The 72089-nt window shown below is 32.7% G+C and overlaps 1 protein-coding gene and 2 pseudogenes across 1 annotated transcript; all 3 read left to right on the top strand.

The window, feature by feature from the left end:
- The first annotated feature begins 45579 nt into the window (after positions 1 to 45579).
- On the top strand, positions 45580 to 57174 carry LOC123207158 (protein HGH1 homolog). Its single transcript, XM_044624439.1, has 9 exons — positions 45580 to 45701; positions 46184 to 46306; positions 47000 to 47197; positions 47385 to 47463; positions 54450 to 54595; positions 55301 to 55414; positions 55753 to 55884; positions 56679 to 56792; positions 56877 to 57174. The coding sequence occupies exons 1-9, from the start codon at positions 45648 to 45650 to the stop codon at positions 56925 to 56927; spliced, it is 1011 nt and encodes a 336-aa protein (XP_044480374.1). The 5' UTR covers positions 45580 to 45647; the 3' UTR covers positions 56928 to 57174.
- A 3063-nt stretch (positions 57175 to 60237) lies between these two features.
- LOC123207154 lies at positions 60238 to 68119 on the top strand (annotated as a pseudogene).
- Positions 68120 to 68966: 847 nt separating this feature from the next.
- Positions 68967 to 71345, top strand: LOC123207153 (annotated as a pseudogene).
- The last annotated feature ends 744 nt before the right edge of the window (positions 71346 to 72089 follow it).

The following is a 72089-nucleotide window of genomic DNA, read 5'->3' as shown; positions in this document are numbered from 1 at the left end:
TGAAAGTAAAAGGAAATAAAATGGTTATTATGTAATTTGGATATATGGAAGGTTTTATTTTTTTAATTAATTTTGGAGTTATATTGCAATTTTAAAAGATAATTAAACAAAATAGTATGGATAAAACAGAGTTTTTCACTCCCTAGTATTGCTTTTAGAATTTTTTTTTTATTAACAAAATTTGATTGGGTAGGAAAGTGTTGTTTAAGTCATATAGAGGTGGGAAAGTGTTTTTAGGTCAAACCTTGGGTGGAAAAATGCAATTTACTAATTTAAGATGAACTTTTAAATTAATGGTTAGGGTTTATATCGTCTTTCACATAGTCAAACATCTGTGATTTGCTAGTTGACTTATTTTTGCCCCTTATAAGTCTTTCTAACGTAATCCCTACCTCAGCACATAGCATAGGGGTAAAATAGTTATTTTGCACTATCTAAACGAGCATCATTGTGCACTTACTTCTTGTTCATTTGTCAAAGCCTACAAACGAGCATCACTTTCTTGCTATGAATAGGTGTTCGTCATTCTACTTAACCTATAACATCGTGGCATGAAAGGTAGTTCATCTCATATTGAACGTCTATTCATGAACAATTGTTCATCGCTTAAATGAAGAAGTTGTCTTCATCTTAAGTGATGAACAATTGTTCATGCATTCATCGCATCTAGAAATTGCGTACCCTTGTGGTTTCTACGTTTTCCAACCTATTTTCTCATAAAATAAACAATTACAATTGTACACAAGGAGTCTTTAGTATCTTATTATCATCATTAACCATCACATATATTGGAGTTTATATATGTCATGTTTATTCTCAATCTCAATATCAAATATCAAGGTTTTACACAAATTAACACACAACCATAATCATCCATTATTTGCTCATCATAATATGTGATATCTAGAATACAAATTTTCTTTAGGCATCAACTATAAATAAAGAATGGAGATACATACCATACAACATAATCTTTCATGATTTCTATAGAAAGCTAGCAAGGGAGAGGAAAAAAGTCCACATTACTTGGCTTCCAAAGTCAAGCTTTTTCTTCACGTGGCTGATGGAAATTCGAGAATCTAATACTCTTTTACTACTCTCTGGTTGCTTAACTTTCTCCCTCGTTCATTGTTTGGCTCTAAAACTAAATATAAGGTATATTATGAGCCAAAGGCAACACTTTTCTTTTTATTTTGCCAAACAAGTCTGACAAACAGTCATTCACTTTCAATGAACGAGAAAGGCATGTCCCAAAATCACTAGGAAACGTATCTTATCCAAAATAGAATTCAACCAACACATGAATGGGTGTTCACTCGACCATACACGATTGTTCATTCTCTTTCACTTAACCATTTTCACGCACTTAATGTGAAATGACTTTTTTGCCCTTCACTATGCATGAATGAACGTCCACCTTGTGATGAACTTCTGTTGACTTTTTTTTACAAATTAACTACCCAAGAAAATAACATTAAAACATAGAGAAAAATATCAAAATGCCCTTAGACTTACTTGTAGTTGTTACACAACAACTCAATCCTATTGTGATAACACATTTTATTGGTTATTGATGTTGGAGTTTTTTGACGATCGAAATCAGCCACCAAAACAAAAGGTACAATTTTAAAAGATCAAACATCAATGAATACTCCATGCATGGATCCCATTATAGTAAATACATCACATAAACATGAACTCTTCAACTATAAGGTGTAAGATTGTCATATTTGTGTTTATAGGCTCCACCGAACTTTTCGTGGCAAAGAATGCACTCTCCAACCCAAGGTGAGGAACTCAAGTATCCACATGAAGTTAGGATGGAATAAAAGTTGGAAAACGTTCACTATAGACTGCTAGGTTGTGTAAATAGGTAAAAGTGTAGAAAAGATGGAATATTTTAGCCCTAATAAAAGCATAATGAGTTATTGGGTATTTTTGGGGTGTTCGATTATCTGGACGAGGACTTAAACTCTAACTGGAGTGATTTTAAGTCAAAAATCTAAAATGATGTTTTTTTTAATTTTAGCCGCCAAGTTATGTGCAGAGTGGTTTAGCTATCAAACTATATGTAGTGTGATTATGAAAGCATTAGGGCTAGTGTAACACTCAAATATATGCCAAGTTTATTTTTGACCAAGTCTAGACACGATACATGCTCGTGTATAGGGTATGCACTCTTGTATATCATTAGAAAATTTGAATTCAAAGATAAGGATGTGTTTCGCCGAGATTTTAGAATGTGGGTTTGATCACATAACGACATACATGCTCGTGTGCTTTAAATACACGCCCGTATACAACTACCTAGGGAGAAAATAAAAAAAGTTGCAAACATGTTTGACTAATTTTTACCTGAATATTTTTCAAAGAATTCAAAGAGGAAAAATGAGGTTTGCATGCTTTAAAGGTAGAGGATGCACAAAGAGATTAGAAGGAACTATTTAAGGCCACGTGAAGACCTTTGCAAAGTTGAGAAAGGTAAGTAGACTTTCTTCTATTGGATTAATGTATGGGTTAGTTTTATTTTGGTGTTGACGTCTTATGTGATTATGAATAAATTTCAAATTATGTGTGGAAGGGTTATTTCATGATACACAAATTGAATATAACAACTTGGTGAGAACATGTTATTATGTGGTTGAAAGATGAATTATAGTTTTTTTTTTTTTAAATTAGGTTATAATTTTAGTAGATTGGATTATTTATACATGTTTCACCATGAAATTACACTATTATTGCTAATTAAGAGTATGATAATTTATGAATGAAGGATTTTCATGGTTGTATTTGTGAGGTAATGGTTTGGATTGTTATGCTTGATAAAAGAATGAGTTATTGCTTAATATTTTTGTGATGTTTATGTGTTTTGGCAATGAATAAATGATGGTGTTTTTATGATGTGGGAACGTGGTATGATGTATAGAAATCATCGGATGAAAGTTAGAAAGTTGACAAGGAATAGGAAAAGTTATTTTTTAATTCTAGGAAAATGACGTTTCATGTCGTGTATGTTTACATACTGTGACACCCCTTGGGCCCTTGCCCCCCTGTATGATATTGTCCGCTTTGGGCAACCCTTGGCCCGCACAACTTTAAAACGCGTCATGCCTGGTAATGGGGGCCTTACTCATATCTAGCACTTCACTCGCCACAAGCTTGTCGATGTGGGATTCGCCTAGGGGTGTCACATACACCCCCCCTTACAGGACTCAGCGTCCTCGCTGAGGTTTGCCACACCACCGCTCAGAGGTTTGGGCCGGGCTCTGATACCAACACTTTGGGCCCTTGCCCTCTGCATGATATTGTCCGCTTTGGGCAACCCTTGGCCCGCACGGCTTTAAAACGCGTCATGCAGCAGAAACGAGTGGGCCCTCACTCAACTGGCATGATATTGTCCCTTTACGGCCCAGCCTTTTCGGGGTTTTGTTTCGCTTCACCTCGACCTCTTAGGCCAGGTCCCTCATGAACGCGTCATACTTGGTAATGGGGGCCTTACTCATATATAGCACTTCACTCGCCACAAGCTTGTCGATGTGGGATTCGCCTAGGGGTGTCACATACACCCCCCCTTACGGGACTCAGCGTCCTCGCTGAGGTTTGCCCCACCACCGTTCAGAGGCTTGGGCCGGACTCTGATACCAACACTTTGGGCCCTTGCCCCCTACATGATATTGTCCGCTTTGGGCAACCCTTGGCCCGCATGGCTTTAAAACGTGTCATGCCTGGTAATGGGGGCCTTACTCATATCTAGCACTTCACTCGCCACAAGTTTGTCGATATGGGATTCGCCTAGGGGTGTCATATACACCCCCCTTACGGGACTCAGCGTCCTCGTTGAGGTTTGCCCCACCACCGCTTAGATGCTTAGGTCGGGCTCTGATACCAACACTTTGGGCCCTTGCCCCCTGCATGATATTGTCCGCTTTGGGCAACCCTTGGCCCGCACGGCTTTAAAATGCATCATGCAACAGAAACGAGTGGGCCCTCACTCAACTGGCATGATATTGTCCCTTTACGGCCCAGCCTTTTCGGGGTTTTGTTTCGCTTCACCTCGACCTCTTGGGCCAGGTCCCTCACGAACGCGTCATGCCTGGTAATGGGGGTCTTACTCATATATAGCACTTCACTCGCCACAAGCTTGTCGATGTGGGATTCGCCTAGGGGTGTCACACATACATGGTTGTGTATAATTAGGGATTTTTCTCCCTATATAGGTGCAATGCCACAGGATGTGTATTTGAGAATAGGTGGGACACATGGTCATGTGTCCTGCCCTAAAGATACACAGTGTCTAGGGTTCAAGTCATGTGGACCAAAGTTATACACGTCCGTATGTGAATGACATATACCTATGTACATTTAGGAAAATTGAGAACAAAAGTACAAAGAGTTAGTAAAGAATTTATAGAGTTCTAAAATGAAAATAAAGCTTAGAAATGATTATTATACCCTATAAGGGAGGATTTCAATGAAAGAAGAAACAAAACCCTAATAAAAGGCTAATATGGGTGTGCCCAACTATGTAAACGACAACATGAACCCTAACCATAGTGGTTTCACGTTAAAACTAGAAAATGATTTATTACATATTTAGAACCACCAAGTTGTGTGCAGTATGGTAGTGAAAACATTAAAGCAAGTCAATTTGACATTAAAACCTTTAGATGATTTAGCATCATCAAAAGGCATCGAAGCATTAGGGATGCATGTGCAATAGTAGGAAAGGTCCGAGGTCTCATTGTCTTATGATATGGTATCTATGGCTTTAAGTTCGGTCAACACATGTGATAAATGCACTTTATGATTAACATATAGGATGTTTATTGCTTTCACCAAGTGTTTGGGACACGAATATGCATCGTTTGGCCTTAATCATCCGATATGGCACTACCATTGTGAATTAGGTAATAGGCAATATGATTTTCTAGATAGGCATCAGGGATGTTAGATAAACATCTGCACTGATATAAGTTTGATAAATACAAAACACATGATATGATATGATAATTCGAATATAAACCCTAAGTTATTATAGGATTGTTTACTTACTGAATGTATCCCACCCACCTATTCTATTCTTATGGTTTACAAATAAAGTTATGGAGCAACAAAGGAGCCAATAAGAGAGCTAGTAGGTCAACTCATGGAAGCGCATGAGGGTAGGGGCGATATCATCATTTGTCATGTTTGAGTTTTTAATTAGATTAGAGTTGAATTTGACTATCTATACACATTTTATTTTATGGATTGATGTATAACTTCATTACCTTGGTTTTCTAAATAATAAATGAACTTTTGGGTGTGTGGGGTTTTATTTAATGAGGCATATTTAATAGTTGTTTTTTGTATATAAGAGTTTTATTGAAACACATCTCTTCAAGTGCGTAGTCCCTGTAGGGATATGTGCCTAGAGAGGGGTGTTACAACTAGTCTATGCGATCTTGATACCCATGTGATTATTATGCATCAACGTGGGGTGTCTTAGTATTTGGTATGTTTATGTAATATTAAAAAAGGCTCAAAGGGTTACTCCTTTTATAATAAGGTATCTGTAACACCCCTCTTCAAGAATATTATTCTCAAGAGGAAGATGCCACTACATAGGCCATTTAAGCATGCATACATACCTAAATAAATCATATAAAACCTTGAATAAAATCATTATTCATAAATCAAGTAAATTACAAAAATACCTTTTTTGCGAACATAACTGTTGGAAGCATAAAAAAGATATCTTGAACATAAAATCATTAACAATATCCACATAATATTTGTAGCCAAAACATAAAAATAAATTAAATACATTAACTGGTAAGACCATGTAATGGCATACTTGCCCTTCATTACTCTGTGCCCTTTGATCGTCGCTCACCTCGTAGCTATCATGATCACATGTACCTACACATATGAAAGTAAGAGAATGAGTGATAAAACACTCAGTAAACAAGAGACTTCATTACTAACTTTTTTTTATTCTCCAAAATGTCTATGGCTCGACACATACTAACTCTATCATCTAAAGTCTGTTGCTAAACTCCCATTATGATGATGATGGGTCTTATAACTCATAAATATAGTCATATTACTTTAAGAAACCTCTAGGCTACATATCTTGACTTTTGAGTCAAATTATGATTTGTTTGGTCACTAAGAAACCATTTTCTCGAATACTTATTTGGTGTGACCATATCATTTATCAATGGAAATGTCATCATCTAGAAGTTATGTCTCATAGTTATATACTAAGGCAATTAGAATAAATCGAATATATGGATTTGATACCTTAGCATATGAGCAATCGTTAATCCATTACACTGAAACATGATCCTAATTAGGCTCTACTGTGAGCAAATACCCTAGTATAGGTACCATAATCTACTACAAATGTGCCTTATTATAGATGGTGTATGAAATATGTACTCATGGTATCCCCTCGTAACAATCCAAAGACGTTTAACATGATACATTTCGAGCCTTATGTCATCTTTAGCTTAACCTAGCTTTCGCCCTAATTATACCTTGTGCCTAAATATTAACTCATCTTTTGGCACATAGGGCACTACTATGTACCCAAATTATTTGTAATATCTCTTGGGGTTGACCTTTAAGCCCTTTGCCTAGTTCTTATTTTTCCTTTCTTTTTTCTACCTTTCATACACAGATGTGTTATCAGGGATACACGAGCATGTATCATCCTTATGTATGAGACATGACTACCCCCTCAAGAGTGTTACCTTATGTTTTAGAAACCATTTATGTTGTTGTTTTCAGGAAATTTCATTTTGTATACATGTAAATATGATTTATCAATAAAATAAAATGTTCTTTTGTTCACATTCATAAATCATTTCCTTTACCTATTTAAATATAAAGTATATATGTGAATTGTCTAAATAATTCACTTTATAAGTAAAATTAGATTATCAAATTATTTCCTACATGATATTAGTTAGGCAATAATATCACATAGTAGATATACTGAATGTCTCTGTTTAATGTCATGAAATAATATTAGTGTGAATGATGATAATAGTCATGTCACTAGGGCATTAGTGTAGATTAACAATTAGTGATCTTTTTTTTTAACATGACCAATTGTGATAAATCACATTGCATTATAATGTAGTCAATAACTTATCGTATTATTATTCTAGGGTACAAAATAATCTTTTGACCTAAGATATCATGGTCAGAACTGATACGAATGCGTATGGTTCATATAGTGCACTCATGTGGAGCTAGTCATGTTTCATAGAAGAAGACCATGTTAGTCGTGCATTACTATATGTGGAGATGAATAATCATCAAGATAAGATCTGTTAACTTAAAGTTATTAGATTTAAAGTACCTACTAACTCAAGATTATCCGATTTTGAGTTTTTACACAAACATCGATAAATATTAAAAACCAAAATGTCTTATCATAGTGTAATATAAGTCATATGAAATATATTCGTGATGACACATTCCAAATATGATTGACAATTCATAGAGTATTGAAGTTATGATCAAGATTTAACAATGAAAGGATCTTACTTTTATGGGACAGATGATCAAAAATTAGGTACGACTGAGTATTTTTTTAATCATGGTTTAGGGACTATGATACATTGCTAGATGTTTACCATAGTTAATAAGTTTTTGGACATATTTTTTAAATCATCCAAAAAGGGCTCATAATTATGTCATAGTGAACCTAAAGAGTTATACCAATAAACTGAACATTTAAGAGAGTAAGAACTGATTATCCAAGGTTGGCTAGCACCTTCCAAGGGTAATAAAAGAAATATCATATAAAATGTTATATGGGTGTGAAAGTAATATTTTAAAATTAAGGTGGCTATTATATAAATAAAGATTTTGCAATGAGCCACTTATCATCTTCATCAAATAAACAGGCTTTGGGAAGGTATATTTTTTACCTTTCTCACATAGTTCTATGTGTGGCATTGATTCTTGCATGAATGGTTCATGCATGTGGTTTTCCATCATCATCTTTATATTTAATCTTTCAAATGGTATCAGAGCCATTTTTAAGCTCCTTGGATGTTTGATTTTGAGCTAATTTTGTATTATTTATGCATAAGGGTATGTATAGGTAATACGGATATAAATGTATGTTGTGGATTTGCCTTAAAATCAACATTTCAAGCTTGTTTTGGTAATGTATCTCTTAGCCAAGTTAGAATGGCCAGGTTTTGATGCTTATTTTGTGTCCCAATGATTTTAAGTTGAAGAGCACATCATTTAAGCCATGTGTGTGATGAAAGGTTCATGGGATACATGTATATATGTGCTTGAATATGATATGCATGTTCTTATTTAGCTTGTAAATTGATTTTCGACATAAATGATTGGCATGCATGTTTCAACCATGGTGTATACATTGATATACATTGCATTTTAATGATGTTTCTATGTAGAGTACATAAAACATGTGACTTAAGGACATATATGTTGGATGTATGTATGGAAAATGCCTAATATATAGAGAAATATTGATTTACATACGTATTGTTTTTGAAATGTTGAAATTAAAATTTTGTTTTTTAAAATGCATAAGCTTGAATGTTGATTAAAGTGATTTTGGATGCAAGATGGATATATGGTGAAACAGGCTTCAAATGACATGATGAATGGTACGAGATATATATGTGCCATGAAAGATAATGCATGATTTAGTTTTAATGTTGATTAAACGATAAATTATATACAAATATCAACTAGTATTTAATGTTGATTGAATATGAGAATTGATATAAAGTTGATGTGAAGTTGAATATAATAATATGATATTGCATAAGTGTACATGCAATCATGTCCTAATATTAGGTAATTGTTATTTAAAACAAATATTATGAATATTTGAATTATATGCATTATGTATTTATTATTAAGTCCTTAAATCAATGTAATTTTATTGTGTTTATAATTGATGAGATTAATTAAGTGTTTAATATTTATTTTTATTATGAATAAGTTTATAATATTTATTAAATATTATTTAGTTAATGGATGGATATTATTTGTGATAATTATGGGTGTAATTCATAATTTTTCAATGTTAAAATAATTAGAATGTAATATTCTTTTGTTGAAAGATATGTAATTATTAATTTTTTTCATTTATTTCACTATATCGAGTATGTGTGCCTAAGTTTTAAATGTAATTGAACCAGTTAGACGAAGACCTAAGCATATTTTGATAGTTGATCAAAGATGTAGACCTAGGTGAATAGTTTGCCTTTAAGATATATTTTTGAAACCTTATGATCTTTGCACCATGTTCTAATTTTTGCATATATGTGATATATGCATGACAAATTAAAAACTAAACTTAATTCATTCAAATTAAACCTAAATTTCCCTAAAAAAAAATGTATTAAATCAAAACCCATCATTATGGGATAACTAAATTCTTTGACATAAATTTTAATAACCCGTGATTTCTATTGTGTGAGGAATATGAACTTAATGTCATGGAATTAGGTTTATCTTGTTCTTGGATGGATACTTTCTTATTGACCAAGATTCTATTATGCGAGGACATGATAAGAATATCATTTTAAGAAAATGTAATGGTTTGAATTTAACTAGTTGAAGGTACCAAAATTTTTATTGTGTGAGGCATCCAAAGCGAAGGGTAAAAAATATGAATTGAGTATTATACAAGAATATAGATGGAAATAGTTTCTTTCTTGTTAAATTTAATTAACCAAGATTTCTATTATTTGAGGTTGATTAAATTTAATAAGAATTCAATTTGCTATTAGAAATTTAGTCTAACGAAAATTTCTGAATAATTTCCAGAGGAGTGTACACTGTTATAGAACAAGAAAATGAAGTTTTCAAAACTTGGCAAGAGGAAATCTAAGAGTCCAAAGCTATATGTTGGCTTCGATGAACAAAGATTTTCAAACAAAACATGAAAATATGTAGAATGCATACAACATCCTTGTTGCCTTAAAAGAATTATATGGCGAAAAATCATAAGTCGTCGAATATGAATTATGTGCAACATTTTTTGAAATAAGACTAAAGGAAGGAATGTCTCTTGATGATCATATCATAAAAATGATTAACATCTAAAGTAGTTATGTAACACCCCCTGCAAAAATACTACCTTTCGAAGGAAAGCGTCACTAGATTAACTACTTTAAGAATGCATTAAATAAAAAAAACCAATAATAATAACCCAAAACAATTAAATAAAACTTCATTTATCAAAACTAGTAAATCATTGAAATACCCTTTTGTCAAAACTAACTCGGAAGTGTTCAAAAGATGACATAATATGAAACCATAAACTAAAAAGATAATATATGTAGTCTGCTACATCTATGAAAATCTAAATAAAATAAAAAAATTGAAAATACTGAATTGTTCTCAATATTTACACTTGTGGACAGTTGTCTATCTCGTAGTCATTACAATCACTTGTACCTATACATATGAAAGTAGGGAAGTGAGTGGTGAAACACTCAATAAGTAAGAGAATAAACTGATAATTTTTACTAAATTCCCCAAAATGTTGTTAAACCATACCATACTAACTCTGTAATCCAGAGTCGGCATTAAACTCCTATGGATGATGACTAGTCTTATATACTGTCTCTATACCCATATTGTACTCAAGGATAGTCTAGGCTATATATCATAGCTCTCGGTAGACTATGTCCCACTCGGTCATTAAAGAACCACTCATTTGGATTCCTATCTAACATGACCTAACTAAACTTAGTAGAAGCATTTGAATCTGAAAGTTATAACTAAAGTTGTATATTAGGCCGATCAGTTTGGATTAAATACAAGGATTTAATACCTTAGCCATATGAGCTATATTTCTATTTTACTACACCAACTATATTTTAATTAGGCTCTATTATGACTATATACCCTATTACGGGTATGATGTCTTACTGTGGATGGTGTAGTGGTTGTATACTTATGGCGCCCCTTTGTAATGATCTTATAATGTCTCGCGTGTATCCATCTTGAGCTTTTACTTAGCTCACTTTCGCTTCCACCTAACAAAATATCTTATGCCCTATTATAACTGAACTTTTAGGCTTGTGAGGTACCACTACATACTTGAGCTTTTTATACTTATTATTCAAGACAACCTTAACCTTTTAGCCTAATTCCCTTTCTCTTTTCTTTATTCTACTTTGCACATACAAGTGTGTACTTTTAGACACACAAGGGTGTGCCTCTTTAATTAACTTATTCACAACCACCTCTTTATAGCTTTTCTATGTGTGCTTTTATTTATCGACACAGGTGCATGTATCTAGATTAACACGAGCATGTATTCCTTTAGATATTTAATTAACTCTCATTTTCTATTCTCTTCTTGATAACACTATTTCTCAAGGATGGTCATTTCACCCCACACACATTTGTGCTAGTACCACACACAAAAAGTTCATATGTCTTAGTTAACCACTAATCGATCAATGCATCGAGTGATCATTAGATTACCAAAAAACTAAGCCAAATTCTAAAGACCATGTACATGAGCGTGTGTCTTATACCACAAAACCGTGTAAAGAGTCTAAAATTTGGAAGAGCTAACCTGAAATTGCCCCTTGATTGACCTTTACTCAACTTCTTTCACTCCAGTCATGTCGAATATATTGTTAATATACTCACATCATTCTTTAAGCATCCAATTGATGTAACTCAGAATTATCATATCATAACTCAAAAGTAAAGCAACTTAATGCATTAAAACATCAACACCAGAAACCTTTCACTGTAGCAAATAAGTCATTCAATCAATGAAATATTTCCTATATATATATATATATATATATTTCATATGTGCATGCTCTATCATAGCAAGGGGGTGTGTGTGTGTGTGTGTGCGTGTGCGCTCTATCATAGTAGGGCATTGGGCATAAAAGGTTAAGGTTTGATTATTCTATATACATTATACAAACAATCAAACCTCAATTATCATAATAAAACTGATAGTCCTCATTCAATCATGTTAAAATTTTATTATCAATATGCACATGTACCTTTAAATTCATCACAATAAAAATGGTAAAAGAACCTCAATTTATAGACACAAAAACACACAAACAAGTTTCCTTCTCTCCTCTTTTCTTAAGCATCCAATTGATGTAACTCAGAATTATCATATCATAACTCAAAAGTAAAACAACTTAATGCATTAAAACATCAACACCAGAAACCTTTCCCTGTAGCAAATAAGTCATTCAATCAATGAAATATTTACTATATATATATATATATATATATATATATATATATCATATGTGCATGCTCTATCATAGCAAGGGTGTGTGTGTGTGTGTGTGTGTGTGTGTGTGTGTGTATGTGTGTGTGTGTATGTGTATGCGTGTGTGTGTATGTGTATGCGTGTGCGCTCTATCATAGTAGGGCATTCAACATGAAAGGTTAAGGTTTGATTATTCTATATACATTATATAAACAATCAAACCTCAATTATCATAATAAAACTGATAGTTCTCATTCAATCATGTTAAAATTTTATTATCAACATGCACGTGTACCTTTAAATTCATCAAATTCATCACAATAAAAATGGTAAAAGAAACAAGTCCTACTCACCTCAATTTATAGACACAAAAACACACAAACAAGCTTCATTCTCTCCTATTTTCTTAACACCACGTCGTATGAGCAAAGCCATCAGAGTTGCTGCACAATAGCTAAATTGTCAAGCTTTCTACCTTACTCAAATTTTAGGGATTTCATGGATTTAGGGATTATGAAATCGTAATCCCAAAAAAGTAGTGACATGCCATATATAAATTAAAAACACATTACATACACATAGGCGTGTGTCATTTCAATTTGAATTTCATGTGGATTCATCTTATCCAGCTAACATGACATGACACAAGGGTATGACCTCACTATACATGGTCATGTGTCACCCAAAACCCATATTTTAACTTTCATAATCATGTTAACTCATGCGAAAAAACCATTTTACCCTTGAGACATACCTATAAGTATTACAAGTTGGATGTATATAGAGTTGTAATGTCTAACAAACTCAAGATGAATTTGATTCTCCAATCACTTATAAATAGTTATGAACTATTTATAATGAATTACAATATGAATAAAATCGAACATATGCTTCCAAAGCTTTTGAATGAGATTTATGAGTTCTATAAACAAGGAAAAGGGTATGAGGAAATTAATATTGCTTCTTCTAGTGATATAAAAAAGAAGCAGAAGATAAAAGGGTTCAAAAGTTAGACAAAAAAAAGAAAAATTTCAAGAAAGTTGAAACCAATAGAGAGAAAGTTAAAGCCAAGGAGCAATGTTTCCACTACAAGAAGGACAAACATCGAAAGATGAATTGTCTTCTTTATCTTCAAGGTGTGAAGGAAAAGAAAGCAGGTATATTTCTTTCATTTGTAATAAAATTTGAATCAACAGCTAATTCAAATAATCATTATTGGATATTAGATTCAACAACTACATCTCACATATATGTTTCATTGTAAGACTTATATAATAGTTCTATATTTTCCAAGACTAAAGTGATGTTTAAGATGATGAATAGAGCAAAGGTTATAGCTGAAGTTATAGGGAACTATTCTTTGACACTTCCATCTAGACATATTTTGAGATCGTACAAAGTTCTTTATTTTGCTAAAGCTACTGCAAATATAAAATATGTTTTTGTTCTATGTAAAAATGGTTACAATGTATAGTTTGTATGTTTTAGAACTGAATAATATAAGTATTATGAATACTGTTATAAATAAAATAACTCAAGAAGAAACTAACCCAAGGTTACTTTGGCATCACAGATTAGGTCATATGAGAGATAATAGAATAATGAGATTAAAGACAAATGAGATTTTAAGCCTATTAGGTTATAAACCCTATCCAACTAGTGAATCATGTCTATAAGAAAAAAAAACCAAATCAGCCTTTAAGAATAGAGAGGAAAGATCCAAAAAATTACTTGAATTGGTACATTCAGATGTATGCGAATCATTTAATGAAATGGCAAGAGAAGAGTTTCTAATATTTCATTACCTTTACTGGTGATTATTCAAGGTATGGATTCATGTATTTAATGAAATAGAAATCCAAATCCTTTAAAAAGTTTAAAGAATTCAAGAATAAAATAGAAAAGCAATCTAAAAAGAATATTAAAGCTTTACAGTCATATAGTGGTAGCAAATATTTAAATATGAAATTTCAAGATTATTTGAAGAAAAATAAAATCATATCCTAATTGACTCCTCCGTATATGTCATAATATAATGGTATATTAGAAAGGAGGATCTATGCCCTATTAGATATGGTGCAGTATATAGTAAACTTTATTGATTTACCAATGTCATTATAGGGTATGTCTTACTTTTTGTAGCTCATATTCTAAATAAACCACTGTAAAAATCCATCCATAACACACCATATAAGATATGGTATGACAAGCCTCCTAATATTAACCATCTTAAAATCTTGGGATGTCTAACTTTATTAGAATAGTCAAGACTGATAAACTAGATGTTAAATTTGAAAAAAAGTCAATTATATGATATCCTAAAGATTGTTTAGGAGATTACTTTTACTTCTCAACTAATTAAAGAATTTTGATCAACAGAAATACTTATTTCTTGGAGAAAGAGTTCTTGCAAGAAAGTAATATGGGAAGATGAATAAAGCTTAAAGGAGAGTTCAAAGAGCCTCAGATTGAACAAGTTGAGTCAGAAGAGTCTTCTTAATAGACTTTTTCATATGATGTAACGGTTCCAATTTGAAGATCTTCTAGCATATCGAGACATTGATTAGATACGAATTTCTTCATGAGTAAGATTTTAAATCCTACTTAGTGAAAAAAATAAATCATAGTAATAATTCTTAAAAGTTATGAAAAAACTATACTAGATACTAGATACATAATAAAATCATGTATGTTAATCAAGTTTGGACACTTGTTGATCCAACGAAAGGAATAGTTTCTATAGGCTTTAAATGGGTGTTCAAGAGAAAGATTGATAAGGATAGAAAGGTAGAGACCTATAAAGCTTGACTTGTAGGGAAAGGTTATACATAGAGACAAGAGTTGGATTATGATGAAACCTTTTTACCCGTAGCTATGATTAAATCTATCAATATAATGCTACCCATTACTACATACCATGATTATGAGATTTGATAAATGGATGTTAAGACAACATTCATCAATTGATTCATTAAGGAAAACATCTGTATGAAACAACCTATAAGTTTGTATTTGCTACTGAATGATATAAGATGTGCAAGTTACATCAATCTGTTTATGGATTAAAGTAAGCTTTAAAAAGTTGAAACATCCTATTTGATGAGATGATGAAATCGCTTGGTTTTGTAAAGAATCTGAATAAACCTTATGTCTATAAATGGGTTAAAGATCATGTTATCACATTTCTTATATTGTATATAGATGACATATTATTGATACATAATGATATTGGAATGATAAATTAGGTCAATATCTGGTTATCCTAAACCTTCTCAATGAAAGATTTGGGAGATGCTATTTATGTCATTAGAATTCATAGCTATATAAATAGAATAAAAGAGATAATCAGGTTATCTATAGAAAAATTACTAAAAAGGTTCGGCATGGAAAATTAAAGTAGCGGTCTTTTGCCTTTTACTCATGATCTTCATCTTTAAAAAGATATAGGTCTCAAGACCAACGAAAAGTGTCAATGGATGGGTAATATGTCTTATATGTTGGTTATAGCTAGACTAATGTATGCAATGCTATGTATAAGATCTGATATAGCCTATGTTATAAGTGTTACAAACAGATATCAAGCCAATCCAAAGTAAAAACATTGGTCGACTATAAAAACGATCCTTAAATACTTAAAAAGAATTAAATATCTAATTTTGAGTTATGGGTGTTTAGAGTTAAACATTAAGAGATATTCAAATTTTGATTTTCAATTATATATTGATGACAAAAAGTTTATATAACACCCATATATATGTCCAAGGGCATTTTAGTTCTTTGACTCTACTTGTGTCCCTTTGTGTTTAATTGACTAAATATGTAAAACTTGAGATGCCCGACCACGTAAGGTTGCCACAAGCCTATGTATGTGGTGGCAAAAGGTAAAATAGTCTTTTTCTGTATGATATGCATAATTTGGCTAAGTCTAAAAGATAATCACGACCTTGTATAAACAGTAGATGCCCATGCATAGTTAGCGCATTTGAATCTCTACATAAGGGATGGTTTCATGACAATTTCAAAAACTATCATTATGGTGTAACCATATACACGACTGTATATAAATAATATGCATCTGTGTTTCACTATTTTCTATGAAAATAAAAATGAATCCAAACACATTTTGGTTCACATTCTTATCATATTTCCAAAAAATTGAGAGTTATGAGATGAGCTAAGGGCAAGATGTTAGACGTTCGTTGAGAGGAGTCTTTGCCACACAAAAACCTTAGCATTATTAGAAAAGAGGTAAGTAGGCAGATTGTTTTTAGAATTAATGCATGTTCTTGTAATGTTGTTGTAAAAATTTTTATGTGCATTCAAGGGAGACTCTATAGTCATGCTTGTTATGTCCATGGATAGTTGATGATTAGCTAATCAAATATATTAGAATATATGTTCCTTTATTGGTAGTTGTTTGTATGAATTTTGTGTATATAATTTGTCCTTATGATGATGTTTAGGGCTGATGTTGTTTATTTCATAAAAGTATAAGTGTATTCACTATTTATGTAGAAATTTTGAATAATATGACTATAAGCTTGTTGCTGTGAGTTCATGTGGATGATTCATAAGTGTAATTGGTGTTGATGGTTGACTATGGAAGTGTTGTTATAGACTTTGGTAATATAAAATGGTCTAAAATGAATGTATGTTGAAAGACATGAATTAGAGTAGAAGGAATGAATTCTTGTGTGATTGGAAATCGGTAAATCAAATAGTCAAATTCAAGAAAATGATGCCACATGTGCGTGTGTCACTTGATACATGGTCGTGTGCTTATGGGAGAAAATTTCTCACTTTGTAATGTATTGCTACGAGTGTGTTAAATTAAGGAGGCATACATGCATGTGTGGTATGAGACACATGGTCTTGTATCCTACCCTAATTTGTGTACCTATGTGTAACATATATAGAGTTGTGTAGCAAGAAAAAGTACACTTTTGTGTGTAATGGATACACTCCCACGTACTTTTGGAAAAAATGGAATTTAGGAGTAAGAATAAGGGAGTATTTACATATGGTTATTGTAATTACTATTTTACCCCTAAAAAGGATAAATATGAGGAAAGATAAAAGGAAAGGTCCAAACAAAAGGTATTAGTGATAGAAACCATTATGAGGGTGCTTAACTATATAGACGATAACACAAACCCCGATTAAAATGATTTTAAATCGAAAACACTAACAATGCAACATAATATCCTTACCACCAAGTTGTGTGTGAAGTGTATGTTCCATCGGGTTTATTGTAGTATGGATTCGTCATTGAATTATGTGTAGTATGACTTGTCACCTAGTTGTGTGTAATGTGACGTATTATCGAACACTGTGTAGATGATTATTCCATTGAATTGTGTATGGTGTGACAGTGAAAGCGATAAGGTTAGTTTGTGTGATCGTTTATTTAACGTCAACCCTAAAGTCGATTGACACATATACAAGATACACCTTATAGTTGTTATCAGGGATGTCACATCCTTTCACTAGACATCGGGGTATCATTATACATCGTTGAACATAAGTCATCAGGGATGACACTGATTGTGAGATTAGGCATAAGGTGTCAAGTAAATCGAATAGGCATTAGGGATGTCAGGTAAATATTTGGAATACCACAATGTATATAAATATATGACACTCGGGAAATATTATTTAATAATGTGTTATCTCTTTAACTACTTAATGAGTGTGTTTTACTTGTAGTTTTCCCTTATAATTTTGTAGGTAGATTGATTGAGTAATAGGGCAGTGACGAAGTTAGCAAGTCAGCTTGAGTAGTTACATAGGTTAAAGGCATTTTTGTCAATTTGATTTGTAGATGTCATTTATTTTTATTGTGTTGACTTTTTAGTGTTTCATAAATATTTGAGTTTGCAAAACTAGATAGTAGACACATATTATTATTTAACTATATATGATACATTTGGGATTACGATTTTTAATTATGATAAGTCTCATGCATTTTATTACCATTGCAATTGTTTCGATAAATTTTAAAGTGATGTGCCTTTTTGAGTACATATTTCGGGTAAGCGTATATACTTGGAGATGAGTGTTACAATCTATGTTAAGGTTCATTTTCATATATCTAGAGGAAGGGTTAGTTAGAAGGGTTATAAATAGTTAACCACAATTGACTTCACTACAAAGGCTGAATATATCACTGCTTCAAAAACCACAAAAGAGACTTTATGGATGTGCAAGTTTGTTTCCAAACTTTGCATCGTTCTAAATATGGCTTATTCAATAACCATATTCTGTAACAATACTAGTACTATTATACAAAAAAGAAACCAATAGCTCATTAAAAGTCTAAACACATTTCACAAAAGTATCACATTTAAAAGAATTCATTGGAATTCAAAAGATACTGATAAAAAAGACATTATCAGCAAAAAATGTTATTGACCCACTAACTAAAGCAATGATATCAAAGCAATTGGACCATCATCATAAGAAGATAGGTATGTGATACAATAACGAATTACTCTGGTGTATGTGGGAGTTTTATTAGTTTATGTCTTAAAAACCATTTGTATTGTCGATTTTAGGGCATTTAATCTTGTATACATGTAAATTTGATTTATTAAAATAGAAAATGTTCTTTTGTTAGTGTATGACTATTACTATTAGTAGCAACATGGGACAACTACATCCTATATACAGTTTAACAGGTAAAAATCAGCCTCTAAAGTTTCTCGGTGGTGTAAGGATAGGGTTAGTTTTAGTTGAGGATTAGGTTGAGGTTATAAAAAAGGCCATAAAACTCTTTGAGATGATAAATTATCAAAAGATTTTATATGCCACTTATTTAATGAGAGCTAATGTTAAGATTTGGTGGTCGGTACTAGGAGACAACTTTTAAGTAAACATCATGACTTCGATCAAGTTCAAAAAGGCCTTTGAGAGAGAGTTCATGGTATTAGATATTCTCTATGTTTGGGTATAAGAGTACATTAACCTAAGATAGGAAAACATGACCACACGGGAAACCTTTATGAGCTTAATACATTGGCCCAATATGTTTCGATGGTGGCCAATATTGATAGAAGGAAAGCTAAAGACATTCATTAATGGGTTGAGGCTCGACATAGCAAAAGATGTGTTAACAGGAAAAAACCCCTCCTAGATCTTACACGAAGGCATTAGGTAAAACTCAAAAGTCAAAGACCATAAGACTGAAGATGACTCGAGAGAGAAGTATGTTAGAGCATTCCAAACCTATAACCTTAGTTCTAAGACTTGAGAAGACACCATATGATAGCCATCAAGGTGGCAATCAAGATCCCAAAACTAAGAAGAGCTTCTAGTCCAAAGGCTCTAAGAAAAACTAGATGAGTAAGAGACCAAGACAAGATGAGAAGTTATAGTGAGAAAACAAATTAAGGCGTTATGATCTTCCTCCTTGCCAAGTTATGGGCGTAGACACATAAGTGCTTGTATAGGATAGATATTATATTATAGGTGCAAATAGTCAGGTCATTTTGCTTTAGATAACACTGCAGTGGTACCAATTTTTCCAAAGCAAACCGTCAAGGGAAGTCAAGCTAAAGTTTTTATAGTCACCTATACATAGGCTAAGGCTAGCCCATTTACTGTGACGAGTTAGTTGACTTTCCATTCTTGCTATTTATATGTACTGATTGATTCTAACATCACTCACAGATTCATTACATAAGGTATCATTGAGAGGCTAAGGTTAGAACCTACATCTATTGATGATAATGCATTGAAATGTCAAATAATGATAATATCTTTAGTAAGCAAGTGTTGTTGACAGTGACCTTGAGAGGCAAGTAGATAGTAGTTGATCTAATTGTATTTGACATGCCTGACTTCAATGTAGTTTTAGGTATGGATTTCTTAAGTTGGTTTGGAGCCAAAATTGATTACAGAAAAAAGAAAGTTCAGTTCCATTTAGATGATAGTGAGGAATTTGTTAGTGTATGCCCTAAGAACCATCTGTGCTATTAGTTTCAGGGCATTTCATCTTGCATGTAATCTTTTAAATAATTTATTAGTAAAGAAATAGTTCTTTTGTTCATATGCATAAGTTGTTTCCTTTATTTTGCGATAATATAAAGTATGTGTATCAACTGTTTGGATGACTCTATCAATACAAACTGAATCATCAAATTGTTCCCTACATATGTAATATAACTTGGACAATTATATCACATAGTAGACATATTGAATATCTTTGTTGAATATGACATTAGTGTAGGTTATAATGATGGTCACGTCATTAGGATATTAGTATGGATTAAGAGTTAGAGAACTGTTTTTCAAACATGACCCATAATGATAAGTCATATGGTTATTAAACTGCAGTCAATGATTTATCATGAAATTGTACTAATATACGAAGTAATCATTTGACCTGAGACATCATGATTGGATTTGGCATGGAACGTGTGATTCATATGGTGAATATATATAAGATTAATCACATCTCGTAAAACAAACCATATTGTTCGTGTTATTTATATGTGGAGAAGAATAATGGTTAAGATGGGATCCGTTGACTCAGAAAGTAATAGGTTTTGAATATTTGCTGATTTGATTTAGATTTGAGTTTTGAAGTAAATATCGATAAATATTGGAAATCGAATCTCTGGCCAAAGTATAATGTAAGTCATATAAAGGATGTTTGTTATGACATATTCTAAATATTTAAATCGATGTTTCATAAAAGATCGAAATTAGGACTTTGATAATCCATAAGTCCGAAACCGATCTAGATTAGACAACGAAAAGATATTACCCACATGAAACGTACAATTAGAGATTTTAAGTTTGATGGTGTTCTTCATTATAGTTCAGAGGCTATGACACATTGCTAAATGTTTACTATAGTTATTAAGTTTTCAAATACATTTTCAAATCATCCAAAAAAAGACTCATGGCTATATCACAATGAACCTAAAGGGCCACCCTAATAAACCAAGCTTACGAGAGCGAGAATTAATTATGGATGTGCATGTGTATTGATTACAGAGAACTACATAAGGTAATAGTCAATAATAAGTATCTATTGCCATGGATCGATAACCTGTTTGACCAACTAAAAATTGTTTCAGTGTTTTCAAAGATTGATTTGAGATCGAGATATCATCAAGTCCAAGTGGTCGAAAAGGACATTCCAAATACTATATTTCAGAACAAATATAAACATTATAAGTGTGAATGATGTCGATTGGATTGATCAATGCATTTGTAGCTTTTATAGACTTGATAAATAGGGTACTCCAAAATTGCCTTGACAAGTTCATTGTGGTGTTTATTGATAACATCATGGTATACTCCAAGACTTATGAAAAACCTGATTAGTATTTAAGATTTGTATTATAAAGACTGTGTGGAAAACAATCGTATACTAAGTTCTCCAAGTGTGAGTTCTAGTTAGATTGGATAACATTCCTAAGACATGTAGTGTTAGCTGATGGTACCTTGATTAACCTGAATAAGATTGAGGTTGTGATAGATTAGTAGAGACTTAAAACGACAAAGAAGATCTGAAGTTTCCTAGGATTAGTAAGGTATTACAAATGTTTAATGAAGGACATTGTTTAGCTAGCCTAACCGTTGATAGAGTTAACTAAGAGTATTATTTCTTTTGATGGTCTAATGTATATGAGAGAAGTTTTTAGAAGTTGAAACAGAAGTTGACTTCTGTGCCAATTGTGGCATTGTCTAATGGCAAAGAGTATGGTTTATATGCAAATGCTTCCTACCATAGTTTGGGAGTTATATTGATGCAAAAAGGTAAAGTAATTGCTCATGCCTCTTAACAACTTAAGGAGTATAAGACTCAGTACCTTACGTATGATTTGGCATTGGTCGTAGTGGTATTTGCTCTGAAAATTTAGCAACATTACTAATATAGGGTATCATGTAATGTGTATATAAACCATAAAAGTCTGAAGTACTTTTTCACTTAGAAAGAATTGAACATGAGACAAAAGAAGTGATTGGAGTTAGTAAAAGACTATGATTGTGATATTAGATAACACTCAAGTAAGGCTAAAATAGTGATAAATGCACTGAGTAGAAAAATCACCTTGTTTTAGATCATTATCTATAGGGAGTTATAGTAAGACTTAGTGAGGGAGTAAATTGAGTTGGTCACTAGACTAAGGATTCAGTTGACTTTCTTTAAGGAGATTCATATAACATAACTGGTAGATGAGTGGTGTAATCAGATAAGACAGAAGGTTGTCAAAGGCATTGAAGCTGAGTTTATTGTAATTAATGATGTGTTAAGGTTCTTTAACTAGATTTATGTTCCCATTAATGATGAATTGAGGCAAAACATCCTCACAAAGGCACATAGTTCCCTTTACACTACCCATCTTAGGAGTGTAAAGATGTATCAGGACCTAAAAAGGTCATTTTGGTAGTCTGGCATGAAAAAAAATGTTACCAATTGTATTACTAAGTGTTTGGTGTGTCAGCAAGTTAAGACTAAACATCAGAGACCATTAAGGTTGTTGCAACCTTTGAGTATTCCTGAGTAGAAATGGCAACAACTTTTTATGGACTTCATAGTTGGATTGTCAAGGGTTAGAAGTAAATTCAATGCATTATGGGTCATTGTGGATCGCTTGATCAAGTTAGCTCATTTTATCTTGATTCAGGATAGTATGAGTTATGATCAGTTAGGTCAAATCTATGTCAAGGAGATTGTGAAACTCTATGGTGTGCACAAGACCATAGTGTCAGACAGAGACACAAGATTTGTTTTAGTATTTCGATAGAGTTTGTAGAGAGCTATGAGTAGTAGATTGGCTTTTAGTACTATTTATCATTCTCAGACAAATGGACAAACTAAAAAAGTAAATTAAGTGATTGATGACATATTGAGAGCATGTTGTATAGATCAAGGTATGAGTTAGATTGATGTGTTGTCTTTGATGAAGTTTGCATATAATAACAATTACCAAGCAACCATCTAGATGGCTCCATATAAGACATTTTATGGAAGAAAGTGCAAATCATCACTCTATAGGTAAGAAAGATACTTTAACACAGGCCTTGGGATAATAGATGACCTAAAAAATTATCAAGGATGTGAAATTGATTAGAAACAGAATGAAATAGAGCCATGATCACCAAAAGAGTTATGTAGATTAAAGAATGTGAGACTTGGAGTTTGATATGGGTTATATGGTCTTTATGAGAGTAGTTTTATACCATCATGTTATGAGATTCAAATAGAAAGGTAAACCCGCTTTGAGGTTTGTAGGACCCTTTGAGATTCTAGAATGTATAAGTAAGGTTGCCTATGCATTGTCAGCAAATATATATCAGACTTATAATGTGTTCCATGTATCGTTGCTATATAAGTACATCAATGACCTGAGTCATGTGTTGAGGATTAAGGATGTGAAGTTGGAGGACAACTTAGTTTATAGAGAGAGTTCAATTCAAATTTTGGATTAACGCATTAAATAACTTAGAAATAAACAAATTCCTCTAATTAAGGTCTTTTGGAGAAATTATCACGTCGAAGAGGTCACTTAAGAGGTGGAGCAAGAAATAAGGCAAAAGTTCCCACAACTATTCGACTTAATGTCAAGGATGAAATTCTTTGAAGGGGAAAGAAATATAACACTTATAGGTATGTTCAAGGGCATTTTAGTCTTTTGACTTTACTTATGTTATTTTGTGTTTAATTGACTAAATATGTAAAACTTGAGATACATAGTCATGTGAGGATGCCACATGCCCATGTATGTGGTGGCAAGGAACAAAATGGTTTTTTTTTTGTGATATATGTAATTTGGCTAAGTCTGAAAGGCATGTACAAATGTGTATAAACAGTACATAAATTTCTGAATAAGAGGTAGTTTTACGGTGATTTTGGAAGCTACCATTATGGTGTAACAACATACACAATTGTGTTTGAATAGTACACATTTGTGTATCAGTATTTTCTATGAAAATAAAAATGAATCTAGATGCATTTTGGCTCACGTTCTCATCATATTTTTAGAAAATTGAGAGTTATAAGAATGAGCCAAAGAGAAGTCATTGGAGGTTCGTTAAGAGGAGTCATTGCCATGCAAAGACCTTAGCATCGCTGAAAGAGAGGTAAATAGGTAGATTATTTTTAGAATTAATGCATGTTCTTGTAATTTTGTTTTAAAATTTTTTATTTGTATTTAATGGAGACTTTGTGATCATGCTTGTTTTGTCCATGGATAGTTAATGATTAGCTAATCAAATATATTTGTTTGTATGAATTCTATGTATATAATATGTCCTCAAGATGATGTTTGGAGCTAATGTTGTTTATTTCATAAAAGTAAAAGTATGTTCACTGTTTGGGTACAAATTTTGAATAATATGACTATGAACTTCTTGTTGTGAGTACATGTGGATGATCCATAGGTGTAATTGTTGATGGTTGATTATGGAAATGTTATTAGGGACTTTGGTAATATGCAGCGGTTTGAAATGAATTTGTGTTGAAAGATATGAATTAGAGTAGAAGGAATGAATTCTTGTATGACTAGAAATCGGTAGATCACATGGTCGAATTATGAAAAATGAGACCACATGTCCGTGTGTCACTCGAAACATGCCCCTGTGCTTTTGGGGAAAATTTTCTCCTTATGTAGCATAGTGCCACAGTTGTATTAAATTAAGGTTGGATACACACTCGTATGATATGAGACACATGATTATATGTCTTGCCTTAATTTATGTACCCATATGTAACACATGCAGAGTCGTGTACCAAGAAAGAGTAAACTCCCATGCATGATGGATAGGCCCCCGTGTACTTTTGGGGAAAATGGAATTTAGGTTGTAAGATATGTGTTGACAAGTCTAATTATTGATATTTCATCTTTAGTTATACTCAAACCATATTGAACTATTAAATTGATAATATGACATACACATATAATATAAAATAATCTTTTAATAAATGGAACAAATGTATGATTTAACATTAATTCAATAACTCTATCATTATTTTTTATATATAAAAAATTATTATAAAAATAAAATTATTAATTTTATATTTATTAAAAATATTTGCCAATGCTTGATAAATTATAAGGCCATTATACAAATATTCTAAATTTATAAATGCAATTACTCATTTTGCACAACTACTAATCAAAATCAAGACAATTAGTAGTTGTGCATAGGTATCCTATGTCTTAATTTATGGATGTCCATAAGTTTGAAGTTATTAAAATAACACCATTAAAATTACAAATTTTTCAATAACTTTTAATTTCATTAATTCATAATTTCTAGAAATGTCTAACCTAAAAATCTTTTAAATTCAAGTTGAACGTTATTTTGTATCATGCATTATAATATTTCATCTTCAATGTAAGGGAAAGATTGGTAAAAAATGACAACATACCTGATTATGTAGTCTTACATTTTCATTTGATCGTACATAAAAGTGGATATTTCTCTCGTGCTCAGAATTATTCGGACCTCTTACTAGACTAGCGTTGAGACCAATGGATCGCAATCTTATGAAGATAATTTGTTGTTGCCCTCTAAGCTTTATGTGGAATTTTTTTTATAATAATCTATAATATGTTAGTGAAGATGCCCCGTGCCATCTAAACTTGCACATGTTATACATGAACTGCAATATTTGCACATAACTCGATGAATTACCTTTCCTTTGATTGGTTCCTGTATTTGATCGAAATGATCTCACATCATAGATTTTGCTTTCATTTTCTTTCTATCAAACCTGTGGTTGTTTCACTTTCACTAGTTAGTGCTCGTGCTCCTTCTATTCCACATGGGTCATAAATAATATCATCAACGCCAACATGACAATATTCAAATAGATTAAAATCATTTGATCTTGGATTAATTTTTAAAAATATTTTCATAAATGAAATTATGAAAAATAATGATTGATTGACAAAATTGAAATGAAAACTATATTATAATCATACAAAAATATTGTTTGTGAATTTAGAATAAAAGATTTATGAAAAAATATGAGATTGATAAAAATGAAAAATTAAGAGTATGAGTATATATGAATTTTGGAAGGGGAGAAGAGTTTATATAGTGAAAATTTTTTATTAAAAAACAAAAGAAATTAAAAAAATATCTATTTTTTCAAAGGCCAATGACTATTGGCATAATGGAAGTCGTTTTAGCTTCTTAAAATTCAAAAAAAATAATCATAATAACTTTCTAGGTACATCTACAATGTCAAGCCTATAGCATGGCCCAGAAGGGCTACGAGCTTAGCATGACTTACTATAATAAAAGGTCATACTCTTTCGAATCGGGCCACCGCTAACCCTACCCATTTGACATGTCTATTTTAAAGAAAATGTAATAAAGATCCCTTAATTGCTGATTAAGTGCCATTTATAATTTTTTTATCACTATAAAGTCATGCATGGGGGTGCATGCTTGATATGCATAACTATGTGCCACTTTAAAGTATCTAATGTGGCACATTATCCATTCGGTTGACATGGCACATAATGTACAGACATGCAACCTTTCATATATGGTCTTACATTCTGTGAAATATTCAGTACTTATTTCATTTTAAATCCAAACCAAATCCAAAATCACATATAATTATTAATATACATAAAAAGACTAAAATCCATCAAGATGTACTTGTGGGTGTTACATTAGACCTTTAAGGAGATGTTAAGAAAAGGTGGAACCATGGATCTCTCAAACAAAACCTTGATACTCCTTAGAAAAAACACATTCATAGATTAATAGGACATGTAACTAGAAATAAAAGTTAGTAAAACTACACCACACTATAATCTTCTTCCTTTCAAACCAGGAACCCTTAACCATATCCATTCTTATCCTTAAAGATATAGCTCAATAAACTCCAAAGCTCAATAATCCATCTATTAGCAATATTATTCGTGGCTTTAGTGAGCTCTGATCTTCTCTCTCTCTCTCCACCTTGATAATTATGCTATAAATCCAATCAAAATCCTTGTTACTATTCACAAAAACTCTATTGTTCTTGTCTATCCAAACCAAATAAATTGTGGCCACATGACTTAGTTTACCAAGTAAGGATTTAAATCCTTCCTATTTCAAGGGCGGGATATATGGTTGATGTAGGTTGTCTAACTTCTTCCCTCTTAATTTAGGTTATTATTCTCTAAGATTCTCTTCAAAGGATACTAGTTTTCTCATAAGAAAAAAAAATAATCCAAAGATTCATTAGCTTTCTCATAAAAACAACAAGCTAAATTTAAAATAATGCCAAACCTCATAAGCTTGTTTTTGGTCATCAATCTCCCTTAGATTTCATGCCAAAGGATGAAGGCATGTTTTGGAATATGTGTAAAGAACCATACAATCTTCACCAATTAACCACCAGTTTACTTTTTCTACACTCATTCTAAGCCGATTTTATACAAAATTCCTCACCCTTTTCGAGCCACTAAACAACTTTATCTTCCCTAACCTTGGGTCGAAAGTTCATGACTTTTATCATTTCCAACAAAACACTAAAGTTAATTAGGTGATTTTGGCAACCTTACACCTCCAATAAAACTTGAAAATTTTATTTAAAGCAACTTTATTAAAAAGACTTGAAAAAACTTCCATCATAATGACAAAGAGATAAGAGAATAAGGGATCTCTTTGCCTTAATCCTCTAGAGCTACTAAGCTCAACCTTGATACATTTAATGAGAGTTCGATGGAATCCAAGTACCTTAAGGGGAGTAATAAAAAATTTCCAATTGATTATGTCATAGGCCTTTATTAAGTCAATTTTAAAGGCAAACTTTTTTATTTAGGCTGACATCTTATGGCAGATGTGCATAACGTCATGACAAAGAATAATATTATCATTGATTTCCTTTCCTCCACAAAGGCTCATTAAGCTGCATTCGAAGGAGAAAGATAAGACCGTTAGGCTATGGCTCTTAAGTAAAGTGGAATAATCTTTGGCTCACCAAAAGTCTCAAGTCAAGTGGCTAACAGAGGGTGAACATAACACTAAATACTTTTTAAATGTGTTTAATAGTAGAATAAACATAAACAATATAACTAGAATTATGCAAGATGATGGCAATAATGTGAAAGAGAAAGACAAAGTGGCCAATGAATTAATCAACCATTTCTAAAAGAGTTGAATGATAATATTGAGTTGAATACGATTTCAGAGGTGGTTAATAAATGCATTCCTATTGAGGTAACTAAGGAGATGGTGAAGAAGGTGACGTATGATTAGGGCTGGACTCGAGCCGAGCCAGAATATATATTAAAAATGATATCGTTTTGATAACGAAAAACGAGTCAAGCTGAGCCAAACTCGAGCCCGAAACCAGTCGACCTTAGCCGAGCTCGAATCGAACTCGAGTCGAGCTCGAGCCGAACTCGAGCCGCCCATATATGAACTGAACCAAGTTGAGCTCGAGCTCAAGGGAGCTGAGCTCTGCTCAGCTCGAATCTAACCCTATGTATGATGAGATCAAGAATATCATGTTTAGTATGGATAATAAAGCTCTAGGACTAGATGCATTCAATACATTTTTTTTTCAAGGAGGCTTAGGATATTATGGGTAATGTGGTGGTAGAAGTTGTACAAAGTTTTTGTCTCTTCTTACTTATTACTTATAGAAAGTAATTGCATGATCATTGTGTGTATTCATAAGTCTGATAATCCTACCACATACAATGACTTTAAGCTTATTGTTTATTGCAAAACCTTGTATTAATACATCACTAAAATCCTCACCAATAGAATTAAAGGTGTGTTGCCTTGGCCAAAGAATTATGTTGGAAATAACCAAACATGTTAGGATCAAATTGTAGGAAATCTGTAAATAGAGATTTATGTACCTGGATTACTTTTCGATGAAGCTTCTTCGAATACGACACAAGGTATCAACGTTAGTCTATTTCTATGAAGCCATTTGCCTACGTACTGATTTTTATTTTGGGAGACAAAATTTGTGCATTACATTGGTAGAAGAATAAGGGAGAGAATTCTGCTCTTTAATAATAAAAAAATTAGCATAATCTCTTTTTCGGGGAGGCGGTTAGGACTTTATATAAGAGTCCAACTGTCAATTGTTAACCACCAATAACTGCCCTTTGACAGTTAAGAAAACTTGACCAGGTCGACCGGTCATGAGTTGACTCGTATCCAATATTTCCCACTCACACATGACAGAAGACCTAAACCAAATGCTTAGCAACAGAAATCTCATATAACAGTACGTTTCATACTTGCAAATATGTCGTACAACCTCACAAACAACCTGTACTTGGGAGCTAAATACTATGCATCTGTTAGGAATAACATAACCACTTCAACCCCAATAAAATAAAATAAAGTGTTAGGCTCGCATCACCTTAGACTTGTTCGATAACACTAGCTCCATTTAATCCCTCATTTATCATTATGTTATTTTCCTATGTATCCATGATTAAGTCCAATCTCCTATATGAGTGACATGATCGGTCGACCAATGGGCACATATAGCATGTAAGTTTTCTTCTTCTATTTGAAGTTCTCAATTTAAACTTAACTGTTTTTCTAGTCATGTTCCATAGACTAAATCATGCATGATTATAGATTCCAAGCTAAGATAGCAACATTAAGAGTAAACATTGAATAACAACAAAAAGTCAAAGGGTACCAACATGAGGTAATCCTCATAAAGTCTTACACTGTGAGGAATCAGAGATTCATCCTCTCACTATTTTAATTGGTCATCTTACTTATGCACACATGGTATGAATCATGTGCTACAGTGTGTATTTTCTTTTCAAAAGTCATTACAACACTTTACAGATTTTAGTTTAGTTGCTACACCCAATGTCAAACCTGAGTTCTTAATCATCTTCACACTTGTAGGTATTTATTTATATTAAGAACTCACATATGGCATTCACAAGTCATTTGGATGTAGGGAATCCAAATCGATCATTTTCAAATGTATCTATTCATGACCTCATCTTGATCAATCATCAAGACGACATTTTAAACTTTAATAAATCTTTTCTTGAGAAATTTGTCTCATTAGTATGCTCTTTTAGTATCACATTTCTCAAGAATAATGTCTCATCTTTGCTCATTTTCTCAACACTAAAGGCGATTGCTCGTGTGAGTGAGCCAATCTTTAACTTGTGTGACATTACAATCTTGTTGAGCTAAAAATAATGTGTATACAGTGAAAACCCAAGAATTTCAGGACGCAAGTTCAAAACATAAAATGAACTTAAATTCATGGTTTTTGACATTATGTCACTAGTACAGTATATATATAAGCTTAACATTTATTAATCATAGTCTACGCAATCTAAGAAATTTAACATGTGCAAAAAATACTTTTCTCAGAAGAATCTCAGTCAAAAGATTAGTGACCATACAATACGTAGAATTATATTGCACATTTATTTCCCTATTGGAAATAGAGTATCTTATTACGTTGTGTCTAGTATCGATACGTTTAGTTATCTTATAAAAATTCAGGATCTTTTATTTTAACAGACAACTATTACTCCTACAATATCGTCTTGTTTACTCAGATTCACAAAGAATCATTTTAACTAAACAGTTTGTTGCATATTTATTGAACATGTTATATACTAAGCTGCCAATGTGGATATGGCTACCATCTCTGTTTCTTATCGCTCCAAGATATGAGCCCTTTTGGAGTAAGAAAACATAGCCATAATTTAATTTGCATTGGTCTCAACTCTTTCTCCAATTAGCATCTCAATAGCCAATCAAATGCAAATTTATTCCTTAATCACATAATCAATCATCCACAGAGCCTTTTAAAATATCAAAATTCTATATACTGCCTTCTAGTGCTCTTTTCAATATTTACTTATATTGACTAACCAGTCCAACAACAAAAAGAAATATCTAGGTATATACGCACTATAGTATACATAATACATCCGATGACATATGAATAGATAACTATTGACATTTCTTTGTTTTTATCTTAAGTTTTGGGACATATTTCTTTTGGCTCAATAATTCATCATTTGACACAAGAATATCAACGAGTTTACAATATACCATATTGGATTGTTCTAGAATCTTTTGAATATTAGACTCTAATGACATAGTCAAAAGTTTCTTTGAACAATTCATCTAAATTTAAATTCACAATATGCAATTTGTTTTCCCACATCTTGCAAGTAAAAAATATGGACGACCATCCTTTGATGATTGTCACTTACTTCAAATTATTTCTAGCTATCTATACATCATCACACACATTGATAGAATTACAAATTTGTCATCAGACTTTGTCACATAGACATGATAGTCTTAATTATAATCACTTCAAAGTCATAAGATATTAACACTTATGGAATTTCAAGTATCAGTATCTAGATGATAGTTTTAGGTTATTCAACATCTTTGAAGCTTGCACACTCTGCACTTCAGATCTATTCATGTAGATTTCTTTGTCAAGTTTTTCACTAAGAAAAATTGTCTTGACATTCATTTGGTGTAATTTTAAGTTCAAATGTGTTATCATAGCTATAATCAAACATATTGAAGTAAATTTTATAAATGATGAAAATATCCTTCTATATGATCTATATCTTCTCATTAGGTATAGGTTTTTGCTATAAAGCGAAATTGTATCTATTTATTGCCCTATCCACCTTATGACTAATTATCTATTCATTCCCAATAAATTTTCGATCTGGCAATAAGTCAATTAAAACCTAGATTTGGTTTGTTTTCTTTATTTTTTATCTTTTCTTCTAATGCATTTTAAAATTTCTTATCAAGGATGAGACAATTTCTTTTATTATTTTAGGTTCATCATCATCTTAGGGAGTGGTTATGAAAATCTTGTTTTCAATTCAAAACGTCACTTGAATACTCTTACACGTCTACTTCAACGCAATTGAGAATTAATACTTTCATTATCCGAAATAGATTAAAGTTTAATCTTAATGTTCTGCTAAGTTGAGATGAATGAAGCAAACAATTAAGGATCATTACTCCCACTATCCGAAATAGGTTGGAGCTCAACTGTATTTGCTCGTACTATTTAGAACAAGTATAGGTTTTATATCTTAAGACTCAACTAATTGTTATTAAGATATACCCATCTTCATTCTTTTCTCATCTCATTCAGATAAAACCTTTTATCAACTTCATCCTTATTAAAAAAATATCTTCTATGAATATAGTATCTTATAATACAATTTCAGTTAATCTTCTAGCAGAATCTTCTCTAATGAACATATACCCTTTGGAGTGCTCAGTGTATCTAAGCAAGATACATTCATTTCTTTTCAGTTCCAATTATTAAAACTTATGGGAAAAGTTATGGATTGACATTGCTAACCACTAAGGTTGCAATAAATTAACTAAGGTTTTTTACCTGACCATAACTCACAAGGAGTGGAAGCAACTAGTTTAGTAGACAATTGGTTAAGTACACAAGTAGTAATAAACATCATATCATCACAATATGACTTGACATTTTGCTTGCGCCTTCATTGACTTAACCATTTTGAATATAGTTTAAATACTCTTCTCCGTTACACTGGTTTGTTGCGAAGTTGTTGGAATTACTGTTTACCATATTATTTCTTTTTCATTACTCAATTCCTTGAATTTTTTTGGACAAATTCTTAAGATCCCGGTAAGTTTGTAAAACTCTTATCTAATTGATTGTTAACCTCAATTATATATATATATTGTGTCTAAAGCAGTCTACTATTTCTGACTTATGGGAGATCAAACAGACAAGACCGAATCGAGCATTGTTATCAACACTAGTAATGAAATATGAGACACATTCTCAAACTTTGCATTCATAGGAAAACATATACCTAAGTATATATAAATTGCAAAGGAAGTCAAACTCTTACAACTTTGTTGAATGGTTTTCTAGAGGTTTTTCAAACTAGGCAATGCTCACATTTGGATAGTTGTATTTATGTAAAAGTTCCTAATAAACTTTTATAAGCCAATTTATTCAACCCATCTTAGCCAACGTGTCCTAATTTAACATGTCATATATTTGCATTCATATATATATATATATGAAAAGCAAATAATGAAAAACTTAGCATTATCAAAATGTAAGGTGACAAACACTATATAACTATTCAACCAACAAACCAAAACTATAGAAGTTAATATTATCGCATTTCAATAAAATACCCAGAAAAATTCAAATTATATTCTAGTTTAAGAAGAATAAGTATTTTGACAAAGATTTGTTGAATATTTGGAGCATATTGGATTTCGTGTAGGTATAGGATTTGATCACCTCACAAAACTCATTTGCTCGTCTCTATTCCTCTTATTACAACCCTTGTATTATTGCCTACATAGATCCAATTCACTTTATTCAGAAATCTACTAAATATCTTTTATTATGAGCTACTTGGTCGGTGGCTTCTGAGTTCATAACCCACTTAAGATAATACTCAGTTAATATCATAGTACTAGAAAATAAAGTTTCATCACTTTATGTTGAACAAAACTATCATTTTCAATTATGTTCATTCGTAGGCGATATAATTCTTATTGCTTCTATTATAACTATTTATCTTGTTTCTGTCATTTCTTCTAGTACTTTTGCCACTCTTCCATTTCAATTCTTTGTTCTTATTCTTTGAGCATTATACAATCTCCTACTTGTATTAAGACTTAAATCGCACACTTTTAAAACTTGATTCTATAACATATACACGAGTATCAAGTTCAGCTACCTCAAAAGCTTGTCCTTTAGTTTTATATGGCAAGAATAATTAACAAAATCTTTCCATTTTCATTGTGGGTCATATATACTTTCATACGCTCCTACTACCAGGTTTCTCGTAGCTGACTTTAGTTTCATAATCAGATTTGACATTGAATCAAATTCAACAATCAATTGTCTTTATTTAGGGACTGCAGTTCCTCCAAACTTTTCAATTAAAACCATACTTATGACATATATAGTTGAACATTAATGTTACTCATATACAAGATCGTTATTCATGAAACTAATCAAGATATAACACGAAGTGAGTCTTGTTTCTTACATGCGTGATGTGCGTCCATATCACGTTTGTGTAAGGCACTGATTGAGTTTCTATCCCTTAGTCAACCACAACTCTATCTTAACCTAATCTATGGCCTCCAAAGCCTTTTGCTCATCTAGGATATTGTGCATTTCAAATACCACACGTTGTAATTCTCTCTATTCAGTATCGTTCCCACTCAAATCAACCATCATTTTCTAGGATGTTATGGTTAACTAGATTATAGAGACATATCTTTCAAGCAAAACGCTATCAAACGCAATTAAATACACATCAATTGTCGCAACTATGTATTAAAATTTAAAATATCTAACATAAGACATAGAATCGAAAGTTTACTATGTTCCTAATCATCTTTCATGACACAAATGTTTGACATTTTAAACTTTAATCTAATTGCTTCAATATTAATTCTAGATGAGAATTTCACTAAATTCTACCAATCTCATAATTCCCACACTTAACAAATATATATGATACAACAAATACATCATCTATTTTGATTAGGACCATTTTATCAACCCGTATTGATCTCAAAGTCACTTATCTAGATAAAGTCTTTATTAAATTTGCGATAGGTCAAATACCTTGTATTATGTTAGTTTTGGGAATAACGTCAAAGTAGTGGATATCCCTTTATATATTACTAAGCGTTGCTCTATAGCAAGCTATAATGAATCCACTTGTCTTAAAGATTTCAAATTCTTGTCTTGAAAAAGATCAATGATTACGAGGCTCATATTCATGCATGGATATTATCTCTTTTCCAATTAAGAGAATTCAACAGAGTATTGATAGTTTCGACATGCAATGTGATGATTCTTAGTCAACAAATTTTCATGAAGTAGAAACATGTATTTCAAAACACCAATATGTGTTTTTAGGAGTCAAAATAAGGTATTACATGTCTTTACATGTCATAAAACTCATGGAACATATCTCATATACAGATCGGAGTACAACACAACTTCCAAGGACTGGAAAGCAAGTTTCACGCGCCAAAACGCGTTGGAAAAGGGTTTTCACACACTATCATGCACCGAAATAAATTCATACGCCTCTTTATGCATCGAATCAATGCTACATGAGCCTCCACGGACTATTAAGAGTTTGCAATGCACTTTCACGCTCCAGGAATAAGTCGAACACACTGTCATGCACCGGCTAATGACTATCATGTGCTTGCATGCACCGTCATGCTCGGAATGAGGTTGTCACATGCTTCCACGTGCTCACACACTTTGGTCGATGGTATGGTCAACTTTTTGACTGTTGACTGATCAACAAACTTGGTGGGCATTGACCAGTTCCGGTTGAACCTGGTTGACTTAACTGGTTGACTCGTTGACCAACGGGTCTTGACCAACCTGTTGACTAACGAGTCGGATAATCAGGTTTCCTAACCCGTTTTAGATCTGATTCTACATGATGAACCCTAGTTTTCTATCCTTTTAATTGGTCGTTTTTCATGACTTTCCAACGACTTTAGCATGGGGCTTTTGTAACCCAATCAATGACGAGCCCAGTCCAAGTTCCTACACCAATGGCATTGGAAAAGACGAAGAAGAAAAACACACCTATGATCTTGGTTTTAGGTCAATTTTCATTGATTCAACATTAATTTGAGTCATTTTTCAATTTAAAACTTGTAATACCATTCCAATCATTCATCCAACATGTTTTCCAACACCAGTTTCATGCAATTTTGGTCGAATTAAATTCATGCCTAAAAATGAATTTTTAATTCAACATTCAATATATAGATTCTAATTTGCACAACATACGCAATACAATTCACAGAAAACATAGCAAATACGTATCCTAGGCTCTGATACCAATGTTAGAAATAATAAAAAATGTTAGCATCAAATTCTAGGAAATTTGTAAATAGAGATTTACATACTCAAATTACTTTTTGATGAAACTTTTTCGAATATGACGCAAGGTATCAACATTAATTTATTTCCAAGATGCCATTTGCCTACGTACTGATTTTTATTTTGGGAGACAAAATCTATGCATTACATTGGTAGGAGAAAAAGGGAGAGAATTATGTTCTCTAATAATAAAAATATTAGCGTAATCTTTTTTTCGATGAGGCAGTTAAGACTTTATATAAGAGTCCAACTGCTAATTATTATCATCAATAACTGCCATTTGACGGTTAAGAAAACTGGGTCAGGTCGACTCGTCATGGGTGGACTCGTATCCAATAAATTACTAGAAAGATCTCTATATAACTGGTTCCAAGTATCTTCAAAAAGCTCTCTAGCTATCTTGATCCTTTCTAAAATGTTCCAAAACTTATTTCAATTAAGAACCTTTAGTTCCATTTTTAAAATTTTCAATTTTGTAGTAATTTGAAACATAAGGTTGCCAATAATCTTTGTGTTCTATACCTTCTCCACCATCAATCAGAAGGCTTGATGTGAGGCCTAAAGTTAAAGAATTTGAAGGGGGATTTTCCTACATTAGTTTTATTACCATGCTTTATAATGCACAAGCTATGATTAAAGAAAGATTGAGGAGGAAAAATGGCCTTCGCACTAGGGAATTCATGCATCTAATCATCATTCACAAGGGCTTTGTCCAACTTGCACTGGATTCTATTAACTCATTCCCTTTGGTTATTCCATTTAAAAAGGATGCCCCTAAATCTAATATCATCAAGCTCCACCCAAAAAAAAAAAAAAAGAGTTCAACTTATCCAAATGGCTAGTGCCACTCGTGGCTTCACTTAATTTTTTTAAACCGAATCTAATAATATTGAAGTCATCCAACATAACCCAAGGATAGCTCAAAACTATCTTTTTGAATTCCAAAATATTCTCCCAAGGCTTTTTTCTTTGTCTAAGGGTGTTAAGGCCATTAACAAAAGAGTAAAAGATAGATTTATTGTTATCCACATTCTTCACTTTATAATGAATAACTTGAGAATAACAATTTAAAATATCAATCGAGACTTTGCAAGGGTTCTAAACAACCCAAATCCTACCCTTATTATAGAAGACATGATTATTTGCACAATCCTAATCATTGGATATTCTTCTTTTAATGTCTTCAAAATTATTCTCCTTAACTCTAGTTTTAATGATTCCTAATAGGGCTGGATTCGAGCCGAGCTGAGCTCGGCTCGCAGCCAGCTCAGGCTCGGCTTAGTCTATTTATGGCTGGCTCGAGCTCGACTCGAGCCGAACTTGGCTCGGCTCGGCTCATTTTTCATATCAAAACGACATCGTTTTATGTATATATATAGATCAAAACGACGTTGTTTTATATAAAAAATTTTAAAAAAAAAATCTACCGAGCTAACCCAAGCCAACTCGAGCTCAATCGAGCTCGAGCTCGATCGACCCGAGCCGAGCTCGAGCTTAAGCTAGCTCGGCTCGAGTCCAGCCCTAATTCCTAAGATATAACCTTTCCACTTATTGCATAAGACCAAAACCTCTTTTTGTTTGATAGGATAATTAAGACCCTTAACATTCCAAGAATCCAGATTAATCATGAGAAGAGTTTGGATTGTCTTACTAAGCCTTGGGAGTAGATTTCTTCATTCAACCTTTACTTTTCTCTTTGATATCCATTTCATCCACACTTATTAATTTCCTAAATGACAAAATCTATGGAGAATCATTTAGCCTTATCCTTGTCATATTCAAGCTTACCTTGGTCCAAAATTATCCTCAATTTTTTGATCTTGGATGCTACCCTTCCTTTCAAAGCAAGTTTTCTTAACACTTCTACCCTATTATAAATTGTAGGAAAATTGCCCTTTCTCCCATCTAGTTTCAAACACCACCATATCATTAGTCAATACTCTACCATAGGTCGAGAGTCTAGCATAACTTTTTTCCCTTGGATAGACCTTTTTCCTTGTTAGATTTCCCCAATAATTCAGAGACTGTATTTGAGTTAGAAAGGTCAAAATCCATAGAACATGAATTCTTATTGTCTACGGTCTCCTTAACTTCTAGATTGGAAAATTTATTAATGAATTTTAGAGTTGTGCATAATTTGGTTCAAAACGTAAAATTAGATCGAACTGTTTAAAAATTATAATTTGATTTGGTTTAGTTTGTAAATTAGTTTTGTTTGAATTGATAAATTTTTGAAAAATAGTTTTTGGTTTGGGTTGTGGTTTGGAAAATTTTTAAACTAAATCAAACTATAAGTTATTTTATGTATATATATATATACACACACAAAAAAAACCTATATTTGACAAAATTTTTAATAAAAAATTAGATATACAACTTGTTTTTTATATTTATTTTGTCATTTTCTTTACATGTATATTGTATATATATTTAATAATTATTTTATATATTTATATTATGTTCTAAAAAACTATAATTTTATTAAATAATACATATTTAGAAGTAAATAATTTTAATAGATTTAAATCATAATCCAAATCAAACCAAATCATATTGTTTCAATTTTGTTTGGTTTGATTTAAAACCTAAAATGGTTTGATTTGATTTGAAAACTAAACTGTTTTTTTTTTCAGTTTGATTAACCATATCGAACTAGACCGTGCATATCCGTAGTAGATTTAGCAATAACACGACTACTATCTTAATCAAGAGTAACATCCTTCTTAAAAGCAACAAGCTCATTACCCAATTAATTTCGTGAAGAGTTCGCAAAAAACCTGCTCTTGGACCTAATAGATGATGGCAAAATTTGCAAATGTACGAGGTCGCTCAAGTAATATAGTAGTGAGTTAAATATCAGTCCCATGAGAATTGTTTACTATGTATCAAAATTATCTTAACCCTATTATTATTTAAATTAACAAAGAATCCACAATTTTTAATTAAATCTAAATAAGATGAAACTAAAATTAAATCTAAGTTAATTAACACTAATTTAAAATTATCACAAAAGATTAAATAGCTAACAATAAACTAATACAAATAAAGCCTTGGGTATTTTGATTTCACTTGCACTAATCCTATTCAAATTATTTTATTGACAATTCTACTTTAATTATTCATATTATGATTGAATAACCATAATTTATTGATATTGTTTTCCAAGTTATATCAAATATACTAATCAAAACTAACTATTTTATTTTCCAATAACAATAATAAACCTTGATTAATTCATGAAGTGTTATGGTTATTCAATTGAATTCAGATGTAACACCCATACGTAAGCCCAAAGACATTTCAATATTTTTCCTAGTTTTAAATTTGGTGTTTAATGATTTTTCAAGGGTACATGCCCCGTGTATGGAGGCATGCACAGTCGTGTATGGTTAACAAAAAGTCAATTAGTGGATTAGATTATGATTATGGTGAAATAAGAAGTTGTCTTAGTTGTGTAACTAAATACATGACTGTGTATCACCCATACATGCTTATGTATCGTGTCCAAGGAATAAAATAAAAATACGATCAACCTTAATTTTCTCACATTCCTTTTACTTTCCAATCTCTCAAAAAGTGAGAGAGAGTGAGAAAATAGTCTATGGTCACCTAAGCAGTCACCATCGATCACCAGAAGTCACCAACTTCGAGGAAATAGCATCGATAAATATAAGAAGACAAGTAAGTGGTGTTCCAAGATCAATTCTAGTTTATTAAAGCTTGATTCATTGTTGTGGTAATGTTTAGGAGAATTTATTGTATGATTTATAATATGAATTTGTGGCTTTATGATTTGTGTAGCTAGGATGTTTGATGTTTGGTTGAGATCATGAAACCTTTTCATTATAGAATCTTATCTAGGGTTGTGTTGATTTAATGACCACTGCCCTTGCATTTAGGGTATTTCAGGAATGCTATATGTGACTCTTGAGATGGTTGTTGGCTATGAAACATTGTAGTAATGCATGACATGATGGATATGTTGTTTGGATGAAAACATGCTTGAAGGTTCCATGTTCTTAGATCCGATATAATGTGTGTATTTAGGCATTACAGTTGAAAGAATAGTGGAATAAATATGTTGAGGATGTTTATAGACTACTATTTGTACTTTAATTGTATAAGTATTGTCAGAATCACGATTGAAAGAATGTAAAAATCCTAGGGTACAATTTCCAGATCATAACACACGGTCATGTATGTCCATATACATGCTCGTGATTCGTTTCAAAAATTTTAAAGGCCCAAAGAGCCTAAGCTCGTTCTGAAGGGAGAAATGCATGATCGTGTGATATGGGACAAACGCTCGTGTATGACTTTCCAAAAAGTGGACGATGTACACTAGAGGACATGTGGCTCATACGATTGGATCCAAGTACACAGGAGTGTGCCCAAGTCAACTCTTCGTGTGCATCTACCCTATACACGACTGTGTGCTGAGTGTCACACGCCCTTGTATATGATTCAAGAGGTACACGAGCATGGGTTGAGTAGTACACGACTATGTACACTTAGATAAAGATGATTATGCCCTTAGGTTATATGTAAAAAATGTGAGAGTTATGTGAGAAAAAATAAGCTAATAGAAGATAAGAAATTCAAGAAAGACATAAATGAGGTGTCTGATTATGTGGATGCTGACATAAACTGAAATCAAATCGAATTTGAGTCAAAAGTTAGCAACCTTAAGGCTAATATCACACAATTAGATAGTCACTAGTTATGTATGTAAGTGACGATATTTGTGAGAATAATAAGGTTTGATATCCATAAGATGCATCTTGCATTCGGCTTTAAGGCACATAGCCACCCAGTTCATTTCAAGTGTGCATATTAAGGATGTGGCTTTTAGATATTTCTCATGTGATCTACGGGATACACCACATATCTACCTGAGCTAAAGGTTATCTCTGGATGGTTAGTCAACAGTTTCGATCAACTTATATGATAAAGAAATAAACTGCTATCAGAGATTTTCTTATGTGATCATGGTGTCCTAGTTAGATAACCTAATAGATCATTTGACATATGCACAAGACACCACAGTAGCTTTCACCATGACATTAGATATACTGATTCTAGCTTAGGTCACTATAGTTTTCATAGATGACCTATGTCAAGGCACCAAGGTGTCATAGTGTGACAATAATTAGCTCACAAATGAAACGTAAGTTTCATTGCCAGATAATTCAACAGCCATGGATGTCGAAAGGTCTCTATTTACTAAGTCTTACTCACACATTTCCTTTTTATGTTTTACAGGTAAAGATAGGTAATAGGACAGACAGGGATTTAGTGGTCCAGCGAACAATTGTGCGAAAAAAGGGGCACTCATGTCATTCTAGTATTGGTAGACATATCTTTATCTTTATTATTATTATCATTATTTTTGGACACATTGATTTACTTAGGAGTTATATAGTTATTTTATAACTGAAATTTTCAAATAATTATTATTTTATAAGTTTGATTAATAAAACAATTATTTTCTATTATATCATCTTTTTGCATGCTTTATAATTATGATCATGCATTAAAGTCTTCAAATAGTCTAGTTGTGCATGTCTCTTTCAGTATATTCCTATTAGGGATATGTATCTAGAGAGTGATGTTACACCACACAAGCAAGTAACAAGACTTCGCTTCAAACTGTTTTCTTATAGAGTTTAATGTCTAGATCTAATTGCAAAAATTTTCCTTTTAGTATTTTGTTTACAATCACAAATCAATTGGATAGTGATTAGACATTCAAAAGTATTAACATCAACATTAAACTTTTAATGTGAATAAAAATAATTAATTGAAATAATTCCTAATATTTAAGGTAACAAGCTACATCAAAATAACCTTAGAAAATAAGTTTAGCTTATACTAATATTAAAAGTAACTAAATAAAAAAAAATGTAAAAGTTCATAAATTAAAGGAGAAAAACTCTTCAATAATTCTTCACACCAATTCTAGATCTCATTCTCCAAAACATATGTTAAATTTCACTTGGCCTACCCGTCCCCAAGATTCCTAAAATTCATCTATTTATACTTGGCAACAGTTGAACTTAAAATAGGAAATAATTATGACATTTATGTGAAAGAATAAAATTCTTCCTATTCATGTGCATAAAATTGCTAAAATGTAGCATTAAAGTGCTAATTTTCCACATCACCAACGCTGCTATACTAGACTTCCAACTCATTGGCAATAACCCTTATCCTTCAATCTTCATTTTATTTTTCTTCACGTCTAAATTTCCCAATTTGCACATTATTTTGTTTCCTTTATTCACCTAACACAATTACAATAAAACTAAGTAAAAAAAAAACAATTCAACAAGAACAAAACCATTATTTAAGTAAACAAGATATTAAATTATATATAAAAATTCACTATATCAATAAATTCATTCACAACCAAACGGAAGAACTTCAACAACAATTCCTTTGGTTTAACAAAAAACGAGTTTCTCTACTAGTGGGAGAGGTTTAAACCAGAGGGAGAAACAAAGACATGGATCAAGTCCTCAAGAATCAAAGGATAGGTGAAATAAGCTTAGTTATGTCTCCATTGACATATCTCAATCTAAATTGAGTAACATATGATGCATTGTCTTCAATTATTATTGTAAGAGTATATGAGGTATATTATGATGACAAGTTTTGAGGTATATGATGCATTGTCTTCAATTATTATTATGATGGATGACAAATTTTGCCATACACATTCTCAATTGGCTTTAAGAAGAGCATTAATTTCAAATTGATTAGAAAAGTGTAACCAATTTTCGTTTTGGAGAACACCATTATATTATTGTTCCATTGTCACATTCAAAGTAAGCTAGAGTCGGTCTAAGACCAAAGTTATTAATCTAACTTTGTCTAAAGAACATAAAAGAAAACACCAAAGAATTTTTCTAGAATGTTCTCACCCAAAGTGAAAGGTATAGTTTTCTTAAAACTCAAAGGGATAATCAGACTTTTATTCGAATTTCTACTTTTGTACAACAAATTTTAGTCATCCATATAAACACATATGCAAAGATCTAGATTGTTGAATATACTTGTACAGTTATATAAATAGTTAAGTCTAATTGATGCATTTTCATTCATTCCAAGCATTGAGAGTGATAAAACTGAGTTGTCTCTTTATCTTTTTTTTTTTTTTTATCTTTGTGTTCTTTGAGAGTTATGGGTCTTTACAGGCTTAGTGTTCAATCTTGTGTTTGTGCACTAAGACTAAACAATTTAAATAAGGTCGTGACTATTGGTATTAGAGTGTTGGTTCATATATATCATCTTAGGGAAAAAGGTGATGACAAGAAATGATTGTAACTCATGTGATGCTATCAGTGGGTGAGAAGATTCTCACAAGTGCAGGATGAAATCTCTTTGTGATTTGAAATATTATAATGCCTTGAAGTACTATGGATTCCAAATTGGCCAAATTTGAGTTGCAACTGACACGCCATGACAAGAAGATTGAGTCATTTAGTCTATTAACAAAGTAATTTGATGACATGTTAATAGGGATTAAAGATTTTATTATCGATGTTGTTCCCAAAGACCTTCGTAGAAAATCGTCATATCAATAATGACTTCATCAAGACCTTCAATGTAAAGATGTTTGATGGATCAACCAAGCACGAAACTCATATTACAAAGATAAAGATGAGTTTGGAATAAATGAAGACAAGCTAGGTTATCTCTAAGAAGGTGATAGCTAGGAGACCAATTATCACTTCATCTTTGGTTATAGCCTTATGTGTGGAAACTTATAGACAAAAAAGTATAGTTAGAAAAGTGATGTAGAAGAGTATGATAAACTCATTAATGTTATGGATGGACTCTAAAAATGCTCTCAAAATGAAATGCAATGAAATGGGGTGCAAGATGTAAGCACCACTATAATAATCGCGAAGACCCTTTAAATATTATCAAAGAAACAAATTTTCTCTGACAAGAAGGATTTCAAATTGAAGCTGGACCAAGTTTTATTGATGAGGTTTTACACTGGACAATTTAAGTCATTTAATTTTTATTAAGTAATTGTATTTTATTCGTTTAGATTTTTAGTACCACTTGATTTCTCATCGGAAATCAAATGATTTTCATCTTAAAAGCGAAATTTAAGGGGAAATGTTATAAATATATACAATTCACACCAACTTGCAAAACAATTTGTAAGGTCTTTCGAGGTGTCGTAATTTTATTGGTCCCTATTATTAGTTGGCAAATGGTAGCTTGTCATTGGCTATTACAGAAGCCATGGGAAATTACAACTTTGTAGCCAATGGAAATTATAAATGCCCCTCCAAATATCTCCAGCCTTTCTTTCTATTTCAATTACTATTGTTCCATTTACGTATTATAATTACTTATTTTATTCATTTTGTTTAATTGGATTACAAAAATTATATCATATTCTAGCCATCTCGGCACTTCCTCCTTTATTACTTTGTTTATCAAAAGGTTGAATGACTATTCTCCTTTTTTAAATTTGAAAGATTCATTTGTTCATCCATTATTTATTTTCATTAATAAATCTTATTACATCTAAATGTAAAAAAATAATTTTATAACCCAAAAAACAACAACGTAAAACTAATAGTCCTCCGATCTTTCAAAATTACTATTGAAATCCTCTCCTCTCTCAAGAATCTTCAAATTGTCTAAAAAATCTACTAATACTATTTCTCTTAATCACAGATGTACCCTCTAAATCTATTGATTTGTTGATGTTGTTGATAAAGTTGGAAAGTGACACTAATGTGACTTTTGTTATGAAGAAAAGATTGAGAAAGTTGGGCAATGAGACTAGCCCCATTTTAGTAGTAAATATGACGTTAAGGAGTGTCTAAAAGGGTTTTAATAGCTAGAGCCTCGTTACCAAACTCGATTTCATTCTCATTTTGCCTGAGATTCCTAGAAGTTTGATCAATTTGTGACCAATTGCAAGAAGATGGTTAGGAAGATTAAATAACCAACCTTAATGGACAATAAAAATGTGGTTGCAAATGAAACAAATAGGGCAAATGAAATTGATTAGTATTGTGATTTTGTTAGTTTAATGAACTTAATTGTTTAGAAAGGGAAGCCGGAGAGAAAGATGTGGACATTGGTGCTGAGATGCTGATGAGTAGCTTCCTACAAATAGGATAGAGGAGAGAGAATTGAGTATAATAAAAGAAATGTTAATGACGTAAGAATAGATTAGTAGGAGCTGGTGAAAAAAGATAAAAATAAAAAAACTAATAATGGTAATTTGTTTGAGGACTAAAAAAAAGGGAAAATAATTAAATAAAATAATGATTAACAAGATTTAAAATTAAGGTATTTTTATAATTTTAGTAAAAATTATTGATTGGAAATGAACATATTTAGTGTTTAAAACAAATTTGTAATTTTATTAAAAAAATAGTAATTTATGATAAAACCAAGACGCAGTCGTTTAACGATCTATAAATATGTGTAAAATTTTCTCAAGGCGGCTAAGGAGCACTCGCGGCAATGGCCAGCGAAATGGAAGAGTTGCTGGACTTTCTATCTTCTCCATCTTCTACAGTAAGTTTCCTTCACTCTTGCAACAGTCCCTTTGGATGCTTTGAAGCTGCAGGAAAGTAGTTGAGAAAAAAATTTTAGAACCGATGTTGTATTAGTTACTTACGTGGTTATATTTATTATGTATTAATATTGTTTTTTTTTTTTTCATTTGCTATAGTAGAATTTGCGTTCCTGTGCCTAATTAATGGGAGCTATGTGAATATTCTCCGTAGATAAATAAGGTTCTTTGATTCACTTTAAAAATTTTGCGTTTTTATATTAATTTTATAATTTTCTCATTTTAATTGAATTAATTCTGCCTTATTTTTACTTTTGTAGTGGTTAATATGTTAAACGCATTGATCTGTAGTCTCTTTGTCTGTTCATGTTGATAGTATAAAGAAAAAGAACTTATCTTATTGATATTTTAGAAAACTAGCTTGTTAATATATATTTTTTTAATGTTTTGTTCTGAATGCGGTTGTTTTATGCAAATAAATTAGTTGAAGAAGGCAGCTGTTGATATTGTTCGGGGATTAACCGGCTCTGAGGATGGCCTGCAATCCCTTTCCCAGTATGCCAAGATAGCATTGCCAGCCTTGTCTCGGCTTTTGAGTGAAAATAAGGTATTCTCTTTGTGAAAATTAATGCTATTTTAATAGTTATTAACAGGATGATGCTTCTAAATCTATTTAATCACTTCAACAAGTTCTAAACTTTTGAATACACACACACACACACACACTTATGTATGTATATATTAATTTTTGTTGATTTTGGTAGAATACAAGGCACAAAGATATTGATAGTGTTATTTATATTTAAAGTTTTAGAATTGAAATTTTGGTGGATTCTATGAGAGTCTTTTGGTGGCAAAAGGTTGAAAGCAGGAAATGAAATATCCAAATTTATTGTGACTATCCAAATATGTCACTTGTTAATTGAGATTTTGTTCATATAGTAAAACTCATCTGATATTATCAATTTAGAATGTTTGTTCTTGAACTTGGATAGATGGTAAATTTCATGGGAAAAGCTTTAAAGATCTAATGAAAAACTAACAGCAGCTTGCCAAACAAAATAAGAGAAAAAGGACAACAATTATTGCTGGCATAATAATCTTCTGGATATAGAAAATTTTAGGCCTGGGGCAATTTTGGCATATAGAGATTTGCTTGAACAATGAACAAAATTATGGCAGATTTAGATAAACTTAATTTTGGGAGTCTGGTTTCATGAATATGGTGCCTAGTATTGTGTTGTGATATCATTGTACCTTGGTAGAACAATGGATTACTCATTATTTGTCAATGTTTTAGGAAGTTTCAGAACCAGCGGCTGAAGCACTTGTAAATCTATCCCAGAATTCTCAATTAGCTGCAAAAATGGTTCAAATGGGTATGATTAAAACAATCATGGATTTTTTACATAAACCAGACTTAAGTATTACACGATTGCTGGTTATGCTTTTAGTTAATCTCACACAGTTGGATGATGGCATCACTTCCTTGCTTCAGGTAATTTCCTTAATTTTATGCAAGTGTCAACTTATCAGTAATGCTTTTGTATTTTTTTTTGCCAATTTAAAAGAGTTTCATCTTTTAGGTAATCACAATCTCTTATATTCCTAAAGATAGTGAAACATAATTATGTTTTATGTGCTAAACATTAATTATTGATAATGTGAATCTGCCTGCTTATTAGACTGACGATGACCGTTTGCAAGGATTGTATCTTATGAAGCTTGTAAGATCTTTCTGTAGATCTCCCACTGAAACTACTGGTAAGTTTTGCTTCCTTCCTATTATTATAGGGAATTTAATCCTGTTTTGTAACCTTCAAAATAGAGAAAGGCTATTTTTTACTAAAAAATTAGTGTTTTTGATAGCTCAATTGAGTCCTTCATGTATCCCATTTGGTGAATGACATCTTAGTTGTTTCTACATTTTATGGTTGTTTGATTAGAGATATTAAGGTGTTTATGGGACTAAATTTGAATGGTGGTCTTAGCCTTCTAGTTCTATGAAATGTTGTTTGGAACCTCATGTAATTCTCTAGCACTTTGTTAGGTTTCCCTTGTAATGCTCACCCAAGCATAATAGTAAACAATCTAATCACAGCCAAACACATTGGAAAGAAGGGAATGAAGAATATTGTTATGATTTTGTTTATATTACCGAGCAACACAAAAATTTAGTCACTCACCTCTACAATCAGACTACTCAACTACCCACAACAGTCCATAAAAGGTTAATTTCGACAATTCAAGGAGATGGAGACCTCCTTTCTAGCCATTGGTTGCCCAAGACCCAAACAATATTTTCTTCCCTCATTTTCCCAACCTCCCCTTTCCCCCATTTACCCTTTTCCTCACTTAACCACTTTAATCTTCTCCATCCGTAAGGTCTTCTATTCCAAAGTGGTCCACACTTGTTTTGGTGCCATTGCCTCCTTTCCTTTAATGCGTCCAAACTTGTTTTTCACTGCAATGGTAAACCATTAGTCACCAAGGGGTCTAATATTGTCCTACCCAACGAGAGCCACCATTTATCCCAACAAGGAGTAGTTTGATAATGCTTTCACGCTTATTATCGCTACCAACACATTCTCTTGCTTCTTGAAATAATCTTCATACTCGGGCTTAACCTGTTCCAACAATCATTCCTATAAAGGTTGACCTAAACATATTGAGGAAAGGCACACTAAAGTCACTAGCAGTTGCATTCTCAAAAAGTCTTTCTAGTGCCATGAAGACCAACAGTAGTGCCTCCTTTTGGAATTTTTGCTTCCAACTCTTAAAACGTTTTTGGTTTCTTGAGGAAGTGAACAAACTCCATGATTCCTTGCTTTTCCTCATCACAACTAGCTACATCTTTAAAGAATATCTTCTCTTTAGTATTCTTATCCATTTTCGTATTAGCTACTTTTCCTATACTAAGTAAACCATGCCACCAAGATCTTGAATGCCAATTGCACATTGTGTTCTTTGCTTCGTTAACCATAGGGCTTCAAGTTGTTGGTGCAATCCTCATTCATTTTTTAAACTAGATCACTTTGCTAGCATCAGTTGTTGGATTATAATCATGAAGATCTATTCCTAGAGCTTCTTTTGCTTCCTCGATTTTCTCCTCTGAAAATTTGATGTTGCTTATGCTAACATAAAACTTGTACTAACTTAAATTTCTTTAGCGTCGGCACCCACTTGTTCAAAACCACTGTCGATTTCTTTTTCATTGTGTGGGTTGTTTTTCACGTACACTTTGGCAACTGATTTGTTTGAAACAACAATTTTATCTACCAAGCCACATGTAAGCAGCGTTATTTGAATTTCTAAAAACTTTTCTCATTTTGCTACTATTAGTTAAAAAATTGTGACGATAATCCAAATATAGTAGTGTGGTTTGATTTGGTGAAATAAGATGGTAGGTTGAAAGTGTTGGGTAGGTTATAGTCAAATGCGAATGGATGGTGTTTGAGTTTAATGGAGATTGGTTTGGGCTCAGGTGGGTATTATAGTGCGGGCTAGAGTGATAAATGCATGTGTTGGAATAAGGGTTGGTAGTCGGCCTTGGAAATTAGTTTGGAATGGGCTGATTATTGTTTAAAAGTCTAAAATGGGTTGGGTTTGAGTGGTAAGTGGTTGGGTTCTGAAATGTTTGATTGTAGTTAGAGGGGGGTGAGTGTAAAACAGATTGGGCCAAACTGACTGACCTTTGGGCTGGAAATTTGACTAGGCTTCGACCCCCTAATTCATTATTCTTGACCCAATATTGTCTTGGCCTAGTCCTTTGTTCCCTCCACCTTATTTGGGCCAAACAACACCATCTCTGCCTTAATTATCCAGCTTAGCGAATCTTTTCCAATCAATCTTCATAGTTACTTCTTTGGTGAGGTGCATTTTGCCGGTCAACCTTCATTGTTGTTCCCCATGTAGTTGTATTCAACCTAGTCCTTCACTCTGTTTGAATCAAAATAGCTGTATCCGCCAAACCCAGATATGATTTTCTTAATTTAATCTCCTCTTCATTGGCATCAATCAAAATGAACTTCACATCCTTGGACCACTTGGGCGGCTCTCCAGAATGAAACAACTCTTTATCCATGGGTGTCAGCATAAATGGAATCCTAATAGTCTTGACAAACTTCTTGAATTCACTCTCGGCTCGTGCACCTTTTCCAAACACAATCAATAGTTTCTTTGCCTCTTTTTGAAGAGACACAAGTTGCTCAATCTCAAAACTTTTCAGAGTAAGCTTAATTGATACCTTTGATTTGTGACTCCTAGTATGATAGGTACCTGATTTACTTCCCTCACAGCAGGACTTTGCTCAACTTCTTCTACAACTCGAGCAACCTTCATTTGCAATTTATCTTCTCAACAACTCAAGCAAAAACACAACAATCCCAGCAAAGCAATAACAAAACAACAACTCAAGCCAATCACAACATCAGGAATTTTTTTTTTTTCATTAACTTCATGAGAAAACATCTCTGCCAGACCAACATCTTTTCCCTTACCAAAAAATCAACAAGTCCATCACACATTGACATGATTCTATCAAATCTCCATCTAAGCATGAATCCATGTAATTGCCTCCCTAAACCCAACAAAAAACTACATAAGCTTGCATTTAAAAATAAATAAAATGTAATCGAATTCGACTCTAATCCCTCAAATCCCAATCTCCAAAACTTCTCAATTGTACCATCGTAATCGTAGTTTAATACAAAACCCAAAACTATTGAATTCCATGAGACATGATGCCTCACTTGCATCTTGTCTAACATTTTATAATAATAATCAATTCTTCTCCTTCCCTTATTTATTCCAATCAGTTCATTCACAACATGAATAATACCTTGGAAACCTACTTGCAAGGCATGATTTTGAATAATCATGCCAAGATTAAATCTATTAGATAAAAACACCCCAATTTGTTTAATTGGTTGTACCTGCAAACTCAACTTATGAACCACCATTGCTAAGATGGAATTGTAGGAAATCATGACTTTGTCTATCTTAGATTCCTTCTTGAACAACTGTAAAAGGGGTGGTAGCTTACTCCCATACACTGTCTTGAACGATGTCACTTCTGTAGATCCATGATATGTCATTTTATACCAATGCTCAGCCCAAGCGAACCATTTTGACCATTGTCAATGTTGCCCAAAGCAAAAGCATCTAAGATGAGTCTCGAGACTCTTGTTCACCTTTTCATTTTTCTTGTCAATTTGTGAGTGATAAGCCAAATTAAACTTCAATGTTGTACCCTGCTAATCTAAATAATTCAATCCTAAAATCACTCATGAATAACATGTCCTAATCCGATAATATAGTGTGGGGAAAGCCATGAAGCCTAACAATTTCCTTAATAAAGATTCCGGCTACATCCCTTGTTGTAAAAGGGTGTTAGAGTTCTACAAAATGACTGTGTTTGGTCAATCTATCTACTACTAAGAGTATATTATCAACCATTGTTGCCTTTGACAAACCCAAAATAAAATCCATTAAAAAGTCCTTCCAAACCTTCGATGAGATTTGAAGGGGTTGCAATAGCCCGCCAATGATGTGGCTTCATACTTTACCCTCTAACACACTTCACACTTGGACACAAATCTCTTCACATCTCCCTTCGTACGCACTTGAATCTGTTCTCTCAAAATTGTCTCCATTACTAATTCAATCCAGAAGGCATCTTCTCCTTCAAGCACTGACTTCATTGAAGTTTTGAGCGAAGTCTCTCTCCTGGTCAGTGAGACATCTTTTCTTAATTCAACTCATTTGTCCTCCCATTTACAGCAGTACTCTTTGTGGAACAGGCTTCGAATGTTTTTGTCTCTTCTCAGGTTTGTCGATGATGCGTTAGAGCTAGTCGGTATACGGTTGGAGTTGACACATGTTGGTTGTTGCATATTTTCCGTTCTAGAATGAGGGGAGTTATTAGAGTTGGCCAAGTTCATGTTGTGGTAGTGGTTTAGGTTCCTGTTTGGGACTGTAGTGATAATGGATGTTGGGTTTGAGTGGCTACGATTTGGGTTTTGGGCGATTATGGGTTGTGGGCTGTGATGAGTTTGAGTGTTGGACTGTGAAAAGGTTGTAGTTGGATATGGGTTTGTGATAGTGGGCTGGAGCTGTAGGGTTCAAAAGGGTAATGGGTGAGGCCTAGAAATTTGTTTAAACAGGGTTGGGGATTGGGCTAAATTTTTTGGTTGGCTTCCTCATCCATCATAGGTAAACCTGACCCAATCCAAACCTTTTTCTTCCTCTTTTACCCAGTCCAACTTCGTCTTCTTTGATTGTAACAGAGACTCAGATCCTAAATGGACACTTTGCCCAAAACTCATCACCATTTCCGTCTCTTGAAATGATTGATTTATTTTTGGCAGTTGATATTCACTGAAATCGGCAGATTTTACACCGAAACTTGTTGACTCACCAATCTGGATATTCATCAGACTTGAGATTTCATTGGTATTTTCCGATTCGTGGTTAGAGTCGCCCGTTTGTGTCGACTTATCATAGAAATTCATTGTTTCTCCCTTCAGATAGTCTAATTTTATTATTTCGTTGCCTGAATCTTCTGTATAAACAAAATCAATTTCTCTCTTCATTTCATCATAGACTTTCCAAATCTGGTCTCCTTGAGCTCGTGACTTCCATACGTATTTTTTAATTCGGTTCCACCTCGCCCCTCTTATCCAAGCTGACATCATTCTTCACTAAAATTCCACTTTTGATTAAGATATCGTCATCATCCGATCTGTCCTCACATTCGATCAAAATAGCTAAAGATTTGAACGTACAATGGTGATTTGGTCCAAATTTCTTTTCACAGCCTAGACACATCCCCTCCAACCACTTAGTTCGAATCTCCTCTTCTTTGAATCATCAGACCATAATCCATTTTCCGATTTCATCTTGTACCCAATTGATTCTTCCCTTTTTTAATGATCGAAACAGCTTTAATACCAAATCTGAAAGGTACCTAGTTTACTTCTATGACAGCAGGACTCCGCTCAGCTTCTTTTGCAACTCAAGCAACCTTCACTTGCAGTTTATCTTCTCAAAACTCAAGCAACAACACAACAGTCCCAGCAGAGCAATAACACAACAACTCAAGCCAATAACAAATCAATATAATAGTTTAGGAAGTAAAAACTGTTTCTGGAAATGTAATTTTGTATTGATTTTGTGTAACTTCACAATATTGATTCAATACAAGTTGGGTTCTGCTTCTTGGAATTGGAACTGGTTCATATGGATCATATTACATAAATTGAAAATGCAAAATACTTAAGACTATTCGAGAGGCCTGCAACTCTTCCTTAATTCTTCCCACTTTTCTGAAATTTTCTGCTACCTTTTTTTTCCTCCTTTCCTCTCTTTATCTTCTGTGTCTAACCAACTCTTTCTCCTCTTTGAGCCACGTTTCTTTCCTCATTGGTGGACAATTCTCTAATTCCAGTTGTGGATCCCCTGTTGTGATGATCTCCTGCTCTCTCTTACGCCACTTATGGTAAACCCTCCAGATTGATATTGGTGTTCTAACACAGTAGATTTAAGTAACCTTTTCACTTCAGATTTTGAGATAATTTGATGTATTGCATTAGTTAGTACATCCACACAACTCCTATTGGGATCTTCGACAATAATTACATGTAAATCCAGTTGTCATCTATGATTTACAATTTTGGACTTTTGGCGGGTTTGAGGCATCGTTGGATTTTGCCAATCTACCATTTTGGACCTCTAATGGGTTCGATAGGTCCTCTGTCGATGATCCCCTGATCTGTCAAAAGTTTTTCTTGACCCATGTTCTTATTTAAGGAGTCCAACAATCCCCCAACACAGTTTGGAAAAGATTGTATCTTTCCCAAACTAGTTTCAGATTTTAGGAAATCCATATAGCACTCTTTGCAAGCTCACCCAAGTCTTTGATTATGTCAGTGATTTCCTTCTCTATGTCCTCCACTCCTAAATTCATTTGAGCTTTTCCCACTCCTAGAAAACTGCTCTGGTACCACTTTTGTTAGTAACCTCCCACAATTCTCAGGCACTCCAATTCTCACCCAAACACAACAATAAAAACAATCCAGCCACAACCAAACACACTAGACAAAAGGGAATGAAGAATATAGTTATGATTTTATTTATATTACTGAGCAGGCAACAATTTAGACATGCATTGCTACAGTCAGACTACTTGCTACCCTTAACAGTCTACAAAAGGATAATTCCAGCAATTCGAGGAGCCAGAGTCTTCCCTTCCAACCAATGACCACCTAAAACCAAAACTATATTGTCACCCCTCGTTTTCCCAGCCTCCCCCTTCTTGTTTTTTTAATCCCTTTTCCTTTCTTAACCCCTTGGATTTTCACTAGACATATGGTCTTCTTTTCCAATGTGGTCCACACTTGTTTTGGTGCCACCTGCCTCCCTTGCTTTTGTGTGCCCAAATTTGTTTTTACCTACAATTATAAAGCATTAGTCACCAAGGGGTCTAACAAATGCTCAGAAAAAAATTGAGATTTTTTATAGAATTATAGTCATCAGTCATCATTAGCAAGGACTCCCAATATATAGCGGTTGATAGCCACTTTGTTTTGAGGGTATTCCCCGAAGTTTACAAATTATAATTTTATTCTCGTAAGAATTTCTATTTCTTTTTTTCTTTTTTCAGGTGTCTTTACTCTGCACTTAGAAATCTGTTAATCTTTTACTTCTCTACAATTTGGTCTTAACATTTTATTTGTTCTTTTATCAACCAGATGATCAATTTGAACATGTTGGTTCCATACTGATTAATATTTCAAAGAAAGAAGCAGGAAGGAAGATTTTGTTGGACCAAAAACGAGGACTGTTGAAGCAGATTATTAGACAATTTGATTCAACTAGTTCATTGCGGAAGACAGGGGTATGAATGAAAGATGACAGCAAAGTATTAAATTTCTTCTGAAGGACTCTTAAGAAGTAAATTTCCACTTAGTTTTATCTTTTTTAATTAGATGGAAAACTTAATAATGGAAGAAAATAAACCTAGCAAATGAAGTTCAGAAATTTTAGATCTCTACTAGTTCCTCTTTTAAACTCTAGGTTCTGTATTTTATGCCATTTCTTGTTCTGATGCTTGGCCAATATATGAAATCTGTTGAACAAAGCAAATCTTCTTTAGATGATAAATATTCATCTTAGGCCTATAATCTCATTAGCTGCTGTGAAATTTGATAGCTATTGGTCCTTATCAAGGCAGTCTCTGACTTTTCGTCCTCTAGCATTTTATTTTTAACAATGGTTCTTAGAAGCTTTTCAATTTGTTAGCCAAACTTAACCTGAGTTTTGTACCATTCATTTGTGAGAGTTGTTCATGATGAGAAATTTAATTGAAGAAAGGGCTAATAAAAACCATGAAAAAGGAAAAGAGATATGTAAACTTTTAGTGGTTGCGGGATTGACAGACTGCCATTTCTTGTTGAAGATTCCTAGCTCAACTAACCATCTACTATAAGGGTTACTCTAGTTAAGCTTGATTAGTAGAGCAGAAGATAATTCAACCAAATTAATTGTGATTAGCCCTTTGCTGATCTGGCTTGGCTTTTTGGTGATGGTCCTTTGCTTGCAGGTTTCCGGAACCATTCGGAATTGTTGTTTTGAAGCTGAGCATCAATTGCAGAATCTGCTTCTGATTTCTGAATTTCTTTGGCCAGCTCTACTACTTCCAGTTGCTGGCAACAAAGTAACTTCTTTAGCATTTTCTTGATTTTGCAGTTGAAATTATGAAGTACTTCAATTTTTTTCTGTGGGAAATATTTGCTTCACAGAATCTGACCAGATGTTTGGTTATTTTCTGTTTACATATTAAGCTGTCTGGAGTATTATTCCAATTATCAGTTTAGAGAGAAGGCAGTTGTGAGTCAACAGCTACATTAGTGATCTTAGAAGATACTTATCATTCTTTGAATTGATCTGAAAATTGTATCATTGGATTCATATGTTCTTAATTGGTTTGTTGTTTCAACCTTGTTTCTTAGTTATTTGTGACACAACTTAGGAGATTTTGATTGCTTCTGTCAGATATTTAGCGAACAGGACATATCAAAGATGCCACTTGAGCTTGGAAGTGCTCTCAGGATTGAGCGTGAACCAGTTGATGATCCTGAAATTCGTGTTCAAGCACTGGAGTCTATTTACCTACTTACATTGCAGGTCATACAATGACTTCTTTTGTTATATTTTTTTCTTCTTTTTCCACCTTTTTAATGTGAATCTTTTCCTTAGATCATATAGCTAAAAGTAGCAAAAGATATGTACGGACTTTACTCCAAACATGCTATATCATTGGTTTGAACTTCAGAATTTATGGGTTAGCTTTTGTTTTTTAGTTGTTACTATTTGATATCAAGAGGTGCATTCATTCCCTTTGTTTTCTCATTCTTCATTGTGACAGGATAATCAATTATAATCAGATTGGTTGTTTAAATCATTTAAATCTGTTACTTAGATCATGTCGTTAAGTGTTGCGAAAGAAATGTTGGACCTTCATACCAAACATGCTATTTCATAGTTTTTACCTCAATATTTTCTGGGCTTAGGTTTATGTTTTCTAGTTGTTTGGTTAAATTTTTTAATATCAAGCGGTGCATTTACCTCTTTTTTTTCTTTCTCCAAAGTGAGTTAGGGTAATTAATGATATGACAGATAATTATGTGGATATCTTCAAACTTTTGTTCTGTAAGATAATTCTTTGCACCAGTCTTTGGTTCTTCAGTTGTTTCATTTTTTCCCACTTTCTTTATGTAAATAAATCAGACAAATAAAACTTAATACTAAGTACTCTAGATGTAGTGCTTGCTTATGTGGGCAACTGAAACTGTGTTCTCAAGAGGACTCTCTGTTTTTGAGTGTGGGGAGAAATATAATTCTTCCTGTGTGATTGCTGTTGTATTGACCTTCTTGCAGAGAGCTTATATTGATGACAAGTCTCATTTTGTTTTTTTCAGGATGCAGGTCGGAGAGCGTTTTGGTCTGTAAATGGACCAAGAATATTACAAGTTGGGTATGAGAATGAGGAAGATCCAAAAGTTATGGAAGCATATGAACTAGTTGGCTCCTTGGTATGAGAAAAATTATGCTTCTGTTGTATGTATATATTGTTTTATTCATTTAACCACAAGTGTTATGTCTTCGCCATTCTCCAGCTAGTCCACGGCGGTGCAACAGAAGAACCATCAACGGAGACACCAAAGTAGAATTAATTGTGAGTCTCAAGGACCAACGTATGGTTGTGCGACTCCGGATCATTATTTATAGGTTGTTTTGTACTAAAACAGTGTTCCTGAAATGTCTGCAATTTCCCAAGTATTTTTACTGGGAATTTTGGTTTGTGCTATTGTGGTGAGCAGCATTGGCATGCATATTATTATTTTTTGGTATTAATAATTTAAATGGATGTGGTTGTCTTGTTAACACCGTAATCAAGTGATCATTGGACTGTCACGAAGAGACATTTTGTGGGTGTTAGAGGCACTTTATTACTTTATCCTGAAAAGCATTTATATAATATTATTATTATGATATAATAATAAGATTTTTTTATTGATATTTAAATTTATACTATTTATTAATATTAATAAAATTATATGTATAAATAATTTATATAATTTTATACATAAATAAATATATGTTATTGTATAATTGAATATTATTTTATTTTTAATTTAAAATTAATCAATTATAAAAAAATTATAAATAATATTATTATATATATTTTATTGCATTTGGTTGATCGTAGGTTTATTAAAATGGGGAAATTATATAAATGTCTTAAATTAAGGGGGTCTAAGTGAAATTACTCAAAATAATTAGGATTAAGCAAAAATATCTTTTGTAAAAATGACTAAACTGCCCTTATATATAAACTAAGAATTTTACATATTTTCTTTGTTATTTTCCCATGGCCATCACATGGGCGAAGAGATTTTCGTGTTTTCTAACGACTGAAAATGGCAAAAAAGGTTAGTATATCTTTCTTACTCTTGTTCGAATCAATTTATTGTTAAGATTATTAAAAATTGAGAGAAATTTTGAGGTTTGAAATTTTAGGGTTTTGATTTTAAACAATGCATAAAATGTTTTGATTTTTAATTGTTTTCATTGAATTTTTTGAGGGATTTTGTGTTATAAGATATATAGATTTGATTTGTGTTGAAATTGAAGGTAGAAACGATGATTTTTTGGTTGGAAAATGGGTTAGAATCACTGACGCTCAGTCCGTGGGAACAATGGATCCCACAAACCAAATGAATTCTCCCACGTGCAGGAGAGATCAACTGTGGGTTGGGGGAAAGTTAACTTTTTCAAAATTCTAGGGACCGGGGAAATAGGGGGTAGTCTACTAGGGGTCTTATTGATAATTTACATGAAACTGTGGACTAATGTCGTGAAAGCCGTGGACTAATGTAGTGAAAGCCGTGGATTGGGGGGAAATTGACTTTTTTAAAACTGTAGGGGCTCTAAGAGATTAGAAAATTCCTGAGGGGACAAGGGAAAAATATTAGATCTGTTCACAGTATAAATTTTTTTAGGGGGTAAATTGATATTTTCCATATCAAGGGTTTTTTGACATATAGTTTTCAAATTTTATTTTTGTTTTCTTGTTTTAGGGTTTTTTAATATATAGTTTTCGAATTTGACATTCGGTTTTTCATTTTTGTGCCTTTTTAAGCACATTGTACAATATAATAATGAAATTTCTGATCGATATGTCATCATTTTAGGATATCATTGGATCAAGACTGCAAGACTCCTTCAAAAGCTGAATAAATCCCTCAAATGTTGTATCAGAGGGAATTTTAATCAATAGTTTAGATCCTCTAACTTATTTTATTGTATTGTCATCACCTTGAATCCATTTTCCTTGGTAACGAACCGATGCATAACCAATTATTTTAATTATCACTCTTACAATGACAAATTTTTAGAAAAAATTAATCATTTATAATAAAAAGTCCACTATAACTATTTAAAACAATCTTACACTGATTAATATCAAAATACCTCTATTATTTTTCTAATATTTCATTTAAGCACCTATAATTATCTAACATTTTATTTAACACTATTGTATGTTGTCTTTTATCAAAATATATCTATCTATTATTAACATTTTATTTAGAATGTTCTTACAATGTTTCATATCAAAATATCCCTCATATCTTTCAAACATTTCATTTATCTTCATAATTATCTAACCTTTAATTTTACACCTTTGTATGTTGTTATGTATAAAATGCATCTATCTATTGTTAATATATCATTTAAAACCGTCGTACAATGTTTAATATCAAAATACCTCATATTTTTCTAACATTTCATTTTCCCTCTATAATTATCAAACATTTCATATACTTTTGTATATTGTCTTGTATCAAAATGTATTTATTTACTCTTGACATGTTATTTAAATTCTTTATATATTGTGTAATATCAATATAGCCCCATATTTTTGTAACTTTTTGAGCCTCCCATACTTATCTAATCTTTTATTTAACACCCTTGTATGTTGACTTGTATCAAAATGTATCATATTTTCTTAACATATTATTTAAATCCTTCATATATTATATAATATCAAAATACCCCCATATTTTTCTAATATTTTATTTTACCCCCTATAATTATCTAATCATTTAACACCCTTGTATGATGTCTTATATCAAAGTGCATCTATCTATTTTTAACATGTTATTTAAATCCTTCATATATTATATAATATCAAAATACCATATTTTTCTAACATATTATTTTACCTCATATAATTATCTAATATTTCATTTAACATATTTGTATATTGTATTATATCAAAATGTATCTATCTATTCCTAACAATTCATCTAAAACATTCTTACAATGTTTAATATCAAAATACTCCTCATATTTTTTAATATTTTATTTAACCCTCTATAATTATTTAACATTTCATTTAACACGCTTGTATATTATCTTGTATCAAAATATACATATCTATTTTTAATCTGTTATTTAAATCCTTTATATATTGTATACTATCAAAATGCCCCCATATTTTTCTACCATTTATTTAACCCATAAATTATTATCTAATATTCAAATACCCCTTTTACATGACATACAAACTAAATTTAATAAATAAAATTAAGTTTTGAGTTAAGATTAGTATAAATACATTTTTTTCACGATTTTACTTTTTTGGCTCGAATTCAGAAATACGAACTTCTTTCTTCCGAGCGAATCTATAATAATTGATATTAAGTAAAAATGAAAGTGAGAGTAAGTGTTTGAATGGTATAAGAAGTGTATATAATAAGAGTGAGAGTGTGAGAGTTTATATAGATGTGGTGAAAAGTAATTTTGATAATTTAAAAAAATCTAAGGTATTTTTGTTTAGAAATAAGAAAAATAGGTATTTTTACCTAAGAATAGGTAAAATAAACATTTTCACTTAATAAAAAAATATAATAGGTATTTAATATAATTTCCCACTAACATATGTCATCTTGTTACTTTTTGCAATTTGTTAAAATGAATAGTAATCTATCCCAAATAATGTATTTTAATTTTAATTTTTTTTTTGCAAGATTTTAACCGAATAAATAAATTAAAATGAAATTTTTAGACTCATTTTGTGCGCACCATAGTTCAAAATGAATCCCGCCAACTCTATCACTTTTACTTATTTCTTTAATTCCAAAGCAACTTAACCCTATATCAGTTACACAAAATGGATCTACTTCTCTGAATCTAAGCAATTGATTCGAAAAGTCGCTGAGTTTCGTCGGCTTTGTGATGCACTGTTAGATTCCTCAGTTATCGGAGTCGTAAGCACTATGAAATTTTGATTAATTCATCAAAATTCCAATCGGAGGTTGAAATTTTGCTTAAATGAGTTTTGTTATCTTTTTTAGGGGAAGATTTGTAAGGCTATAATGCATTTGGAAATCGCTGCCACGAGGTGTAAACATTAATTGATCTGGATGACCTATAATATGTTGTTTTGTTGTGAAATGAATTAAGGTTGTATGAATTCAAGTTCAACATAATATTTGATCAACATACAACTATTAAGATGAGTGGAATGTCGGAAAAGGCTTATACCTGATCCTTTAATCTGCTACAAAACAGTATTGGTTTCAAGTGGGTAATTTGGTTTACGTTTTTTTATTTTAATTTGATGTGGATTGTGTTATTGATAAGAATATGTTGTGGCTTGGTGTAGGAATAAGTTGGATATAAAAGAACTGGGGATTCAGTTTGGGCGTGCTAGGCTCATTCCATTTGTCCAAAAGGGCTTGTCGCTGTAAGTTCCTTTTTTATTTAGCTATTGTTATCGACTTGATAGAATATGTATATTCCGTTTGCCACAGACTAGTTGTGCTTATTGATGATATTTGCCACTTGTTTGTAGAAATGCCCCTTAGAAGAGAATCCCTAAAGTCAAGGATATGGCTAGGCCTACCTTTGGAATATGTAGTGTTGTTGCTAAAATGATTGATTGGGGATTCAATAAATGGTGTTGATGTTAGGTACAAGGAACGGTTTCTTGCTTCGTTGCTAGATTCCAGATGGGAATCTGTAGACTTCACTCGCCCTGTATTTATGCTGTTGCATTTTACTTATGTACGAGAAAACAGAAGGTTACCAAGACCAAAAATAAATACTGTGACATATGGTTTGAGAAATTGTATTTTGTTTAGTTATGCATTTTAACTTGTTTAGTGTTTGAATGTCCAAACTAACAGCTAAGGTAGACAAGCTTAAGTTGATTGAGGCTTGTGGCACATCTGAAGATGAATTTAATAGTGTAAGGAAATTCTCCATAATGGATCATTTTTCTTTGTAGAGGGTTATGTTGTTATCATTTTGTAATTATGTGGAATTGTTTATATATGTTGATACCACAATGAAGGACCTATGTCATGATGTTTTTGGAGTCACAAATGAAAAGAAAGATCTTAGAGAAATGAAAGGGAATCGAGGTAACATTTCTATTTTGTCTTTCCATTGGAATCTTTCTTTATGTACCATGTATATGAGTCTATAATTTTTCTAATATTTGCACCAGTTTTTCTGTGTAACTGGAACTCAGTTAGTTCTAATCACTACTTTTGGCATTGCTTTTTTTTAAGAAAATTGCCAAAATCAAAGATAGTAAAGTTGGCTCATTACAACGAACCAAAGAAGCTCGGAAAAATGTAAATGAAAGATTATTGTTTTTCTATTTCTTGTATATTCAATCTTTTACATGCAATGATTTATATACTGTAAATTCTAATCTATCTTTGGTAACATAAGATTTGTACAAAAGTATTGTGCTTTGAATGGAAGAAAATAATCTGCTCATCAATGTAAATATGATCTCTAGGGATGTGATAGCTAATAATCTGGGATATGATCTGAGGTATGATTTCTAGGGATGATTTCTAGGGATATGATATGATTTCCAATACTCCCCCTTAAGCTTGTGGTTTGTAGATGTCGTAAACTCCAAGCTTGTGTAAGAGGTAAAAATGTTGTCTTGATCCCAAAGGTTTGGTGAATATATCAGCCAATTGTTATGTGGTTCGAATGTGATAAGGTTTTATTAATCTTTCCTATATCTTGTCTTTCACAAAGTGACAGTCGATCTCTATATGCTTAGTTCTTTCATGAAACACTGGATTGGTAGAGTATCTTTTGTCGCCTTATTGTCACAGTAAAGTCCAACTGGTTCTGAGATTGTCACGCTTAGATCTTCTAACAGACCACGGATCCATATTATTTTACAACTAGTTTTTGCCATTGCCCAGTATTCTGCTTCAATTGAAGAGAGAGAAGTCGTTGATTGCTTTTTCGTTTTTCATGAGATAAGTGAATCCCCAAGTTTTACACAAAAGCCCGTCAGTGATTTCCTTGTCATGGGACATATACCCCAGTCTGAGTCACAGTAAGCCATTACTTTCAGGTTTTTATCTCGAGGGAATAATAACCCTAGGCCCGGATATCATTTTAAGTATTTAATCACCTTTAAGGTTGCATCCATATGAGACTGCTTTGGTGCATGCATAAATTGACTAAAGATCTGAACTACGTAACTTATGTCTGGTCTGGTCATTATGAGATAGATTAGTCATCCCACTAGTCGTTGATATTCGAGATGATCCTATAGTGGCGGGTCTTCTACTATTTCACTATTATGATCATACTCTTGACTGGTGAGTTTGACATTTTGCTCTACTGGGATTATACTTGGTTTGCAAGCAGATAATCTAGTGTTTGCTATTAATTTCAAGGCATATTTCCTTTGGCTGAGGATGATTTCATTTGTAGATCAAGCAATTTCAATTCCCAAAAAATATTTTGGAGATCCTAAATCTTTTATCCTGAATGATTCATGAAGATGAGTTTTCAACTCTTCTATAGCGATTGTGTCATTCCCAGTTATGACAATATCATCTACATAAACCACGAGACATATGAATGAATTTCCTTGTCTTCTTGTGAATAAGGCATAATCGTGTTTTGATTATTTAAAACTTAGCTTGATCAATGCCTTTGTAATTTTGGTGTTCCATTATCGAGATGTTTGTTTCAGGCTATACAAGGACTTTCGCAGTCGACATACAAGGTTTTCCCCCTGTCTGCGAACTCCTGGTGAAGCTTTCATATAGATTTCTTTATCTAAGTCCCCATGAAGAAAACCATTATGAACATCCATCTGATGAAGAGACCAATCATGAGAAGCTATAATAGCAAGAAGTGTATGAACTGTAACATGTTTGGTGACAGGCGAGAAAGTCTCTTGGTAATCAAGTCCTTCCTGCTGAGTGAATTCTTTTACAACCAATCGAGCTTTATAACGTTCAATGGAACTATCAATCCGATGTTTTATCTTGAAGACCCATTTGCATCATATGGGTTTCCTATGAGACGGTCGTGGTACTAAGTCTCAGGTTCTGTTGAGGTACAGAGCTTCTAGTTCTTCTACCATCGCCTGACGCCAATGAGGTATTTGAACTGCTTTTGAATATGAGTTAGGTTCACGATGTTTAGAGATGTGACTGATGCAGGCTCTATGCCCTGGAGATAACCTGTCATAATTAATATATTGAGAAATAACATACGGTTCAAATGAAACAACACAAACATAGTCAGTGCTCCAAATGAAAGGTTTTTTGGTTCGTGATAATCGTCTTAAAGGAACCTGTGTAGGATCATTTGAGGTAATTGGAACATCCATGAATGATGAAGTTGGATCTACAATAGATTAAGGTAAGTCTACACCTTGTGTAGAGTCAGATGTCGATATATTGCTAGTGTTGCGAGATGTTGGGATCACGTCATACTCTTGTTCAAGGAATTCAGTGTGTGTTATAGGTGTTTTTAATCTCATCAGTTAAAAGAAAAACATCTTCATGAAATGTGATATCTCTACTGATGAAGAATTTATCTGCAGCCATATCATACAAACGATATCTCTTTTGTAATAGAGGATATCCCATGAATACACAACGAGTTGCTTGGGTGTCAAATTTGTCTACTTGCTGAAGTTTGGTGGAGTAGTAGAGACACCCAAATACTTTTAAGTTCCTGATGTCTGGTTTCTTACCAAAAAGAAGTTCATAAGGTGTTTTGCTACCCAGAACCTTGGTTGGCATTCTGTTGATCAGATAGACTGCCGTGATCATACAATCTCCCTAAAATTTAGATGGAATTTTGGATTGGTATTTGAGGGCACAAGCTACTTCCAATAGATGTTTATGTTTTCGTTCTACAATCCCATTCTACTGTAATGTGTAAGGGCAAGAACTTTCATGTAGAATTTCTTGAGAGTCAAGGTAGATAGTGGTGTTACGGTTAAAGAAATCTTTTGCATTGTCTGTTCGGATTCGTTGGATTTTGGTGTGAAATTGAGTTTGGATCATAGACACAAATTTCAAGAAAAAAGAGTGTGTTTGGGCTTTTGAATTCATGAGGTACAACCATGTGGCACGTGAGAAGTCATCTATTATAGTAAGAAAATATTTGGATCCATCATAATTATGTGTATTATAAGGTCCCCAAATGTCTAAATATATCAATTGGAATGATTTTGTGGTTGTAGAGGTACTTGTGGGAAAGGTATTGCGAGTTTCTTTAGCAAGGGGACAAATGGGACACTTTGGATATGGGATAGTACTCGAATGCCTTAATCTTTGATGGGAAATTATTGACACTTTATTAATTTGATTTGTATTACAATAAGAAGGAGTAATACAATTTTTATTTAAAAAAGGAAGTGTCTTGGGATTCGGTGTCCAGTAGTATAGCCCATGTTGTTCTTTACCCAAACCCATCAGATTGCCAGTCGAATGGTCTTGAAATGCACATATAGTAGGCAAAAAAGTTACTACACATTTGTTGTTTGCTCATATTTTGGATACTGAGATGAGATTGAAACGGAATGTAGGTATGCAAAGGGCATTTTTTAGTTTGAGTTTATCTAGTTGGACATTTCCTATTTGTGTGGCTTGAGTTGTAGTCCTATTAGGTAATTTAATAGATGTCAAAGGAGATAGATATTTTGTGTTGGTATAAAGTTCTGGGGAATATATTATATGGTCATTAGCCCTTGAATCTATTATCCAACATCTGGGAAAATAAAAGTATTTAAGCACGAAATTGTACCTGTGTAAGAAGTAGGGAAGTCATTGCCTTTTGGTATCTGATTTAAAAGTTGAATCAGTTGATCATATTGTTTAGATAAGAGTCCTGTTGTAGATCCTAGACTAGTTGAAGCAGCTTGATTTGTTGTGGGCCCTTCTGCCTTTGTTTTGTTGGATTTAGGACGACCATGCAGCTTCCAACAAGTATCCTTGGTGTGATTACGACGTTTGCAATAATCACAATATAATTTTCCCTTTTGTTTGGGGGTTTGATTATAACTATTGAAACTGTTTGGTGCTTGACAAAAATTATTGAGAGTCTGGGAGCCAAACTGATTTTGTGCCGTGGGTGAATATGCGTCGTTAGATCGCTTGGTTTCATCTTGTCCGTTGATTCCGCCATATAAATTAAAACCTTGTTGTGGTAGCCTTAAATCGTTTCTTTCTTCTCTAGCCACCTACTTCCTTTGGTAAGCGTTGAGAGCAGCAGCTCCCTTTTCTTCATCATGCCCAACGTTTCTTTGGCTCTCATCTTGGACGGCTAGGTGGTATGCTCGTCGTAGTGATGACACCTCTGCAAAAGTGAGAATGTGAGTTTTAAAAGCGACGAACCCTTCGTTTAACCCCATCAAGAAGCGGGTCAGCCTTTCCCGTTCCTTTGCGCGTTGGATCTGTCTGAGGACTTCTGGTGGTGCAACGATTGTCTCTTCGACGACGTCTAGCTCGTTCTATGCAGCGAAGAGTTTATTAAAGTAAGTTGTAACACTTTGATTCTCTTATTGGATCTTAGCAAGAGTTTGTCAAACGCTATAGATCTTTGCAAGATTTAAAGCTCCATACATATCTTTGATGAATCCCCATAACTCGCCGGCATCTTCTATAGGTGGTAGACCTGCTGCAATTTCCTCAGTCAAACAGTTACTAATCCAGGCTTGAACAAGGGTATTACATAGTACCCAAAATCGGGCAAGGTCGGGTTCAGACAACATGGGTACAGTGCCGTCTACGAACCCAATTTTGTCCTTTGCAATAAGCGCTCTTTTGAAATCCCTAGCCCATTGTGCATAATTCTCGGTTCTAGTTAAAGTTTGTTTTATTAGAACAAGTTCTGGTCTGTCTGATGGTGAAGTATAAAGAACGTCTCCAGGCTCTGGCTTATTTTTGTTTGTGGGAATTAGGCGAAAAGCTGGCATCTGTTGTGAATTGGTGATTGGTTTGGAACCTTGGTTCACCGTTGATGTTTCAGCGGTGGATTTTGGTGATGTAGGATTGACGGGTGTTGTTTTGATTGGCTCCATCTAATCTGGATTTTCTTTTGTGTAGGTTAATGGGACGTAAGTGAGGCTGCCTAGTATTGGAACTAGACAGAGAAGAAGGAAGCTTGCTTGCTTGACAGAGAAAAGGAGAGCAATTCAAGACTTTGCTCTAATACCATGCCAAAATCAGAGAGAGCAGAGTTGGCTCATTACAACGAACCAGAGAAGCTCGAAAAAATGTAAATGAAAGATTATTGTTTTTCTATTTCTTGTATATTCATTCTTTTACATGCAATGACTTATATACTGTAAATTCTAATATATCTTTGGTAACATAAGATTTGTACAAAAGTATTGTGCTTTGAATGGAAAAAAATAATCTGCTCATTAATGTAAATATGATCTCTAGGGATGTGATAGCTAATAATCTGAGATATGATTTGGGGTATGATTTCTAGGGATGATTTCCAGGGATATGATATGATTTCCAATAAAAAATAGTTTTGGCATTTGTTTCTTGTCTAATTTTGCCTTATTTATGCAGAATTTCTAGATTGCTTACCTAGAAAAAGGAAGATTGAAGATGGAGGAAATCTATCTTATGATGGTGCAGAGGTAGCTGTGTCTGTTGCTGTTTTCTAATTCCTTTTTCATATTGGTAAAAGAATTGTTTAGACCAAGTCTTTTGTGGGGATAAATGCCATTTGAGTCGCCTCAGACATTTGACAATTGTTCTGCTTTTGATGTTACTATAGCAAAGCAAAATATGTCATTTCAGTAGAGTAAAAAGTCTTGTATCTTCTGAACAGGAGGATAATTAATAAATATTCCAAGTTGTTTACGGGCTTTCTTCTGATTTGCCAGTCTGTTTGGCTGACCTGAAGCATAAGATAAGTTGCATTGTGTATGATACTGAAGAACTGTTATCATGATGCAAAAAGTTGCACCAAATGACATAGCTTGGGAATAAAAAGTGGTACAATCATCCTTTTTAAATGGATCAAATTGTTTGTTAGCAAGTTCCAGCCCGATGAATTAAGACCAGTACCTCAGAATAGGATATGGTTGTGTGCAGATTATTAACTACTTGCTCCAAGTTATGAGCAGACATTAATATCTTATCGACCACTATTTTATCAAGGTAGTTTGTGATTGGTTTTTCAGAAATGTTATTGACACGAATCTTGTGCAGGATTCAAGTTACAAACGACAAAAGAGAAAGGACAAAGTGCTTCCTGTGTCTTGTCATCAAACAAAAACCAGGCAAAAGGTTGGTCGGCATTTTCTTTTAGTTTTTTATTTTTCTATTTTGACATGACAATGATGTGATGTTACATAATTTGAGAGAACCGGTAACTAATATACTGTACTGCAATTTTTAGCACCCTGCAAACGAACCACGCAAACTAGCTTCAACTTTCAGAAGAAAGTTGCTGAGCGTCAGGAATTAGAGGCAATGTAAGAGACTGGCATCCTCTTGGGTTGTTCATGATGGAAGCTCGAATGGGAAGAAAGGAAAAGAACATAAAGTGCAATTATTCCCTGTCAAATATGACTGTAAAGTTGCAGTTTACCTTACGTATTTATACTAAAGAAAATAGACTGACAAATATTTTTGTTAACGTTAATTGTTTTTTTTTTCCAGAGAATAGTGCAGAGGGTTGCTCCTGCTCACTTGTTCTTTGGGTGACGTACGGCATGGCAGTGGTTGCTCATGATTTGATTTGTCATATTTCTAGAAATTTATTCGAGGAAAAAAAGATCTTAAAATAAATATATGGACAGTAGAATCATTTTATTAAAATTTTTAGATGATGAGTTTAATTTAAAAGAAAATCTATAATAAAATAATGTTTGGTTTGAGTTAGACTTTTAATTCAATCTTGATATTTTTACAGTTTTTTCTCTATCATTTCATTTCTCTTTCTTTTTTTTTTTTTTTTTTTTTTACATTTGATTTGATTTAGAACATTTCAGTTATGTATTATTTTTTTATTTATATAATTTAATAATTTACGCTTTAATATTCTACTCTTTGTCTGTCACCATTCAACTTCACGTTACACGGTCTCGTATTTGACCCACCATCAGCACATAGAACACAAAGTACGACCAGAAACCAACTAATTAATCTAGAATCTGCCACGTCAACACTCTATTAAAAAAAATCTATCTATCATGTGCTCGCACACATGTAACAATTTCCGCAGAGATATTTCTCCCCACACAATACCCCTCTCTTCTTTGATTACGACCGCTATTTTCGAAATCTAACTCGTAATTTCCCATTAACAATTATTAAAATTAATTGAAACAAATCTCTTAATCAAAACAAAATTTTATATATATATATATATATGTGTGTGTGTGTGTTTCTTTCTCTATCTTGTTCGTACAACACGAGGGCACATAGGGCTTTATCCTATTGTTGAGAATTTGTGAAGGAAGAATGGAGTTTGGGGTGTCAGATGAACTTTTAGGCACCTTTGTTCCGATTATAGTTTATTGGGTATATTCAGGATTGTATATCGTGGTTGGCTCGTTTGATAAGCTTCAAAATTATAGGTTGCATCCTCGACAGGATGAAAATCAAAAGAATTTGGTATCCAAATTAGATGTTATCAAGGGCGTTCTCCTTCAGCAATTTATTCAGGCTATTGTTGCTATTCTCTTGTTTTCGGTTAGTCTTTTTTTTGTGAATTTTTTAATTATTTACAGATCAAATTGGTTCTTTTTTTATGATGTTTGTTGATTATGTTTTGTGATTCAATAAGTTGTTTTGAGTTGACTTTTAAAGTATATGATGATTAATCATAAGACTTTGTTGTGTTTTTGTGTTTATCTGATTTTATTTTATTTTTTCTTTATTTCTTAAGCCTGAATTTTTCGTTTTCAAGTGTTGACGAAGTTTTAAGTGAGTGAATATATGGAAAAGTATCTGTAATTATTTTGTCTTGCAATATTATGTCCAGCTTCCTCGGTCCCGCGCTTGGTCCCGTGTTTTTTTCCCTTTCTGGCTAAAAGGATAAATAGCTTGGTAATGAGCAACCGTGTGATAGTTTCTTGAAGATTTTTGAAGGAATGCTCCGATGTTGGAACATCAGCGCCTGATGATATGAACAACATGTTCGGTTGGTGGCGAATTATTGTGTTGAATTGTGTACCGTACTTCAAGTAAATTGTAGATTTAACATGTGCAGATTAGTGCTAGTATTTCTTTTGACTTAAACAGTCATGAAATTCTATGCTCCACACATATTGTTCAATATTTGGAAGGTGTCCATTGCTCGTGTATATGCCATAAATGCTTTAATCAACTTATTTAATATTTGTAATACCATCTTAAGATATATACTGAATTTTATATGGCATAATAGATTTTCCATTGGACAATTCCCCAAGTTATGGGTGGAACAATTATGGAAATCATGTTGGTTATAGACTGCCGCAAATATATGAGTTGACATTAGCAGAATTCTGTCCTTAATTTTTGTGTTCATGACCTCACTTTTCACTTTCGGAGGTGTTCTCTCTAAGATATGATGAATTTTATTGATTCCTAATTATCTAATTGGTTGATATTACTCAGGTCACTTCATGACTGTTTTTGGTTCGGTATCATGGATTGCTGTCAGCTGTGTCTTATTATTCTCACTGTTTTGTTGCTAACCTTTATTATCTTTCTTCTGATGTGGTTTTACCTTTGATATTGTTGTATGTTTAGCCTATAATTTGTTAATATTTTTGGTTTGCATAGATGTTATTTTTGTTATAGTTTGCCTTGTAATATTTATGCAGAAACTAGATGATTTCACTAATCTGTGGTGGAATTTTGTTCTGCACAGTTAACAGGAAGTGATGCCAAGGGTTCTGCTAGTCAACAGTCTTCTCTATCTGCTTTGGCTAGACAATTTGTAACTGCAATGTTGGTTATGGATACTTGGCAATATTTTATGCACAGATACATGCACCACAACCAATTTTTGTATCGACATATCCATTCTCTACATCACCGACTTGTTGTCCCCTATGCATATGGTGCTCTCTATAATCACCCAATTGAGGGCCTTCTTAATGACACAATTGGAGGAGCTTTATCTTTTCTCCTCTCTGGTATGTCTCCTCGAGTCTCCATCGTTTTCTTCTCCTTTGCTACAATTAAAACAGTGGATGACCACTGTGGATTATGGCTTCCTGGAAACCTCTTCCACTTCTTCTTCAAAAATAATACTGCATATCATGATGTGCATCATCAGCTTTATGGTAGCAAATACAACTTTGCTCAACCATTCTTTGTAACATGGGACAGAATTCTTGGGACCTATATGCCTTATTCACTTGTGAAGAGAGCAGGTGGGGCTTTGAAGCACGACCTATTAAAGATCACAAAGAGAATTGATTATTTAGTTTAGGAGAATTAGTTATGTACAACTAGTATTTGATTCTTTTTGCGTATTGATGAGCCAAGTCGTTATGTTATTTTGTATATACATATATTGTTGTGTTTTAGTCTCATCATTTTTGTTTGAGTTTATATTTGGAAAATCTTGGAATTTGACAATAATGCCTAAACCAGGTATAGATCACCATGTCAAACAGGGAATGGGAACAATTAGAACAAAGATATAATATGTACAACGATGACAGCCCTTACTAAGTCCAAGCAAAGCCATTTTTGCATATTTCTTGGAGAGACATATCAATATGCAAAAATGATGACAATCTTCTTTACAGTAGATTAGTATATTGTCGAGTTATTGTTGTGTTTTATTGTTGTGTTTTATTCTCATCACTTTTGTTAATATACATGTATTGTTGAGTGCTTTGATAATTACAGGATCCTGTAATCATGTTACTTCTTGCGTTTGGAAGTCCTTTGTCACTTGGAAGACAATTACCTGGGAGTTAGTAAAGATGTTGTTAGATCACAGCAGATATGATTAATTTATTCATATTTCATGCCTTAGATCACATAGCATATGTTATACTTGTTCATATTTCATGCCATAGATCACATAACTAACTTACATATAGTTTTGTCATAGATTACACGTCATACATGTTCATATCTTGTGCCTTTACATCATATACATTTAGGCACGCATCATATCATATCTTGTAGTCATGATGTTCCATAAATCCTATGGAACGACTTGTTAGAATAGATATTCGTAAACTTGGATTGACCATTCACCTTTTCATTATAGAATATGTGTTTATACCAATGAAATGATTGTTCGCCTTTTAACTCATGTTTATTCTCCATAAATGACTTGTAAAATAGGTGTTCATGTTTTTGGATTGACCATTCTTGCTAATTTATTCTTATTTGGAGAATTCATATCGAACGACCGTTCTTGTATTTGGAATGGACATATCTAAAATTTTTGAACTCCAAATCTATCAGGCATATTATGTGGTTTTAGTTTTGATTTCATACTTAATCTACCTAGTGCTTATTTTATCCCCCTTTTCTAAGTCTTGACATGCATAATAT

This window comes from Mangifera indica, unplaced genomic scaffold, assembly GCF_011075055.1.
Source record: "Mangifera indica cultivar Alphonso unplaced genomic scaffold, CATAS_Mindica_2.1 Un_0063, whole genome shotgun sequence".
In the NCBI taxonomy this organism is placed as follows: Eukaryota; Viridiplantae; Streptophyta; class Magnoliopsida; order Sapindales; family Anacardiaceae; genus Mangifera; species Mangifera indica.
The sequence above is the reverse complement of the archived record's forward strand: the minus strand, read 5'-3'. Positions and strand labels throughout refer to the sequence as shown.

Coding starts and splice junctions, on each gene's coding strand:
- LOC123207158 (XM_044624439.1), top strand. CDS start 45,648: ATGGCCAGCGAAATGGAAGAGTTGCTGGACTTTCTATCTTCTCCATCT. Junction 54,596..55,300: donor GTTCATTGCGGAAGACAGGG/GTATGAATGAAA, acceptor CTTTGCTTGCAG/GTTTCCGGAACCATTCGGAA. Junction 55,885..56,678: donor TTTACCTACTTACATTGCAG/GTCATACAATGA, acceptor TGTTTTTTTCAG/GATGCAGGTCGGAGAGCGTT.